This window comes from Melospiza melodia, chromosome 3 (genome assembly GCF_035770615.1).
Source record: "Melospiza melodia melodia isolate bMelMel2 chromosome 3, bMelMel2.pri, whole genome shotgun sequence".
Taxonomy (NCBI): Eukaryota; Metazoa; Chordata; class Aves; order Passeriformes; family Passerellidae; genus Melospiza; species Melospiza melodia.
In genome coordinates this window covers 139504501-139575175 of record NC_086196.1, presented here as the reverse complement: position 1 = coordinate 139575175, position 70675 = coordinate 139504501, and the positions used below count along the sequence as shown (strand labels likewise).

The 70675-nt window shown below is 50.8% G+C and overlaps 2 protein-coding genes and 1 pseudogene across 2 annotated transcripts in view; all 3 read left to right on the top strand.

The window, feature by feature from the left end:
• The first annotated feature begins 9900 nt into the window (after nucleotides 1–9900).
• LOC134416528 (interferon-induced very large GTPase 1-like) lies at nucleotides 9901–18741 on the top strand. The gene has a single exon (XM_063153247.1). It carries the CDS (start codon nucleotides 9901–9903, stop codon nucleotides 17200–17202), a length of 7302 nt encoding a protein of 2433 aa, XP_063009317.1. The 3' UTR covers nucleotides 17203–18741.
• Nucleotides 18742–35009: 16268 nt separating this feature from the next.
• LOC134416527 (interferon-induced very large GTPase 1-like) lies at nucleotides 35010–57677 on the top strand (annotated as a pseudogene).
• An 11604-nt stretch (nucleotides 57678–69281) lies between these two features.
• Nucleotides 69282–70675, top strand: part of LOC134416642 (interferon-induced very large GTPase 1-like) — an 8149-nt gene continuing 6755 nt past the window's right edge. Inside the window, exons 1-2 of the mRNA XM_063153397.1 lie at nucleotides 69282–70293; nucleotides 70558–70675. The exon at nucleotides 70558–70675 is cut by the window's right edge and continues 5490 nt beyond it. Coding sequence (XP_063009467.1) covers nucleotides 69282–70293; nucleotides 70558–70675 — 1130 coding nt within the window. The remainder of the gene's footprint in view (nucleotides 70294–70557) is intronic.

Sequence of the window (70675 nt, the reverse complement as noted above, 5' to 3'; positions counted from 1 at the left end):
GTGAGAGAGAAGGACGAGAATCTTAGTTCATGATCAGAAGGCTAGATTTATTGATATATGATATATAATACATTATTACTATACTAAAAAGAATAAGGAGAGAAGTTGCAGAGGCTGCTAAGCTAAGAATAGAATATTAAAGAATGAATAACAAAGTTCTGTATCCAGGGAGTCTGTCCCCGAGCTTGGTTCTGTGATTGGCCCTCAATTGTAAACACGGAACATGATCCAATCACAGGAGCACCTGCTACATTTCACAGCAGCCAATAACAATTGTTTACATTCTTCCTCTGGGGCCTTTGCTTCCCAGAAGATGCACAAATCCCAAAGAAAGGATTTCTGTGAAAAAATGTCTGCGACATCTCACCTTTCTAAATTGTAGAAATGAAAAGAAAAATGCTGATGTGAAATGAACAGGAAATTTCTTCACCTGTAACATATACAATACTAACAAATCACTAAAACAATCCTACAATCTAAGAAAATGCAAAAAACAATGCAAAGAAAGTTCAAGTCCAAGCCGCTGAGTTTCAGGAACAGTCCATGAGCTGAAGTTGTTTCTCTTGGGATATCTGAGAATCCTTTTTGGTCCTGAAAACAGACTTCTGCAAAAGTCCCATCAATAGTTATCACAAACCATTGACAGTCTTACAACAATTTCAAACAATGTGAACAACTTTTAGAATGTCCTTTTCTGGCCCGTCAGTCCTTCAGTGCTTCAGAGCTGCTGCTTCAGTGCTTCAGAGCTGCTGCCCGCTATTTTCAATCTTTTTTATTTAATTTTTTTTTTTTTTTGATGGAAAAGGAAAAGAGCAGCAGCCGAGCAGAGCAGTGCCAGAGAAGGTAAGGCCCTGGGGGCCCTGGCCCATGATGGACCAGGAACCGCAAAACTGGCCCACAAAGAGGGGCCAGGACCAGTAGGAGAAACCACAACTCCCAGAAACATCAAGAGGCCAAGCAGTGGGCCCGGCCCAGGAACTTCCTGAGCCCAACGGCCCAGGCCAAACCCATGAGGCAGGCTCTGCATTCCCACAGGCCTGCACTCTGCTGCCAGTACAATGGCAGCACGGGTGGTGACACGCTTCCTTTTCCCAAAACCACTGAGGCATGCCAGCAGCAGGGAAATAGAAGCCTTCCCCAGAAATCCCATCTGGGGTCTGGAGATGTTTGTTTCCCACAGCAAACCAGCTATGGTCTCCTCATCTGTGCCCTCTTCCCCTGCAATGCAAATAATGCATCGGGTTTGTCTCTCATCCACCACATGGCTTCATCCCCACCCCCTCCGGGCTGGGGATCAGAGGCAGAGCTCTTGGGATGCACCCACCCCCCGCCACTAGGGCACAAGAGAGGCAGCAGAGATGGCAGCCTCCATGGGACAATCCCTGAAAAAACACCCCCCAACCCGCCGAGAATGCTGATCTTGAAAGCAGGCAGCCGGACTGCCCCCACAGTCAGCTGGCAAGCAGCGCCCGCTTCACGGAAAGGGAGACCAGCCTCCGAGACCGCTGCTACAGAGGCAACTGGACCAGTATGGTCCGAGCTTGAACAAGCCGCTGGTTCCAGGGCAGTCTCTGACGCCGACACGGAGGACAGAGTCTCCGACAGTGGCAGAACTGCTGGGGCAGCCTGTGAAGGCAGCGGGGGGCAAGCCAGAATCGGGGAGGGAATCACGCTAGATGTAGGAGCAGCCGCGGGCTGCTCCAAGGTTCCCGCAGGTTCGGCGCCATCTTCAAGACCATCCTGAACAGGGACCATCTCGGCTTGAGGTGGTGAGGAGGCCGATGGAAGTGGCGGGGTGGGGCCGAAGGGGCTGCAGAGAACTCCTTCGCTGAGCCAGAAGCTGGATACGCGTTGTCATCGCCTACAAACTCAGGCACAGGAAGTGCGGCTCCTGCACTCTCAGATGCAGGCACTGGCAGGAGCGGGGAGGCCTGTGAAGGCGTGGGTGGGACCGCTTGGAGAGGCGGAGATGGGATCACGCAGAGAGGCGGCGCTGGCAGGGCCGGGGGGGCCTTTGGGACCGGTACCACCCCCATCTCTGAGCGGGGCAGGGTCCAAGAAGCCGGCTGGGGGAGCACCGTCCACTCCCATCCCCCCTGCAGAGGAGAAGGGGGAAGAAGAGAAGGCTCCATCTGTGCAGGCTCTGGAGAAAGAGTAAAAAAAACTTCTTCCCGCGGCGAAGTTTCGTCCCCCCCCGCCGAGAAGCAGGGCGGGCTGGGAAGCAGAATCTCATCCCCCACTGGGTCTTCTCCCACTGGGGATGGTGGAAACGGGGCCTGCCCATAGCAGTTAGAAATCCATGGAAAGACAGCTGCTCTCCTTTTCAAAACTGGGAAGAGCTTTATAAATGCTGGGTATACAGGAGGCAAAAGACGTCCCTGACTGTAGACGAAATAAAATATGGAATTCATGCACTCCCAGACAAAAACATCCAAAGCATATAGGGCATCAGTAAAGAACCCAAAAAGCTTTTCCCATCAAAAGAACTCATAGAGATCTGTTTCTGACAGAAAAAAATCATCTTCTCTACACCATTCTTGCCAGAGGGCAATAAGGTTCTCCTCTGAAGGAGAAAAACGAACCTCTTCCTGCAAGGCATGTGTCTGCCATACGAACAGCCACAAACTACGAAGGGCTGAATCCTCAGGGATAGAAAAACGAACAGTACCTTTTGAAAGAGTCCAGCTTGCTCTGGCCAGCTCCACGGGTATGCTGCTCTTGTCTACCGTGTTTCCTGAAGGTTTTCCAGAAGAAGGTTCACTTGTGGTCAGCCTTGTCTGTGAACTCTGTCCAAATCAGGATCTTCAGTTCTTCAGCTCCTGGCTTGAATCCACTTCTGTGGTCACTTCAAAGCAACCATCAAATGCTACACATACAGGATTTTACCCAGTGCAGCAATTTGCTCCTCTGGTCTTATCAAATTAATTTTTGCTCTGACACGAGGGGTCACCAACTATTACAGTGATCTGAGGAGGTCACTGGGGTGAGAGAGAAGGACGAGAATCTTGTTTGATGACCAGAAGGCTGTATTTATTGATATATGCTATATAATACATTATTACTATACTAATAGGAATAAAGAGAGAAGTTGCAGAGGCTTGCTAAGCTAAGAATAGAATAGAAAGAATCTATAACAAAGTTCTGTGTCCAGGGACTCCATCCCCAGCTTGCTCCTGTGGTTAGCCCTCAACTATAAACATGGAACATGAACCAATCACAGGTGCATCCTATTGCATGCCACAGCAGCCGATAACAATTGTTTACATTCTTCTTCTGGGGCCCTTGCTTCCCAGAAGATGCACAAATCCCAAAGGAAAGAATTCCTATGAAAAAATGTCTGCGACAGGCTGCAACCTCCAACATCTTGAGAGACCCCATGGGAAATGCCTATGTGCAGTAAGCTGTGGCTCTCTGGGCTTTCTATGGGTTCTTTCCAGCTAGCTTGAACCCAAGCCCACACGGCCTTGCATGGACAGAAAGTAAGAGACGAGAAGCGCTCTTCTTCACGTGGGGACAAGAGTCTTGTTTATTGGCTTGGGATAGGATGCTCTGCTTCTGGCAACCACCCAGGTAGAAAAGAGAGCAAACCACACCTGCAGTGGGGTTTCGAGGGGATGGGGGTGGGGAAAGAGGACCCAGCCAATGGGATAACACTGGGGAGGGGCGAGGGGAGGGGTATCCATTGGACAGACCACCAGGTGTGTAGAAAGGGGTTCATGGGGGAGAGACCATGTGATGAGAAAGGGGGAATAATCTATATGACATATCATACTCAGTACAAACTTCCCATCACCCAGTGCAAAACAACTACTAAATAAACTATTTAGTGCAATACAACACCTATGACCTTTCTCTTTATTCAGATAAAGCAGCTGGACTCCTCTGTCCGTTTTGGACATGAACCTCTGGTGTTTGCGGATTAATTTTCATGACAGTTGGGATCCAGTCTTGGATCACCAGGTGGAAAACATTGATCTGCTTTTCCTGGTTGCACATTTTGAGCATGAACTCATTCTACCTCTTCCTTTGACTTTGCTACCACCACTGTCTTCTCATCTATGTTCAGCAGTGTATCTAAAACCACCTGAATATCATTCTAATCAGGACCCTGGGTCCTTGCAATGGTCTCAAGTGCCTTACTTGCCTTCTGAGGATTTTCCCTGCAAGTCTCTACCTGGAAGGACCTCAACTTGATTCTGAAAAAGGCATCATTACCATGACCAGTCCATCTGTACCTACCTCAGAGGATCTTGAATTGCCCCCTTTCCTCATTTTTTCCCTCTCCTCCGGAGCCTATTCTCCCTGCCACTGGCCTAAATTCCTCTAAATCTGTGTCTGCCCTCCTTCTTCTTCATCCACAGGCTCGGGGACTTACCAACATTTTGAAATACTCTTCCTCTCCTGTTGTGGGTTTGCGTTTTTTCAGGGCATTTTCTCCCATTTGTTATGTGGAAGAAAGACACTGTGAGGGATGGAGGTTATCCAGGAGACAAACTGGGGGCAATTAAAAAAGAAAAAAATGGCCAAGCACTCACATACCACTGTAGTGGCTTGGCCAGGGGAACAAGAGTTTGGGAGTCATGCCAGGGGAAGGAGGAGTAGGTTCTTCAGGAGTGGTGGCATAATACCATGAGCTGTACTGGGGTGGACTCCGGGACTCTGTCTGGGATGTGGGGGCTGGTTTATGGCTGCTTTTTTGGCTCAGCGGTTGAGGAGAGTGGTCGTGTATGCTATCAACAGCATTTGGCTCCTGCAGGGACATTGCTACAATTTAGCTTTCTGCCCTCGGTCTGCCCAACTCCACTGCTTCAGCCCACTGCTCCGGGGATCCTGCCACAGTTTAGCCCCTGTCCTGGTTTGAAATGGGAGGAAATTCAGGGAAGTGACGCAAAGATTTTTGTGTAACTGACAGTCTGTTGAACCACTGAGAAGCTGGACATGCCTCTGTGAAACACACATGTTAAAGATGAAAAAACTTGGGAACTGTCTCAGGTGGCCATTTGAAGAGCCCAGGCGTGATGTTAACCCTTTCAGTGCTTCAATCCTCCCTCGAGTGAGAGAAAAGAACAAGACGCAGGCATGTAAAGGAACAGCATGAAGACATCGAGGTCAGCGAAACGAAGTTAAGGCCTAGATGGAAGGGGTGAGGAGATGCCTTGTTTTTGGAGCTGAAATTCTCTTGTAAGCTATGGAGAAAACACTATTTTTTTTTTTTATAATGTATGAAACTACGGGGAGATGAAAGTGTTCAAATTGATATCGTGCAAAGGCCTGCATGTTAAGAAAAGCAGATGTTGAAATAGCGCTTTTATTAAAATTTCTTTGAAAACCTACCCTGCTTCTGCTACTTGTTCCATTTTAGAAACTTGATTACGTTTTTCCTGACATGACTAAAGAGTTCTTTGTTTTCTAGCTAAAAGTTTTTGTTCTCTTATTACAACTTCTCTTAGTTTCCTTACCCCTTAGCCCTCTATACCCCAGAGCTCCAAGGCTGGGAGAAGCCCATCCCAGCCCCTCTTTTTCTGGCCCTGGCTCTACGGTGGGTGGGGGGTTCACATCTCTGCTCCAGAGCCAACGGGGTAATTCCTAGAAATCAGGCTTTTTACAGTAGCAAAGCGGTGAAAGTGAAACCATCCTTCTGGAGTCAGATGACTGAGCTATGGTTCGAATTTCACACCAGCTGTGGTGTGAGTTGGCTCACAGTCAACAATGTTGTAGCCGTGACTGTTGCAGACTCTGACCCTTAACTCTTGTGCTGACTGCTGGCAATAATATTGTAAACTGCGATAGTTGGATACATAGACATGTAAAAAATGGAGCAGAGAGTCTTTGGCGAAAGGCGTGAAAGGACAGGACAAGGGGGAATGGCTTCCCACTGCCAGGGGGCAGGGAGAGATGAAATATTGAGAACGAATTCTTCACTGGGAGACTTGTAAGGGGCTGGGATATTATTCCCAGAGAAGAAGTGGCTGCCCCGTTCCATGTCAGGGACACCTTCCACTGTCCCAGCTTGCTCCAGGCACTGTCCAACCTGGCCTTTCTTGGACAGCTCTCCAGCAGAGGAAGAAAAGCAGGAACAGGGCCTGGCTGCAGCTTTCTTGGCAGGGGACACCCCACACCTGACGGTGCCTGGAGCAAGCTGGGACAGTGAAGGTGTCCCTGTCTTGGAATGGGGCAGCCACTGCTTCTCTGGGAATAGCATCCCAGCCCCTTGCATCTCTCCCAGGGAAGAATTCCTTTCAAATGTCTCATCTATCCCTGCCCTGTGGCAGTGGAAAGACCTTCCCCCATTTCCCATCCTTTCAGGCCTTTCTACAAAGTCCGTCTCCTCCTTTATTCACATGTGTGCATATCCAACTCTCAGAGTTTATAATATTATTACCAACAGACAGCACAGGAGTTAAGGGTCAGTGATCTGCAACAGATGAATGTTGACTGTGAATTGGTGTGTTATTTTTAGCCTACATTAATTATCTGACTCCAAAAGGATGGTTTCACTTTCACTCTCTGCAGCCGTGAAAAGCTGGATTTCCAGGAATTACCCCACTGGCTCTGGAACAGAGGTGGGAACCCCACACCCACCAGAGAGCCAGGGCTATAAAAGGAGGGGCTGGGATGGGCTTCTTCCAGCCTGGGAGCTGCGGGGCCCGGAGGGAGAAGGTAGGGCATGGGGATGGGGACGGGCATGGGGATGGGGATGGGGATGGGGATGAGCTGCGGGGCTGGGAGCCAGGAGCAGCCGGGAGTGGAATCTTGTTGCTCTCCTGCCTCCTGTTCCCTGTGCTTTGCCAGGGCTGGGGAGATGGCGGGGCAGGAGCAGAGGGGGCTGAGGGCAGCGGGCGAGCGCTGTGTGCTCCGAGCGTGGGCTGCAGGGAGCCGCCTTTGCTGGCACCGCTTTGGGCAGCTCGGGGGAGCCGTGTGCGCTGCGGGGGCTGAGCTGGGAGGGAGCAGAGGCCAGAGGTGGGGGTGGATGCCTGTGCTCCCCTAAAGGCAGGAGCAATGGGACTGATTCTGGGGGGGTTCCTGGCCCCGTGCTGGTCCTTCAGTACCAGGGCAGTTCCGTTGTGATGAGGGGAAGGCATGGGACATCCAGCTCTGTGCCCAAGCCCAGGAGGTCCCTTTTCTTCCCCATGCAGGGAGGGTGGGATTGTCCTCTCTTACACTCTAAGCATCACCACCCCGAGCGCTCTGGTCCCGGGGACAGCCCCACAAAGGCAGCAGTGTTCCCAGAGCCCCTTTACCTGGGCCATGGCTGCGGAAAACACTCTCGGGGGGCTGTTCCTGTGAAACGGGGTGCAGGCATTCCCATGGCAGGTCCTGCTGCCAGCCTTGCTGCTTCCCTCCTTTGCTTCCAAGGAGGAACTCGGTCCCGAGTTATGCTCTGAATGTGCACAGTGTCTCTCTGCAGGCACTGACACAGTCACATGGGGCTTTTCCCTATTCCTGAAGCACTGGGAAGCCGTGCAGGGACAGCCAAGGGTGCCTGGGGGCAGGTTCAGGGTGCGACTGAGCTGGAGTTGATGTTGTCCAGGGCAGCCTCTGGCTCCTGAAACTGAACCAGCACTGGCAGTGCTCCAGTGGGACAGAATGTGGGAGAGGACAGGGGTGGGACAAGTGGCTCAAGTGGACGAGCTCCAGCAGTGACCCTGAGCCAGCTGTTCCCATCCTGAGCAGTCATCCTGCACTGAGGCTCTGCTGTCCAGGGAGCAGCTGGACATGTGCCCACAGAAAACAATTGGTGTCTGAAATCCCACCTGTGCTCTGCCAGCACACCCAGCTTTCCTCTGCTGCTGAACTGCCTTTATCTCGAGCCAGTGGCTTTTCCTGTTTCTGCTGTCCCCCTCCTGTCCCCATCCTGCTGGTGGGAGCACACGAGCTGCTGGGGGGCTCAGTGCCTGCTGGGATCCAAGCCCAGCGCTGCTTCTCCCCCCTCTCCGGGGCCCTGAGCTTCCCCCCAGCAGCAGCTGTGTGATGTGGGCAGGGGTGGGACAGGGCCCTGCTGCCCCATTGGCAGTGCTGTTCCCCTGGCTCTGCCCCCTCCTCACCTTGTCTGCTGCCCCCACAGCACAGATGTTCCCTGCACAGCCTCTCACCCATCAGCACCTCCAAGCCCTTCTCCTCAGGGCTGCTCTCAATCCATTCTCTTCCCAGCTTGGGTCTGGGCCTGGAATTGCCCCGACCCAGGGGCAGCACCTGCACTTGGCCTTGGTGACCTTCAGGGCCTTTGCTCTGTCCCACCTCTTCAGCAGGTCCAGCTTCCTTCTGGTGGGGGAACATGGATGTAGGTCCCAGGTGAAACCCTGCTTTGGTCACATGACCAGAAGAGGCCTGAGGAGTCTTTGTTGCCTGGGCATTTGTCAGTGGAGGCAAAGGGTTGGCCTCCAGTGTCCCTGGAATGAATCTGCCATGCTCATGGGTTGCTTTCTCCTGACTGCCTGCTCTTCTCCTTTAGGATTTCAGGCCTTTCCTTCCTGCTGCTCTTCCTCCTGAGTTCCCAAGGGGTTCCCATCTTCTTCTCCACACCCACCGTGTACCCCTGGCCTGCTGCTGCTGCTGCTGCTGTGCTGTGTCCTCTGAGCTGGGCCTTTGGCTGCCGGTGTCTGCTGGGAAGTCAAGGCTGGGAGCAACAGGAGCATCTGCTGTGAGGTGGGTGAAGGGAATCAGAGCCTGCAGCCATTGCAGACATTGCCCAAATCTGCATGGATTCCCTGCACAGGGAAAGCTGCCTCTGAAGGCTCTGGAAGGAGCTGGAGGGTGCAGGAGCCCTTGGATCTATTGGATCTGAGTCTAATCCCCTTAGATCAGTTCCTGTGCTGGTGTCAATGTTGTGGCCTTGGTGGGACAGAAGTTGAATACTCAGACAGATTTTTTGCAAGGAATAAATCTCTCCAGTATCCAAATGAACTGAGACTGGGACAATTCTTGGAGTTGTGTGAAAGAGTCAAAACCCCCAAAAGTTAAAAGGGGGGTGGCCAGTTGAAGGTTTGCAGGCACTTTTCCTCCTGTCACCAGACATTTTGAACTTGGTGGCACTGTGGTGGCTGAAGCCAAGACTGCCACCAAAGGGCACCTGCCTGATGAGACTCTCTGTGCTAATGAGCAGCAGATCACAGAGGGCACCTCTCTGAGTCTGCTCCCAGCATTTCCAGTCTCTCCTGAAGGGCCACCAGGATGTCCCAGGCACAGCTGTGGGCAGGGACAAGGTGGATTTTCCCCCTGCACTGGGGTGGGCCCCTGAGGGTGCCAGGAAGCAGCTCCTGGGAAGAGGCCAGAGAGCGGCGAGGGAGGGGCTGCGCTGGCAGCTGGAGCAGGAGCACAGCTCAGGGCCCCTGGGGCGCATGGGGGGAGTGTGTCTGGGGAGTGTGGGGTGCCATGGGGGGAGTGTGTGAGCGCTGCCTCCGGGTGCTGGGAGCAGCAGGCTGGGCCAGGCAGCGAGCAGGGCAGCCGTGGGCTGGGCAGAGGGTGCAGGATGCAGGCAGGGCTGTTGGATGGGCAGAGGGGCTGCGCCAGTGCTCCAGGGAGCCAGGAATGGCCCCGGCTGTCTGCACTTGTGGATGGAGGAGTTGTGCTGGGAGGATGTGGGTGATGGTGAAGGCAGCACCTTGTCCAGGGCAGGTTGCTGGCTGAGTGAGTCTCTGTGTGTGTCTGTGTTTGTGTCTCTGTGTGTCTTTTCTGTCTCTGAGATACACACTCAGCTTTAGGGTTGATCCTGCAAACAGGAAAGCAACAGGCACATCCAGGGTGCTGGGAAGGAGACCCTGGCTTTTGTGCCATTCCACACCAGGCTCCAGCAGCCTGGTGGGAGCAATCCCCAGGGTTGCAGCTGCTGCAGAGCCTCTGCCAGGAGCCTGGAGCCTCTCACAGCACCTTAGGGTAAGTGTCTGTTCTTCCTCCACAGACATGGCTTCACAGGAGTACACACAGGAGGGGGAGGCAAAGACACAACTCCTGGCAGAGGCATTTGAGAAGGAAGGACTGGATGCTGGATACTGGCTGCCCAAAGCTTCACAGGTGCTGGGAATCAAGTGCAGAGAAGCCCTGCAACATCTGGAATATAAAGATTACCTCAGGCTGGAGTGTGAGGTACGGCATCCCTGGGAGAAAAAGGCACTGCAGAAACTCCTGAAAATAACAGATGACAAAACGCGTGAGGAGATGCAAAAGCATAACTTGGAGAAGACAAAGCAGAGACAAGATGAGGCTAACCAAGCTCTGAAGGATCTGACAGAAATGCTCAACAGTCACAGCCACAGCCAGGATGCTCTGAGGGAGAAAGCAGAGACTCTGTGGCAAGCCATGGAGATTCCCAAAGACTTCTGGCCACACCCAAAGAAACCCTTGGCAGATATGCTGGAGAGCATCCATAAGCAGCTGGAGCAGCAGGAGCAGTCAGCAGGCAGTGGGAAGAACATCCCTGACACAGAGGTGCTGAGGCGGGCATCAGGGGGACTGGCCCTGCAGGGCATCTACAGAACCAGCAGACCTGAAGATGTGCTGGCAAAGCGAGAGCAGCTCCTCAGGGTTCCTGAGGGATTCCAACTTGCTGGTCCAGAGCAAGGATCTCTGCTTGAGAGGAAGGAGTTCTCCTCCTCTGCAGCAGAATCCACTTTCACCAAGTCCATGGAGCAGCTGGGCTTCAGCATGAGCGTTTCTGCCAAATGCCCATTCTGGGGGATTAATGTGGGAGTGGGTGTAGATCACAGCAGCACCTCGCAGTCAGAGGACTTCCACCAGTCCCGCTCTGAGCAGAGCTACTTTTGCATCACCAAGTACCAGTACATCCCTCTGGCCTCCTGCTACTTCCAAAGGCATCAGCTTCGGCTCTCGGATGCGGCTCTGCGGGAGCTGCAAGACATGGAGCAGCTTTTGAGCTTCAGTCAGAAAGAAGACAACTCCACCTTGGTGAAGATATGTGAGAGTTTCTTCAGCAGGTTTGGGTCCCACATAAACCAGGGTCCCCTCCACTTTGGGGGCATATTCTGGTGGAAGGCGTCTACAGAAGGATTCCGAGCTGAGCAGCGGGAAGAGGTGAAGCGACAAACATCTGAAGCACTGAACAGCTTTGTTGGGGCCAGCTGGGGTGGCTTTGGGGCCAGTGTAGGAGGGACCCTGGATGTTTCCAAATCCAGCTCACAGGCTTCTGTCCTGGGGGGAGTCAGAGAGAGTTCTCATACAGCAATTCAGCTCTACGTGGTCAACACCGGCGGCCCAGCAGACACAGCTTCCCTTCCTCTGTGGAGAACGGGGCTTGTGTCTGATAACACAACGTGGTGCGTTATTGACCGTGGCTTTGAGCTGATCCCAGTGTGGGATGTCATCCTGCGCAATCACTGCAAGGATTTTAAATCCGTAGATCAGATGAGCAGAGCCCTCAGGGCTGGGTACAAAGAGCTGACGAATCAGAGCATTGGCACCGTTTTTGGAGAGGAACTGGGAAGTGCAGTGCAAGAGGCCAGAGATTTCATGGGGATTGTGAAGGCCTGGGAGGTTACAAAATTGGATGAAAGGAAGCTGCTCATGCTGATGGAGCTAAAAGATGATCTGAGTGCAAAAACCAGGAACCCCAGTGTGTGGATCAACGTGTGCCTGTCAGACAAAGCCCTGCAGGACTTCCTGGTGAACACTGTACAGAGCTGCCAGAAGTCACCTCCAGAAAACACCACCACTATCAAGGCAATGTTGAGGAGCCTCCTGAATCCTCATATCTACTCTGTCAAGGACTTCCCTGATGCTTCCTTCATTATGCAATGGGTCCTCCAGACTGAGCACCCACTTCCCAGATCTCCCAAAGTCTCTGAGCTTCAAGAGCTCATCAAAACACTGCAGCAAATGCAGGAGCACATCCATGCTGTCACCTACGCACCAGGAAGCTCTGCTTCTGATGTTCATGAAGCAAAGATAGAAGCCACCCTGACCAGCAGCCTGGCAATTTATTCCTTACTCCAGTCTCTCCAGGAACAGGCTCAGAAGGACATGGAACTGCTGGTGCTCTTGATTGTGACAAGCACAGGATACCAGGTGGAAAGCAGCACTTTCCAGCACCTCCTTGGACACCCAGAAATTCAGTACATGGCCAAGGAAATGGAAGCGGCACATGCGGATTACATGAACCTGAAGGAGCAAGATGCCGACAGAGCTGAGGCCTCCCTCCTGCTGACGGGTCTGACTGTGACACCCGAAAGTCAAAAGCTGTCCCCTGAGCAAAAGAGGGAGCGTTTGGTTTTTATGGAAAATCACATGAAAGGCTTGTGGTCCCCACGGATAAAGAATCTCCTCCAAAAGCACAGTGGAGATGAAGACTGGGAGAGGCTGGAACGGGACTTGGACTCCTTGATCAGTGGGGGCTTGGATGACAAATGGGATGACCAGAGGATGCAGAACATACTCAGTGACCTGGAAGACACTTTTCCAACACATGAAGCCCCCAGTCAGTCCCAGTCCAAGTCAGACAGCAGCAAAGCCAAAGAAAATGAAGCCATTTCAAACCAGGTGTTCCTCCAGCTGCTCAAGCGCCTTGGACTGGAAAGTCACTATCCAAGGAAAATGGGGATGGGAGATTTCCGCACCATCTGCAAGACATCTCTGCAGGAAAGCCAGCCCAGCCAGGACAATGAACTGCCACTATACTTCTTGAAAAAACTATTAACTTTGGATTACCAGGTGAGGTACCTGACTTGCTGGGAAAGGAGCAACCCAGGCCTTGCATCCATGCCAGAAACCAGAGAGCAAGAGCACCAGCAATCAGACTCCTTTGAAAACTTTTTTGATAAGCTGATGAAAGCAGCCCCTGAACGTGCAAACAGGGATGGCCATGTGCACCCCATGGACCTGCAGATGGCCATTTTCCATTGTGCTGATGACTTCCTGAGACAGACCCTGGCAACCAAGCTGGCGTTCTGCCAACTGGCGCTGCCTCTGCTGGTGCCCAACCCAAGCACTTCACGCATCGAGTTCCCGCTCTATGCACTCAGCCAAATCCAAAGGAGCTGGAAAGAGGTGGAGAAGGCGGGAAAGCAGGCCCAAACAAAGAGTTTCAACAACAAACTCATCTTTCAGGCACACACACCCATTGTGTCCTTCATCCGCATTGGCAGCTCGGCCTCCTCTTCCAAGTCCCAGCTCCTCAACGCTGTGCTCAGCAAACGCAAACACGACACTTTCTTCCACCGCCACTGCAGAGGCAGCACCAGAGACCGTTTGCTGATGGAAGGGCTGGTGGAGATCGCCTGGTACTGCCCTGGTGGAAGCCCTGATGACACCTTTGAGTGCTGTGTGGCTTTCTGTAACCTGCATGGAGATGCCAGAGATCACGGAGCACAGCTGCAGTTCCTGCAGGAGATATCTTCTGTCAACGTGGCTCTTGTGTCTGACTGGGAGCACATGGACAACAGGGGGAAAAAGCTTCTGCAGGACCTGTGGCAGTCACAAAGGCCTTTGGTTTGTCTTCTCACAGAAAATGACAATGCTGCAGCTGGACAAGCAAACAAAAACATAACAATAGGGATCAAGAACAGAAATGAAGCAGAACTGGTGGAGGAGCTGACCAAGACAATTGGGAATCTCCTGCAAGGCTCTAATCCATGTTTCAGCCTGGAGTCCTGCATGGACAAAGCTCGCCAGAACGGATTCATAGTGGATGCAGATCGAGCTGCATGTGTGACAGCCAAAGCAAAGGCAAAGGAGCTGGTGGAGCTTCTGAAGAAAGAGAAGCTGTCTGAGATCAAATCCCAGCTGCTGCCACTTCAAGGAAAACTGTGGTACCAGTGGTGCCAAAAGGACAAAGAACTCACTCGCTTGCAGGAGAAGAGGAACAAGAGCGTTGAGCATCATCGCAGCCAAATTGAATATGAGAAGAAAGCAATAAGAAAAAAGCAACTTGACCAAGCTTTCCCTCTGAACACACTGATGAAATCATTCCTTGGCTTTCTCCAGGTCCAGCCAGCAAACACCAAGAAATACTTCCTGCACTGGATGAAGGTCTTTATGCATGAGCTGTCTTGTGGTCGCCTTGAAGAACTGAGAAGGGACTATCACAAGTTATGGTCTGAAATCCTATCAAGAAAGAAAAGCAAGGAACAGCCCAGGGGCAACGATGAGTTGCTGAGTCATTTGGATGCCCTCTCTGATGAAATCAATGATTCATCCATCGGCCTGGAGAACCTATTGAGAGAGTTAGGGCAGATTTATGAAGCTCTGGAAATAATGAACTACAAGAAAGACAATTTTGTCAAACTGCCAGAAATTGCAGCAGATCTGATGGTTTCAGGGTACCCCATGGAGCTGATGGATGGGGACGCTTCTTACCTGCCCTTGCGCTGGCTGGGAGCAATCTTTGACAGCTTAATTGAGAGGCTGGGGGACAAACGAGTGTTTGTGCTCTCCGTGCTCGGCATCCAGAGCACAGGCAAGTCCACCCTGCTGAATGCCATGTTTGGTCTGCAGTTCAACGTCAGCGCAGGGAGATGCACCCGCGGAGCCTTCATGCAGCTCATCCCAGTGGGCGAGGAGCTGCAGCAAGACTTGGGCTTTGATTTTGTGCTGGTGGTTGACACAGAGGGACTTCGTGCCATCGAGATGTCCAATAAACACTCTCTGAACCATGACAATGAGCTGGCCACCTTTGTCATTGGTGTTGGCAACTTGACTGTGATCAATATCTTTGGAGAAAATCCATCAGAAATGCAGGATGTTCTCCAGATTGCTGTGCAAGCTTTCCTGAGGATGAAGAAAGTCAATCTTTCCCCAAGCTGCCTCTTTGTCCACCAAAACGTGGGAGAAGCAACTGCCAAGGAGCAGAACATGGAAGGACGAAGGCGTTTGCAGGAAAAGCTGGATGAAATGACTGTGGTAGCTGCTCAGCAGGAATGCTGTGATGTCTCCTCTTTCAGTGATGTCATTGGATTTGATGTGAACACCCACATTCACTACTTTGCTCACCTGTGGGAAGGAAACCCCCCAATGGCACCACCAAATCCCAAATACAGCCAGAATGTCCAGCAACTCAAGAGCAAAATCCTCCAGGCTGCCAAGAAGCAATCGCAGTGCAGCATTCTGAGGTTCTCAAGCCTGAAAGATCGTATTGGTGACCTCTGGAATGCTTTGCTGAATGAAAACTTTGTTTTCAGCTTCAAAAATTCCCTGGAGATTGCTGTGTACAGGAGACTGGAAAGTGCCTTTAGTCAGTGGACCTGGAGGCTGAGGAGTCACATCTTAGATATACAGATGAGACTGGTCAACAAAATTCGGAATGGGGACTTGCAGAATGTCACCAGACAGCACCTTGAAGGGCTGGTGCAAGAGACAAGTGATGCCATTGAGAAAGAAGTGGAAAAGTATTTCAGGGAGGACAAAGACTGTGAGACACTGGTCCAGTGGAAATTAAGCACAGCGCTTAAGCTGAAAGAACTGAAAGAGACTCTTCTTCATGAAACAAAAAAGAAATGTGAGAATCTTATTGAGCTCCAGAAGGAGCAGAAGAAACTGGATGAAAGGAAGCTGGACTATGAAGATGAGCTCCTGAAAAAGAGTAAGGACCTGGCTGTGAGTCTGAAAGGGAAGAGCCTCAGTGAGAGTGAACTGAAGGACGACTTTACTCTCCTCTGGAACCAATGGATTGCCGAAGTCTCCCGTGCTGCTCCTCCTCCAGAACGGGTGGATATTGATGCACAAATCGAAGATGTGCTTCTAGAGCACTTTAAGGAGCCGGGTTTTCATGCACGGATGAGGTCATTTGCCAGAGGCAGAGGGTTTTCTTTTGATCCAAAAAAACACATCATGAAGAAAAGGTCTTTTGACATTAGGTCACTTTTGTGGAGCATTTCCAATGCTGATTTGATCAAGTTTGAGCAAATGACAGACAACATCATAGCGCGTGTGGTGGCAAACATTGCTAAGAAGGAAGAGGAGAAACGCGATTACAATAGAAATTTTATTCATGAAATTCTCAATGAAGTACAGGGAGCTGTCAACTCTGTCCCCAGTGATGCAAAATATACTTTTAACAAAGAGTACAGCATGGATTTGTCTCTGTATCTGTGCACAATGGCAGCAGAAAGGTTTAAAGCCATGCACAAAGCATTCCGAAAGGCAAATGACCCAGTTGTGTACCTGAAAAGCAAGAGAGAAGATTTCTTCAAATGTTTCCAGATTTCTTGCCAAGGAGCCACTTCTGTCACAACTTTTGCTCGTTTCCTTTGTGACAAGATGGAATCAGCTCTTCGCCAGGCAGTCTATGAGAGGACAGCTAAAGACATTGCTGAGGACATGCAGAAATCCCCAGATTTCCAGGGCAGCAGAGGCAATCTGGAAGTTTGCATCCTGAGATATCTGGCAGAACAGGAAAATTTTGAGTATTTCAAGGAGTACCTTATGTCTCCAAAACAGTTTTGTGAGAGTTACATTGAGAAACGTGTTAGGAGTCACTGTTCAGATGGGAGTCGGAGGCTGGAGACTTTCTTGGGTTCCTCCCTTGATATTCTCTATAAAAACATCCTTTCAGCTGTTTCTTTATCAACCCAAATTGTCAAAGACAGAAAAGACAGAGAAGACAATGTCTCTCTTTGGCTGGATGAATTTTGCAGGGAACTGACAGAGGTGATCAACTTGCCCAGAAGTGACCTGAAGGGCATTGAGCACCAGGAGGTCACAGACATTGAGTTCCTGAGCAGGGCCATGACAGAAGCTCTGAATGACCTGAAGGAAAGGCTCATGAAAGAATTGGCTGGTGCTGACCTGAGCTCGTTTCCAAGGCAGCCTCACACCATCCTGGCAGAGCATTTTTCAGGGTGCTGGGCACAGTGTCCCTTTTGTGGGGCTGTCTGCACAAACACCATGCAGAAACATGACGGAGACCATCAGCTGGTCTTCCATCGCCCAGAAGCTTTGACGGGAATGAAGTGGCATGGGACAGACCATCTCACGATCGATATTTGTTCCAGTCTTGTTGCGAGTAATTGTACATTCAGATTTGATGATGGCCCATGGATCCCTTACAAAACATACCGTAATGCTGGACCTCCTGTTTCCACTTGGAACATTCTTCCTGATTCATCCATGCAAGCGTACTGGAAATGGTTTGTGTCTCATTTCAGGACACAGCTGGAAGCTTTGTACAATGGGAAATTTCAGGGCAAAGGAGAAATCCCTGAGGCATGGCAAAGAATTACCAAGCAGGAAGCACTGTCTGAGCTGAATAAGCGTTAGGCCATATCAATGTGGAAGAAGAACGTCAACAGCTTTGTAGTTTAGGAGAACTTTGTACCAGGCGCTCGACAAAATGCAGTTACAATGATGATGCTCTCAAACCATGTTCACCTAATGGCATCTAAATTTCCCAAATTTGGTGAAATAAGGCAAGTTATTGTGGCTGTTGCTCAGCAATACCTCACTTCATGAGAAAGCCAAATTGCTCTTGCCTTCCTGCCTGACCTTCTTAAAGCACCTAAAATCTGACACCGCAAAGGCAGCTTTCCTGCAGCAAGGAGCTGTCCTGCTTGGAGAAAGGCCTGTGGGACCTGAGGCCAGCTCCACACTGGCTGCAAGCTTGGCTGCTTGGCTTTTGGGTGCCATCCTTCCCTCCCTCATTGCAGCCTCCTGCATCAACTGAGGCTGTTCTCCCAGCAGGAGCTGCTGTGCCTGTGGCCTCAGGAGAGCAGTGACACGACTGCCCCAGGCTCAGGCAGTGCTTTCACTCCCTGTCTCAGAGGTGCTGTGTCTCTGTCCAGGGGAGCCGCTCCTGCTCAGGTGCCTGGGGCTGCTGCCCTTCCCTCCAGCTCTCAGCCCCAGCAGGAGCTGCTCCTGCCCTTGGCCCCTCTGCTGAGCAAAAGCCTTTGGAGTGCCCCATATGGAGAATCCTGTCTGCCAGCACCTTCTGCAGCAGCCCTCGGGGCAGTGCTGGTGCTGCCCAGGCAGGCTGGTGGCACCAGAGCCGTGCTCTGGAGAAGGTGGCACCAGCTGGCTCTGCCCCAGAGAGCTGTGGGGGCTTTTGCTGTGCAGGTGCTGAAACCCCACTGGCAATGGGAGGGCCAAGGCCTTCCTGGAGAGCTGCTGAAGGGCTGCTTCAGCCTCATCCCCTGCAGGCTCTGTGTGAAAAATGCATAATATACGCTTGGTTCTTCACAAATATTAAAATGAACACTATATGTGTTATGTTGGAAAGTTATGTTGTATTAATCTCTTTTAAGTAGTGTGGTAAGTATAAATTTTAGGCTATAGCATAATATAAAATAGAAACTATGTGATGGATGATACTTTTCTAGTAGCTCAAGGAATGGATAAGAGAATCAAGAAATTCTTCGCATAGAGATAACAGCAACAAGACACCAAAACCCAATAGAAAAATTACTGCCTCCTTATCGGGAAGAACCAGACTTTGAGCGACCAAGACGATTGATTTACAAGATGAAGAGGAGAGTTGACAATAACCAGAAAAGACCCTTTGTTTGAAAATAATTTTTGCATCATGTATGAGATATAGGAATATGCAATATGCTATTGCTTTTAAGGATTAATCCTTTGGTAGCAAGGTGTGCTTTTGCTTGGCAGAAGGAGTAAAACGCACCCAGACATCTGTAACTCTTTGCTTTTTATTGTCTTCTATTGTCCTAACCTGGGTGTCCAAATGCTTATTGCTCTAATTTGTAATACAATTTTCATAGCAATTTTATTAGCATAAAACTTTGAAAATTTTAAAACAAGTGATTGCTGGTTTTCACACTGTGCTAATAAACGTGTTGATTTGGACTGCTCTGTGTCTCCTTTGTGTTCAGGGGAGCCACAGCTGGGGGTGACTCCAGCTCTATGTGCTGCAGACAGGCAGGGGACAGGGGGTGGCACTGGGGAAGGGGGTTGGACAGCAGAGGCTCTGCTCCATTCAGGGTCTGCTCCAGGACCAGCTTCACTGTCTGCAGGGACAGTGAGAGGGCAGGAAGCCCCAAACCACAACGCCCAGGGAAACCAATGTTGGTGGCAGGTGCCAAGGGAGGCAGGGCTGGGAACAAAGCCTGGCCTGTCACACACAGGGAGGGCTGAGAAGGTTGATCCCAGTGAGGTTCTGTGCTCTGGAGCTGCTCAGCTGGGAACCTGCAGGACAAACGGGGAATGGGCCCAAACCTTGCCAAGCCCAGCCCTGGCCAAGCAGACCCAGAGCCGGTGACAGGAGCCAGAGCTGGGCCATGTGAGTGTGTGCTGCACGGGTGAGTGCCAGGGACTGGGGACACCTGGCCTTGCTGTGTTGCTGCCATGGTCTGTAAGAAATAACGATGTAGTCATTGCCCTTCACTGTCATATTGGCTTTTCCAAATTATTTTGGTATAGTACAGTTTGTAATCACTTTTTAACCTCTTTTTGTACAGTCTAATTTGTCAGCCTTTTTACCATAATCCCGGTGTAGATTATATATCTTTGTGTGATAAATATAGTTTAGGCTCCTGCAAACTACTAAAATAGAGACTATTTGCTGTTTATTATCACATTAACTGTTGCAGAAGTGTCACAGTGGTCACAAGGGTTGCAGGATGAAGAGAGAGGCGAGAATGTTGACCTAATGTTCAGAAGGCTTGATTTATTATTTTATGATATATATTACATTATGACTATACTAAAAAGAATAGAGGGAAAAGTTCTCAGAAGGCTAGCTAAGCTAAGAATAGAAAAGGAATCAAGAACAAAGGTCTGTGTCCCAGCAGAGATTGAGACCCAGCTCTGCTGTTAGAGGCCAGTAAATCAAAACATCCACCAGAGACCAATCACGGATCCACCTGTTGCATTCCACACCAACATATAACCATTGTTTACATTTTGTTGCTGAGGCCACAGCTTCTCAGAAGGGGGAAAAATCCCAAAGAAAGGATTTTTATGAAAAGATGTCGGTGACACTGAAGTAGCTACTGGTTTTTTTTTTTTTTTTTTTTTGTGTAACTAACTGACAGTGGTGAGAATAACTTAGATAACAGTGTGAAACAGATAATATTGATTTCATGTACTTGTGGAGTATCTTATCCATATGATAAGATACCACTGAAAAGAACCAGGCTATCAAGAACTGTCAAACCATGGAACAGGGTGTCTGGTGAGGAAATAAAATAAAAAAATTTCATCTGCAGATAGTGGCACATACTTTAAGAAGACGTGTCAAGTGCTGAACCAAGCAAAAGAATTCCTGGAACATGTAAACTCAAAGGAATGTTTGAATATGTATAATCTTCATGGAGATGCATTTGAGCAATATAATGAAAAAGTATATATGAAAATTGTTTTCAGTTAACTGGTGTGCTTTTGGGATCCTATTACAGCGACCTGATGAGGTCTTCATGGTGAGAGAGAAGGACAAGAATCTTAGTTCATGATCAGAAGGCTAGATTTATTGATATATGATATATAATACATTATTACTATACTAAAAAGAATAAGGAGAGAAGTTGCAGAGGCTGCTAAGCTAAGAATAGAATATTAAAGAATGAATAACAAAGTTCTGTATCCAGGGAGTCTGTCCCCGAGCTTGGTTCTGTGATTGGCCCTCAATTGTAAACATGGAACATGATCCAATCACAGGAGCACCTGCTACATTTCACAGCAGCCGATAACAATTGTTTACATTCTTCCTCTGGGGCCTTTGCTTCCCAGAAGATGCACAAATCCCAAAGAAAGGATTTCTGTGAAAAAATCTCTGCGACATCTCACCTTTCTAAATTGTAGAAATGAAAAGAAAAATGCTGATGTGAAATGAACAGGAAATTTCTTCACCTGTAACATATACAATACTAACAAATCACTAAAACAATCCTACAATCTAAGAAAATGCAAAAAACAATGCAAAGAAAGTTCAAGTCCAAGCCGCTGAGTTTCAGGAACAGTCCATGAGCTGAAGTTGTTTCTCTTGGGATATCTGAGAATCCTTTTTGGTCCTGAAAACAGACTTCTGCAAAAGTCCCATCAATAGTTATCACAAACCATTGACAGTCTTACAACAATTTCAAACAATGTGAACAACTTTTAGAATGTCCTTTTCTGGCCCTTCAGTCCTTCAGTGCTTCAGAGCTGCTGCTTCAGTGCTTCAGAGCTGCTGCCCGCTGTTTTCAATCTTTTTTATTTTTTTTTTTTTTTGATGGAAAAGGAAAAGAGCAGCAGCCGAGCAGAGCAGTGCCAGAGAAGGTAAGGCCCTGGGGGCCCTGGCCCATGATGGACCAGGAACCGCAAAACTGGCCCACAAAGAGGGGCCAGGATCAGTAGGAGAAACCACAACTCCCAGAAACATCAAGAGGCCTAACAGTGGGCCCGGCCCAGGAACTTCCTGAGCCCAACGGCCCAGGCCAAACCCATGAGGCAGGCTCTGCATTCCCACAGGCCTGCACCCTGCTGCCAGTACAATGGTAGCATGGCTCGTGGCACGCTTCCTTTTCCCAAAACCATTGAGGCATGCCAGCAGTAGGGAAATAGAAGCCTTCCCCAGAAATCCCATCTGGGGTCTGGAGATGTTTGTTTCCCACAGCAAACCAGCTATGGTCTCCTCATCTGTGCCCTCTTCCCCTGCAATGCAAATAATGCATCGGGTTTGTCTCTCATCCACCACATGGCTTCATCCCCACCCCCTCCGGGCTGGGGATCAGAGGCAGAGCTCTTTGGATGCACCTGCCCCCCGCCACTGGGGGCGCAAGAGAGGTGGCAGAGATGGCAGCCTCCATGGGACAATCCCCGAAAAAACACCCCCCAACCCGCCGAGAATGCTGATCTTGAAAGCAGGCAGCCGGACTGCCCCCACAGTCAGCTGGCAAGCAGCCCCCGCTCCACGGAAGGAGAGACCAGCCTCCGAGACCGCTGCTACAGAGATAACTGGACCATTATGCTCCGAGCTCGAACAAGCCGCCGGTTCCAGGGCAGTCTCTGATGCCGACACGGAGGACAGAGTCTCCGACAGCGGCAGAACTGCTGGGGCAGCCTGTGAAGGCAGCGGGGGGCAAGCCAGAACTGGGGAGGGAATCACGCTAGATGTAGGAGCAGCCGCGGGCTGCTCCGAGTTTCCCGCAGGTTCGACGCCGTATTCAACACCATCCTGAACAGGGACCATCTCGGCTTGAGGTGGTGAGGAGGCCGATGGAAGCGGCGGGGGGGCCGAAGGGGCTGCAGAGAACTCCTCCGCTGAGCCGGAAGCTGGAGATGCGTTGTCATCGCCTAGCAACTCAGGCACAGGAAGTGCTGCTCCTGCACTCTCAGACACAGGCGCTGGCAGGGGCGGGGAGGCCTGTGAAGCCGTGGGCGGGACCGCCTGGAGAGGCGGGGACTGGATCACGCAGAGAGGCGGCGCTGGCTCCAGAGAAAGAGTAAAAAAAACTTCTTCACGTGGCAAAGTTTCACCCCCCCTGCCGAGAAGCAGGGGGGACTGGGAAGCAGAATCTCATCCCCCACTGGGTCTTCTCCCACTGGGGATGGTGGAAATGGGGTCTGCCCATAGCAGTTAGAAATCCATGGAAAAACAGCTGCTCTCCTTTTCAAAACTGGGAAGAGCTTTATAAATGCTGGGTATACAGGAGGCAAAAGACGTCCCTGACTGTAGACAAAATAAAATATGGAATTCATGCACTCCCAGACGAAAACATCCAAAGCATATAGGGCATCAGTAAAGAACCCAAAAAGCTTTTCCCATCGAAAGAACTCATAGAGATCTGTTTCTGACAGAAAAAAATCATCTTCTCTACACCATTCTTGCCAGAGGGCAATAAGGTTCTCCTCTGAAGGAGAAAAACGAACCTCTTCCTGCAAGGCATGTGTCTGCCATACGAACAGCCACAAACTACGAAGGGCTGAATCCTCAGGGATAGAAAAACGAACAGTACCTTTTGAAAGAGTCCAGCTTGCTCTGGCCAGCTCCGCGGGTATGCTGCTCTTGTCTACCATGTTTCCTGACGGTTTTCCAGAAGAAGGTTCACTTGTGGTCAGCCTTGGCTGTGAACTCTGTCCAAATCAGGATCTTCAGTTCTTCAGCTCCTGGCTTGAATCCACTTCTGTGGTCACTTCAAAGCAACCATCAAATGCTACACATACAGGATTTTACCCAGTGCAGCAATTTGCTCCTCTGGTCTTATCAAATTAATTTTTGCTCTGACACGAGGGGTTCACCAACTATTACAGTGACCCGAGGAGGTCACTGGGGTGAGAGAGAAGGACGAGAATCTTGTTTGATGATCAGAAGGCTGGATTTATTGATATATGCTATATAATACATTATTACTATACTAATAGGAATACAAAGAGAAGTTGCAGAGGCTTGCTAAGCTAAGAATAGAATAGAAAGAATCTATAACAAAGTTCTGTGTCCAGGGACTCCGTCCCCAGCTTGCTCCTGTGATTGGCCCCCAACTATAAACACGGAACATGAACCAATCACAGGTGCATCCTATTGCATTTCACAGCAGCCGATAACAATTGTTTACATTCTTCTTCTGGGGCCCTTGCTTCCCAGAAGATGCACAAATCCCAAAGGAAAGGATTTCTATGAAAAAATGTCTGCGACAGGCTGCAACCTCCAACAACTTGAAAGACCCCATGGGAAATGCCTATGTGCAGTAATCTGTGGCTCTCTGGGCTTTCTACAGGTTCTTTCCAGCTAGCTTGAACCCAAGCCCACACGGCCTTGCATGGACAGAAAGTAAGAGACGAGAAGCGCTCTTCTTCACGTGGGGACAAGAGTCCTGTTTATTGGCTTGGGATGGCATGCTCCGCTTCCGGCAACCACCCAGGTAGAAAAGAGAGTGAACCACACCTGCAGTGAGGTTTCGAGGGGATGGGGGTGGGGAAAGAGGACCCAGCCAATGGGATAACAGTGGGGAGGGGCGAGGGGAGGGGTATCCATGTTACAGACCACCAGGTGCGTAGAAAGGGGTTCATGGGGGAGAGACCATGTGATGAGAAAGGGAGAATAATCTACATGACATACCATACTGAGTAGAAACTTCCCATCACCCAGTGCAAAACAACTACTAAATAAACTGTTTAGTGCAATACAACACCTATGACCTTTCTCTTTATTCAAATAAAGCAGCTGGACTCCTCTGTCTCCTTTTTGGACATGAACCTCTGTTGTTTGTGGATTAGTTTTCGTGACAGTTGGGATCCAGTCTTGGATCACCAGGTGGAAAACATTGATCTGCTTTTCCTGGTTGCACATTTTGAGCATGAACTCATTCTACCTCTTCCTTTGACTTTGCTACCACCATTGTCTTCTCATCTACATTCAGCAGTGAATCTAAAACCACCTGAATATCATTCCAATCGGGACCCTGGTTCCATACTATCAAATGCCTTACTTGCCTTCTCCAGATTTTTCCTTTAAGTCTGTACTAAGTCCTTCCAGGACCTCAACTTGATTCTGAAAAAGGCATCGTTACCAGGACCAGTCCATCTGTACCTGCCTGAGCGGAGCTTGAATTTCCCCCTTTCCTCATTTTTTCTCTCTCCTCCTGAGCATATTCTCCCTGCCACTGGCCTAAATTCCTCTTAATCTGTGTCTGCCCTCCTTCCTCTTCATCCACAGGATCGGGGACTTACCAAAAGTTTGAAATCCTCTTCCTATCCTGTTGTGGGTTTGGGTTTTTTCAGGGCATTTTGTCCCATTTGTTATGTGGAAGAAAGACACTGTGAGGGATGGAGGTTATCCAGGAGACAAACTGGGGGCAATTAAAAAAGAAAAAAATGGCCAAGCACTCACATACCACTGTAGTGGCTTGGCCAGGAGAACAAGAGTTTGGGAGTCATGCCAGGGGAAGGAGGAGTAGGTTCTTCAGGAGTGGTGGCATAATACCATGAGCTGTACTGGGGTGGACTCCGGGACTCTGTCTGGGATGTGGGAGCTGGTTTATGGCTGCTTTTTTGGCTCACTGGTTGAGGATAGTGGTCGTGTATGCTATCGACAGCATTTTGGTCCTGCAGGGATATTGCTACAATTTAGCTTTCCGCCCTGGGTCTGCCCAACTCCACTGCTTCAGCCCACTGCTCCGGGGATCCTGCCACAGTTTAGACCCTGTCCTGGTTTGAAATGGGAGGAAATTCAGGGAAGTGACGCAAAGATTTTTGTGTAATTGACAGTCTGTTGAACCACCAAGAAGCTGGACATGCCTTTGTGAAACACACATGTTAAAGATGAAAAAACTTGGGAACTGTCTCAGGTGGCCATTTGAAGAGCCCAGGTGTGATGTTAACCCTTTCAGTGCTTCAATCTTCCCTCGAGTGAGAGAAAAGAACAAGATGCAAGCATGTAAAGGAACAGCATGAATACATTGAGGTCAGTGAAGAAGAAGTTAAGTCCCAGATGGAAGGGGTGAGGAGATGCCTTGTTTTTGGAGCTGAAATTCTCTTGTAAGCTATGGAGAAATGACTCTTCTTTTTTTATAATGTATTAAACTATGGGGAGATGAAAGTGTTCAAATTGATATCGCGCAAAGGCCTCCATCCTAAGATAAGCAAATGTTGAAATAGCAGTGATCCCATGAGAAGTTTAAATGGAGAGAGAAGAGTAGTCTAGTGCTTCCTGGAGATTTCTGTTCCCAAGGATGGAGAGTATTTTAGAGATAGATAATGAGAATTTTTCCTTTGAGCAGCTCATCTTTAAAACAATACTCCATAAGTTGACATGGCCCATCAACAAGCTGTGGGGAGGCTTGTGAAAATGAGAAGGATTTCCTGATGGCAGGGTTTCCTAGGCGGCTGTTGTTGTGATGAAATTGAGAACCACGAGAGAACTGTTTTTTCCTCTTGTGGAGAAATCTCCATAACCTTAACAAGAGAGACTTCTATCCCTAAATGAACTGAAAAAAGACTATTTTCAAGGTGGTAAACTGACTGGAAATTTTAAGTTTTGTTTCTTTACATTATCAGTGAAAAAGAAGAGGTTGTCGGGGGAGGTGAAATGTTCTGAAGGGTTTGTTTTGATTCTTACTACTTTTTTTTTCCTTTTAGTTACTATTAATAAAATTTTCTTTTTACCCTTTTAAAGTTTGGAGCCTACTTTGCCTTTTTTCCCCTAATACTGTCTCACAGCAGGAAATGAGTGCACTGGTGATCAACCAGTACTGAAGCCCACCACACTCATGGACTCATTAGTTAGGAAATCTCAAAATTGGGGAAATCTCAAAATTGGGGAAATCTGACATTAGCGAACCAAAACCACTATGCAAAATTACTGTTTCTGTCTGCTTTTGAACTGAAACCACAACAGGAGGGTCCAGGCAGGGTTACACCTGTTGACTCAGGGGGAAGGGAGGAGCCGAGCGCCATGGAGAGGAATGGAAAAGGCATAAGAGGGGCCATTTTGACACAAGAGGGAAAACTTGGAAGAGAAGAAGACAAGATGGCGAGGTTGGCCGTGTTGCCAGCACCATTTTGTGGGATAACAGCAGCATGGGGAGATGGAGCAAGGTACATGGGCATAGGGACAAGGTTGAGGGGAAGGTCCAAGATGGCATGGCCAGTGTCATCCTGGCAATGGGATAGAGGGGATGGGGGAGCATCAGGGAGACAGTAGCAAGTTTGTGCAGAGTAGCAACAGCCTCCGGCTGATTACCCCTTTTGAGGGCAAGGGGGTTTGGGGGCTTGGGAAGAGGATGGAGGGGAAGGAATTTTGAACTAGAGACCTGAAACTTTTCCCAAATCATTCCCTGAATCATTCCCCATTTTTACCATTGACTTAAATAATGATGTGAAACAAAGAGTAAAACTTCCCCAAACAAATTAGAAAGAAGACACTTATGGTTAAAGATATAAATCTCTTAGGATTCCCCTTAGAAAACTTGAATTTCCCTGCTACAAGGGCACCCATAACTTGGAGATCAATGTCCCTTCAAGGAAGTCTAAGTTTAGGACAGGTAAGTTGGTTTCACGTACTCAGGCTTCTCTCCCACACGCAGTAGTAAAAGGGGAGAAAGAAAAATTGAAAAAGGTCACCCCAATATTTCTTCAGGTCAAACTAAACCTGCTGGGTGGGTGGTCGCTTGTCGACCAGCTTTTGGGTTTTTTCTGGCCTCTTTGGAGGGTCCTGGTCTCCCTTCAGAAAACACTCCTTAGAATGCAAGTGGTTCTCCTCAAGGAAGTGGCTGTCCTGAAAGCAGCAGCTTGTGTCCAGTAGCACAAGGCTGGTGGAGATGCTTCTCCAAGTACCCCCTAAACAGGGTCCCTGTTCGGGCTCCACTTAACACGGCAGGTGGAAATGGTAGAGAAGCATGTTTAAAAAGAAGTCCTGGGTGCACAGACACGTCTTGCTCTTGCTGGGTGATTTCAGCTCTTGGGTGATTTCAGTCATGAGTGATGCAGAAGGAAGGGATGGAGTCTTCATATGGGGTTCCACGGAGAGTCTTTATAGAGCTCCTACTGCAAAGGGGTCCAGACACAAAGAACTCTCCAGGCAGAGAGAGCAGGGATTTATATAGGGATAGCAAGGGGCGGGGGAACAAAGGGGAAGGGACAATGGGATAAACAGAATCAACACACAGCAATGATGCATTCTGGGGGAAGCTTTTTGTCCTTGCCATGACTAGGGTGGTTGTTGCTCCAGGGTTGTCCCTTCAGGGGAGTATGGTAAGCTTCTCCTCAGCTGGTTTATTGGCCTCCACATTTTCCCCTCCTCTGCTCAACTACAGCAGAAGAGCATGAGCCAGTAGTTTTCTTTGTGGGTACTGGGTTTTTGGCCAGTGTCGAACCATGGTAGAGGGTTGCAAGGAGGCCAGGGTTTTGGGGCGAGGCTCCAGTGAGACACCGGGGTTTCAGGGTATGGAGAGCTCTGCGGTGAGACCTCAGGTTGGGGATGGTATCAGGGAAACACAGGGTTTGGGAGGATGGCTGCCGTGAGACATGAGGTTTGTGGGCTGGGGGACTGCAGAGAGAACCAGGATTTTGTGGCAGAAGGCTTGCTTTGAGACCTGGAATTGGGAGGGCTGTGGGTGTAGCAAGAACCAGTGTGGTAATGGTGGGACCATGTGCTCCATGGAACACCCCCCTTTCTTAAGGGCCCACGGTGTCACTGGGAGCTTCTCCTCCTCCTGGGCTGGGGTCCAGGGAGGCAGTGGTGACCTGTCCCTGCACACAGTGAGCTCTGGGGCTGTCCCACAAACAAAAGAACCGCAGAGGGAGCTGTGGGTTTCCTGGGGGTGGGGCCAGCCCAGGAACTGCCCCCATGGACGTTAGGACCACCGTTCTCCTGCCCCATGTCTTCTCCATACAGTCATACCCATGGGACCCACATTCTTCCTGTCTCCTCGTGCCAAACCAGATCATGTTCCTGGCTATTTAAGCCTTGGGAAAGTGGCTGATCCAGCACAAATCTCAGTACTGGGTCACCTATTCCAGCCTCGATTTAGGCATTGAGGCTTGATGTGCTCTGCCCTTTCCAGCTTCCAAAGCTAAGTTACCTTGTCAGACTCACAAATGGGGCTGGGAGGGACCTTAAAGCTCATCCAGTGCCACCCCCTGCCATGGGCAGGGACACATTCCACTATCCCAGGTTGCTCCAAGGGCAGTCCAGCCTGATCTGGAACACTTCCAGGGATCCAGGGGCAGCCACAACTTCTCTGGACACCCTGTGCCAGGCCCTGGCTGTGCCTCAGCCTTTAGGATGTTCCTGGAAAAAGCTCTCTGGCCACACACCATTGATTTGGAGAAGAGCAAGTGGATTTGCGGGGATGTGGAGAAGACAGCATGTCCCCAAGAGGGAAGGAGCCTGTCCTTGGAGAGGAGCTGGTGTCTCTGAAGCTGACAGAGCAGGAGCAGAGGCGCTTCATGCAGGATGATCCCCAGCCTTTTCCAGGCCTGGCTGGGTCACTCCTGCCATGGAGTCAGGAGTGCAGATGGTTTCAGTTTGCAGTGTGCACATTCCTGCTGACTGGGGGTGAGGCAGGAGTTTGCTCCTGTTGTGCCAGGCTGGCAGGGGCAGAGAGGGAATGGTTCTCTGGCTGCTCCTGAAGGGACACTGAGGAGCTCCTGAGCCTCAGGAAGCTGTGCAGCACAAGGTGCAGAGCTGGCAGAGAGGGGGTCATGGTTTCATGGCGCCAGAGAAGATTTCCTGGGTCTGCTGGTGTCAGTAGCTGGGCCCGAGCCCAGGTGTGCCAGAGGCCACTGGCCCCTGGGCTGTGCCAGCTCTGGGGTGGCAGCAGGGCCAGGGCAGTGCCCGTCCCCTGTGCTGGCACTGCTGGGGCACCTCCAGTGCTGGGGGCAGCTCTGGGCCCCTCCTGACAGGAGAGACCTGGAGGGGCTGGAGCGTGTCCAGGGAAGGGAACGGAGCTGGGAAGGGAATGGAGCCCCAGGAGAGGCTGAGGGAGCTGGGAAGGGAATGGAGCCCCAGGAGAGGCTGAGGGAGCTGGGAAGGGGCTCAGCCTGGAGAAAAGGAGGCTCAGGGGGACCCTGTGGCTCTGCACAAGTCCCTGACAGGAGGGGACAGCCAGGGGTGATCGGGCTCTGCTCCCAAGGAACAAGGACAGGACAAGGGAAATGGCCTCAGGCTGGGCCAGGGCAGGCTCAGGTTGGACATCAGAAGGAATTTCTGCATGGAAAGGGTGGTGAGGACATGGAAGGGGCTGCCCAAGTTGGTGGTGAAGTCATATCTCTGGAGGTATTCAAGGAAGGCCTGGATGTGGCCCTCAATGCTTTGGGCTGGGGATAAGGTGGATATAAATCACAGGCGGGACCCAGTGTTCTGGGAGGTCTCTTCCAACCTCAGTGATCCTGGGATTCTATGCCTGTGACACTCCTGCAGCAGGGAATTCTGTGGCTGGAGGAAATATCCCTCTGGAGACAGGCTCAGCTAAATGGGGAAGGGAGGGACCAAATCCATGCTCTGTAGGTGATGTGTCCCAGCCCTGCCTGGCAGCTGCTGAGGCTTCCCCTGAGGCTGGACAAATGCCAGCAGTGTCTGCTCCAGCACTTGTGACTTGTCAGCCTGGGGCGGGTGACGGCTGGTCCTGGCAGGCTGGAGGTCTCAGTATCCAAACGGCAGTGCTTGTTTTGAGGCTGTAGAGCAGGATTTGTGTTTGCACATGCCAAGGGAAAAGCAATCCAGGTACCCTGCTCTGGTTGGGTGTTGAATGTCCTCTGCCAAACCCCAACACTGTTACTGCCAGGTGTGGGGTGTCCCCTGCCAAGAAAGCTGCAGCCAGGCCCTGTTCCTGCTTTGCTTCCTCTGCTGGTATGGTTGGGCTGGGTTGGACGGTGCCTGGAGCAAGCTGGGACAGTGGAAGGTGTTCCTGTCTTGGAATGGGGCAGCCACTGCTTCTCTGGGAATATATCCCAGCCCCTCACAAATCTCCCAGTGAGGAATTCCTTCCCAATATCTCATCTATCCCTGCCCTGTGGCTGTGGAAATCCATTCCCCCTTCTTCTGTCCCTCCAGGTCCTTACCCAAGGATCCTTTCCTCCTTTTATTACATGTATGGATATCCAACTATCACAGTTTACAATATTATTACCAGCAGTCAGCTGTTGCCTTCTATATCAAGGCAGGCGACCTGGTTCTGAGGTACAGCTCGACAGCTCACTTTCTAGGGCTGTTCGGGCCAATGACACACGCAGACACTAATGTGGTGGATGGTCAAAAGGCGTTTATTACTTCTTCTCCTGGGGTCTTATAGTCTTAGGGGTCTCTATGTCAAAAGGGGGTTTGTCTTTCTTATCTATGGTTAGTAGGGAATGGAAAAGTACTGGGTAAGGAGTGGAAAGTTACTGGCTTCAGTGGGGCAACATTCTTACTGTTAGTGGGGCCACATTCCTATGTTAATTTCTTATCTATGAGTAACAGAGGGTCTTATCTACGGGGAACAGAGGGTCCTGGCTTTCTGTGACATCGCGACAATCTTCCGCAGCGCCTCTTCCCTAGCTACCACATCTCCCCCCCCCTTTTCACAAATGAATGAGGTAGTCATGTACATAGGTACTAAAATGAGGTATAAGGTTGTAGCTTGACAAGGGAAAGGGGTCTTGGGAAACCTGAGTAAGCTTTTGCCAGATAAGTTTAGAAAATCTTGTGATTGGCAGTGTTCTTTGGTTGAATTCACAGCAATTGTCGTCGCCCTATGAACAGGATGTTGGTCCATTTCAGGCGGCTCTGAACAAACGAGACCAACTTGTTCAGCAGGCATGGTCCGAAGGTGACTGTTAGAAACAGCATCGCCAATGGACCTATTAGGGTAGAAATCAGAGTGGTTAGCCGTGGTGATTGATTGAACCAGGACTCGTACCAGCTCTGTTGGGCCTCCCTGTCTTTCTGCCTCTGAGCCAGTCGGTTCCGGAGTTCCGCCATGGAGTCTCTCACGACTCCCGTGTGGTCTGCATAGAAACAGCACTCGTCTTTCAAGGCGGCACACAGGCTTCTTTGCTGCATGAACAGGAGGTCTAGGCTTCGCCTGTTCTGCAAGACCACTTCTGAGAGTGAGGAGACCGACTTCTCTAGATAGGAGATGGATTTCTCGATCCTCTGCAGGTCCTCGTCAATTGTTGCCTTCAGTTGGGACAGTCCTTGGTGTTGGGTCGCTAGGGCTGAGACACCCGTGGCCATTCTTGCTGCTCCCAGGCCGAGCAGCATTGCGATAGTTATACCTGTCATTATTTCTCTTCTGTGGATCCGACTGGGTCCTTCAAGAAGATGGTACATCTCTTCATCTGAGTGGTACAAGACCCTAGGAACAATCAGCACTTGGACACAGAAGTCGTTAGAGTCATTGAATTTGGGAAGGAACACACAAGGACTCACTCTGGATCGCTGGCAAACCCACATCCCCAATGCGGATGGGACTGCCTACTTATTGTTTTTCCTGTTCGGCCTGACAATTTTGGTGCAGATGTTGCCTCCCCGCTTAGCTAGGGCTGCATTGCCAAAGCATCTGCCCCGGCCTGTGACTTGACTCAGGGTGATTCCTTTGCGAGGGGTATCTCATCTGCACTGGTGAGGGGCGCCGGCTGCGGAATAACTGAAGGGAGTGTTTAAAGTGACTCCTTCGTAAAAGGGGGGTTTGATGTCGTAACAAAGCCAGCAGGATTTGGTTAGGTTAGGGTTGGATTCGTTCAGAGATACAAAGGTAGCTTCTAACATACGAAGGATTGGGTCTGCGTCTGACTTGGTTAAGCGACTCATCTGAAAGGTTTCCGCTTGACTGGTCGGGACATTGCTGACCCCTGTGGATAAGGTTTTGGGGTAGGTTATGTTTCTCCCTTTCGGCATGCTTTTAATCGCTTTGTTGGGTCCGACTGCTGGGGGAACTGACGGCTGGAGCCTGATAATTTGCACGTTCACCTTCTCTTTTGACCCTTGAAGGACCACTGTCCACGTTCTGCCTGTGGCCCAGCTAGGGTGGTCTGGCTGCAAGACCGTCATGTTGTAATCAGTGCATGCCCGAAATCTAGGGATTTTATGTTGGTTTCGATGGAAGTTTTCGTGAAAGAAGAAGGGTGTTTTGCAGCCAGTGGGTGCCCAGGTGAACTGTAAGAATTTGTCTGGCTCTTGTGGGTCCTACCCAGGCCCCGATGGTCTGGCATCTGTAACTATGGTTTCGCAGCCCCAGTGCCCACAATGTCCCCACCCTGGGTGATTGCAGTAGCTTTTCCCAGGGTTTGAAGCTGGGCACCAGTAGGATAGGTACGAGTGTGTGACGCGTGGGGAATAAGGGTTTACCCTTGGCTGTCCTGGAAACCGGTCAGTGATGCGGAGCATCTGCTGCTGGTGCCTTGGCTGGGGACAGTTTACTGCCAAGTGGCCTGCCTGGCCGCACTTAAGGCATGCCATCACACTGGTTATTGCGGTGTGAACTGCTGCTTGAATGGGAACTAGATGTTCCTCCTTTGCAACGTGTCTGATCATGGCAGCTATATTGGACCCCTGCGACAGTGACCTTAAAATGTCTTTGGTGGCTGAGTTACATTGCTGGCATAAGCACTCTGCCAGCATGGGACCTTTCGCCTCTGAGGGTAACGCAGAGGAATCTAATGCGGCCTGAAGTTTGTCTACAAACTGAGTGAAGCTCTCACTCTCACCTGTTTTATGAGAGACCACGGAGATGGTTTGGCTACCACTTTAGAAGCGTCACGGATGGCTTCTCGGGCAGCACGGGTTGTTGTCATAACCTCATGGGCCCGCAAGCCCTCAGACTGCTGCTGGGGGGTGATCATAGTGGGGTCTGTGCCCATTAGCCTCTGTATGCTGGAGCCGTGCAGTGGGTGGTCTGCCCCTGTTACCAAGGCTAGCTGTTTAATGCAATTATCTTCCTATTCTTGTTTAAAAACGATCATCTCTGCACTATCAAATATCATTCTACACGTCTGCTTAATATCAAAGGGAAGCATATCATCCCCACCGAAAAGGCCGTCAATAAGTGTGCAAACCATGGCAGAATTAATTCCCTTATCCGCAATCGCTTTAACAATTGCCTGCACATCTTTCGGATTGACCAGTGAATAAATCCTTTGGTTTCCGCCTGCCCCCCCCACACGAACCGGGAACACCAGAGTGGCAGACGGAGCTCATTCCGCGCAAGCCATTTTTATTTTCCGCCAGTTTGTAAGCGGGGTTCGATTTTTCTCTGGTAACTCCTTCACCCATGCAGGAGTGCTGTGGCTAATGACCTTACATACCGCTGCTCTTTCTCCGTTAAAGCTAGAATCTGAGTCGGAATCCTCCGACCCTATCTCGGGCTCCGAGCTCGAGTCTGAGTCCGAGCCGGAAGTCGAGCAAAGAGACGCTTCCGGGCTGCTCTGCTTTTTCCTCGGGCTCCGACCCCGACCCTTCCAGCGGGGGTCGGGCTGTTCGCTCCCCCTGGGGTCCCCCCGCCTCCCGCTGGGGGAGGTCCTTGCCCTACAAGGACTTAATTTGAATAAAACACTCTGATTGGTCTTACGCGCCTCCGCGGGGGCCGCCCCGTCTCCCCGCTCGCCCGCGCATGCGTTGTTCAGCGGGCTGACCGCGTTTCCACCCCCCTCCTCCTCCTTTCCGCCCTGACCATGCGGTCCGGCGCCATTTTCAAACGCATATGGTGGGGGGCCGTTTTTATCAGTCCCTATGGGGTCCGACATTCTGGCCGTGTTCCGCGCCTCCTCCGCAAGTCCCTGCCAGAACGCCCGCATGTGCTCCCCCCACTCCGATGGTGAGTCTGCTCGCTGAGGGGGATCTGGCGTTCGCGCCTCCGCGCGCCCGCCCGGGTCAGGCACCTCCACTGTTTGTGTCGCCGCGCCCACCCCCAACTGCGGCACGGCTAATAAACAAGTTCGAGCGGCTTTCCAGGTTTCTTGCTCTTGTCGAGCTTTTTGCAGAGCCTGGACAACGCTGCCCCACGATTTTAGGGCTTTCCATGAGCCCAAGGACATAGTGTCCTCCGCCAGGGCTTTTGTACAATTATCCCACATGTCCGAATGTAGGACGTCCACGGGGCTTTCAATAGCCCCAAGCTTAATCAATCTCGGCAATGCGAGAGTTAAATCTCTAAGTTTCATTCTATACCCCATTGTGCATGCATCTCTGTTACGACTTTCGCTATGGCTTCCATCGTCCACGCGGGTCCGGGAGCGTCCTCCCCACTGCGGTCAGACTTGCTGCCGCAGTCGCCGTCCTCTTTCTAGGAGAATCTCCGTTTGCCGGGCGCAAGCCGCTGTCCCGGGTTCCGGCACCAAAATGTTGCCTTCTGTATCAAGGCAGGCGACCTGGTTCTGAGGAACAGCTCGACAGCCCACTCTCTAGGGCTGTTTGGGCCAATGACACACGCAGACACTAATGTGGTGGATGGTCAAAAGGTGTTTATTACTTCTTCTCCTGGGGTCTTATAGTCTCAGGGGTCTCTACGTCAAAAGGGGGTTTGTCTTTCTTATCTATGGTTAGTAGGGAATGGAAAAGTACTGGGTAAGGAGTGGAAAGTTACTGGCTTCAGTGGGGCAACATTCTTACTGTTAGTGGGGCCACATTCCTATGTTAATTTCTTATCTATGAGTAACAGAGGGTCTTATCTACGGGGAACAGAAAGTCCTGGCTTTCTGTGACATCGCGACAATCTTCTGCAGCGCCTCTTCCCTAGCTACCACAGTCAGCACAGGAGTTCAAGGTCCGAGGCCCGCAACAGACAAGTGTTAACCGTGATGGAGTCAATGGAATTACAGTTGGTGTGGAATTTAGACCGTAATTCAATTATCTGACCCCAAAAGAGCGGTTCCACTTTCATATTCTGCTGCAGTAAAACACCTGATTCCCTGGAATTACCCCACTGCCTCTGAACAGGTGAAGCCACACCCACTGGACAACCAAGGCTGGATAAAAAGGGGCTGGGATGGGCTTCTCCCAGCCTGGGAGCTGCGGGGCCGGGAGGGAGAAGGTAGGAGATGGGGATGGGAATGAGAATGGGGATGGGGATGGGCATGGGGATGAGCTGCGGGGCTGGGAGCCGGGGTCAGCCGGGAGCGGGATCTTGTTGCTCTCCTGCCTCCTGTTCCCTGTGCTTTGCCAGGGCTGGGGAGATGGCAGGGCAGGAGCAGAGGGGGCTGAGGGCAGCGGGCGGGCGCTGTGCGCTCCGAGCGTGGGCTGCAGGAAGCCGCCTTTGCTGGCACCGCTTTGGGCAGCTCGGGGGAGCCGTGTGCGCTGCGGGGGCTGAGCTGAGAGGGCCCCGGGCTCAGAGCGGAGGGAGCGGAGCGGCGGGGGAAGGAGGAGGGATGGATGCGGGGATGCAGGGGCACAGGGAGGGCTGCAGAGGCGCAGAGGCTGTCCCGAGAGCCGGCAGCGGGGCTGGCCGGGCACAGATGGCGAGCGGAGCCCCTTCCCTGCCGCCAGCCCGTGCCCGGCCGGGAAACGCTCCCCGCAGGCGGGGCCGACCCTGCCCGGCCCGGGCACCCCCAGCCCCGCGGCGGGGCCGGATGGCTGCGCTCCCCTGAAGGCAGGAGCCGGGGGGATCATTCCTTTTCCTGCCCCTGCAGGGAGGGTGGGATTCTCCTCTCTTACACTCTAAGCATCACCATCCCGAGCGCTCTGGTCCCCGGGACAGCCCCACAAAGGCAGCAGTGTTCCCAGAGCCCCTTTTCCTGGGGCAGGGCTGCGGAAAACACTCTCGGGAGGCTGTTCAGGGAGTGCCAAGGATGCCTGGGGGCAGGTTACAGGGTGTAGCTGGGCTGGAATTGATGTTGTACAGGACAGCTTCTGGCTCCTGAGACTTAACAGCTCCTCGCAGTGCTCCAGTGGGAGACAGTGTTGGAGAGGACAGGGCTGGGACAAGTGGCTCAAGTGGACAAGCTGCAGCAGTGACCCTGAGCCAGCAGTTCCCTTCCTGAGCAGCTGTCCTGCACTGAGGCTCTGCTGCCCAGGGAGCAGCTGGACATGAGCCCAAAGAAAACAACTGGGGTCTGAAATCCCTCCTGTGCTCTGCAAGCACATGCCCAGCTCTCCTCTGTTGCTGAACTGCCCTTGTTTCAAGCCAGAGGCTTTTCCTGCTTCTGTGGTCCCCAGTGAAGGGTTGGCCTCCAGTGCTCCCTGGAATGAATCTTGTCACAGCACCTCTTCGAGTGTGTGCTCAGAGTCACCCCGGCTTGCTCTGGCACTGCAGGCAGCGAGGGACACTCTCCCGTTCCTCGGGAGGTCGGGAGAGCAGCTAAGGCTTTCGCCTTTCAGACAAGACACTAGCATGACATTGGTAGAAGAAGGAGAGTGGACTCCAGCTGGGGGCAAAGTCCAGATTTATTCTGGAGCTCTAACGAGATTCCTAACCCAGGAAAACCAGCCAGCTGGAAACGGCCAGAATGGGGTCTGCAGGGTGTTATAAAGGGGGGAGGGGGGGGGGGTGAACCAGGCAGGTAGGGGGACCAATAAGGGCCACCCAAGGGAGGGGCCCCAGTGCCTGAACCTATCACTCAACGCCCTTGGTAGAAGTTTCTAGAGGGAGGGGACGGGCCATTGAGTGAAGGACAGGACACCGGGGAGGGGTCAAGGGAAGGGTTCAGCCGCTTTTGGGGAACAGGGGGAGGGGGTAGGGCGATTGACATTAAAAGGATGGGAGGAGGCGGCAGGGGCAGAACCATTCTAACAGGGGGGAACTGTGATAAAACAAAGTACAACTTAATGCAACTAAAATATATAATAACACATTACAACATATCCCCCTTTTTTGTTTAAAACAAACAAAAGGAGAGAGGGGAAAACTAAATCTTTAAAACAAGGAATTGCCATACTCAGAGTCTGTACAAATGTCAGCCAATCAAGGATGGTTTTTGGGGCTGAAGCCCACTGCTTGTCTTTGGCCTCAGCTGTCTTGGAAACGGTCACTCGGTTCGCACTCGGTGGGGAGAGTGCTCTGTCCAGCAGCTGAGTTACCATTCTCCAAAAGATGCTGGAAGCTATTATGACTACTGAAATAATAAAAAGAACTAAAAGCCCAGTTCTCAAAATGGACTTGGCCCATACTGAGAGACTCCATCGGGAAAAGATGTTCCTCAGCCAGTCCGCAGTCTCTTGTTTCAGGTCTTGGACCATGTCTTGCATTTTCCCAATGGTCTTTCGTGTGTCCTTGCACTTTGGCCACAATAACCCCCTGCAACATTATAGGCTGGGGATGGTGTGGCAGGACAGTGCTCAGGTGGAAAGGGACCTGGGGGTGCTGGTTGATAGTTGGCTGAACATGAGCCAGCAATGTGCCCAGGTGGCCAAGAAGGCCAATGGGATCCTGGCCAGTACCAGGAATAGTGTGGCCAGCAGGAGCAGGGAGGTCATTCTTCCCCTGTACTCGGCACTGGTGAGGCCACACCTTGAGAATTATGTCCAATTCTGGGCCTCTCAGTTGAGGACCGACGTTGAGATGCTTGAGCGTGTCCAAAGGAGAGCAGTGAGGCTGGTGAGGGGCTTGGAACACAAGCCATATGAAGAATGACTGAGGCAGCTGTGGTTGTTCAGCCTGGAGAAAAGGAGACTCAGAGGTGACCTTATCACTCTCTTCAACTTACTGAAGGGTGGCTGTGGTGAGCTGGGTGTCGGTCTCTTTCTCCGGGCAACAACTGACAGAACAAGAGGACACAGTCTCAAGCTGCACCAAGGGAGATACAGACTAGAATTAAGGAGGAAGTTTTTCACAGAAAGAGTGGTCAAATACTGGAATCATCTGCCCAGGGAGGTGGTGGAGTAACCATGCCTCGATGTGTTTAATAAAAGACTGGATGTGGCACTTGGTGCCATGATCTAGTTGAGGTGTTAAAACATGGGTTGGACTAGATGATCTTAAAGGTCTCTTCCAACCTAGACATTCTGTGATTCTGTGATTATCAAATTAAGACAGCAGAGACCCTCAAACTCCTCGCACTGATGGTTTTGCAATAGGAGGAGGAAGTCTATTGCAGCCCTATTTTGTAAAGTTGCCTTCCTTGTAATTTCGTCGTCTGATAGGAGGTCTGATATAGCAGCTGAGGTAAGATTTGCCTGTTTCACTACCCAACACTCTAAGTGGACCAATTCACTTAGAGCTTTGGCTGCAGCCACCCAATGCAAAAACACTATGACTGCAATGCCTTTTGCTTTAGACCAATGGATAATTTCAGAATCGCAATCTGGGTCCAAATTTTTAAGGTCTCTTTTAGGATGTGCCAAATCCTGGGTATTGTTTTTGGTTCACTAGTTTACAATTTGCGTTTGATTGGGTATGAACAAGCCATCCAAAGATGCATGGGCCTCCGATTAGATGAGAGGGAGAGCCTGCCCATGCTCAGTCTCCGCAAATTAACAAGATACCTTTGGGGAGAGATAAGGGTTTATAATTTTGGGTTGAGGCCATCATTATGTGGGCTACTCTGACACACCAAGAGCTTGTGGTGTATTCTTCTTTATACTGGCGGACAGCCTGAAATAACTTATCTGAAGGATTGGGTTCAAACATAAACTGAATGCAATGAGGGACTTTGGATGAACCGAGCAACTCAAATTCAAGGGGCTTGCTGTTGAGTAGGGTTAGTGTCCGGATCATGTCCCTCCAACTGACTGTTGGATTGGCCATAGGAAGGGGGGATTGAGGGCTCAGGACATCGGCTGGGAAGGGAGGAAATTCATTAGGTTTAAAAGGGATCCCCACAAGGCAGGTTGACATAGGGTTCTCTGCTGATGCGGTGGTGAGGCAAATGTGGTCTTGCCTGAGGGCTTGCACAAGGGTCTTCCAGACATTTATCCTCGGCTGGAGAACAATCAATTTGTCCGTGGGGGGGATGATGGACTGCAGGATGATCACAAAAATTAATTCTGCCATACAGATTCGAGTCATCAGGCTCAGGTCACTAAAAGAAAACATGTCAAAGGGATAACTTAAAGGGATTCGGTCCTGTTGTAAATCAAAAGGGTTGGGGTTTGCGCTTCCTCCTCAAGCAGGCCTCTTCGACCTGCACCACAACTCCAATGCCCATCTAGTTTTCTGGTAAGGAAGACTTGACCCATTTGGAGGGGACCCACTTCAGTCCTGAGGGGGTGGATATGCAGGCGTACCGTCTCCCCCAGTTGAGCAGGTCGAAGGGCCCCTCTGTCCTCCAAGCCTCCGAGTCTTTTACTAGAACCGGAGGCCTGGTCTTCAGGTGCAACTGTGCGTTCTGCTGAAAGTGCCTTGAAATGGAGTGGGGGGGTTTAAGGTTTTCAAAAGAACAGTTTAAAAAATTCAAGGTGAAAAGTGCTTTGGAAAGCTGGACCTGAGGGGATTCCACCTTCATCGTGTTTTGTTGTTGGAGGACTCCTTTGAGACTCTGGTCAGTCCTCTTGACCATGGCTTGGCCTGTTGGGGAATAGAGGATGCCGGTCTTATGCTCAATTCCCCATTGTTGCAAGAAGCTCCGGAACTCCCTGGACTTGTATGCAGGCCCATTGTCAGATTTAATTACCTTGGGGACACCCAACATGGAGAAAGCCTGCACAAGATGTCTTTTTGTGTCAGCAGCTTTCTCCCCTACAAAGGCTGAGGCATAAACAGCACCAGAGAAAGTGTCCACTGAGACGTGGATGTAATTGACCTTGCCAAAAGAGGGAATGTGGGTGACGTGTGCCTGCCACACCTCACAGCTTTGCAGCCCACAGGGGTTCGTGCCTGAGCTCAGAGATGGTAGCTGGTGGGACTGGCATGAGGGGCATGTGTCCACAATTGCCTTGGCCTGTTTGTGAGTTAGGCCAGGTGCATTTTGATGGAAAAGCTGGTGGCTGATCTTGGCCTACTGGAACACATCGGGAAGCAGGGCCATCTCAACAGGGGTGGCAAGGGAATCACCCCTGCAATTGCCCTTGGCGATGAACCCCGCCAGGTCTGTGTGTGACCTGACATGCATCACATAGAATGGTTGCTCTCGGTGGGAGACTAGTGTTACTAATTTTGAGAGCAACTCAAACAGAGGCATGTTGGAAACCTCCTGCAGTACTGCATTTTCAGCCCTGGATACTACACTGGCGATATATGCCGAATCAGTGACCAAATTAAATGGTTCAGAGAACCTCTCAAAGGCCCTGATGAGAGTGGCCAACTCAGCTACTTTAGGTGATCCTTCCACCTCGACAACATCTGCCTCCCACCGCTGAGTTTGAACATCTTTCCAAGTTATCACTGACTTGTGGGATGCTCCTGACGCGTCTGTAAAAACTGTCAAAGCCTTTATAGGTGTCCTACTTTGGATGCTTTTCAATGATAGAGAAAATTGCACGTCTAAATTGAAAAATTTGTGGACTGGCCGATCAAATGAGATTTGACCGGTGTAGCTATCCAATGCAAACTGTAGGCCTTCATTCCCCTGAAGCAATTGCTCCAACATGGCCTTTGTTAGTTGGCCCAAGGTTAATTGGAGAGGCAAATGGATGTAGTCAAGGTCACAACCTGCTAATTCCCTGATCCACGATCTTGCTTTGCAGATCAGTTCTGCCACCAGCTCTTGTGGCCGTGTCATTCTCTTGGACTTGTAATGGCCCACTCTATAATTAAGAGAGGGTTCCTCTGGCCCTGGTCCTTCTGTTTGAACGTTATGTCCCATTGAAAAATCACCCCATGGAGATGTGACAGTTTCCCTAGCACAACGAATTTAAAGGGCAGGCCCGGCTGATACCAATAGGCCTGCCTGGCAGAGATGGTCTCCTGGACTTTCTCCAGTATGGTCCTTGCCTTTTGGGTAAGTGTCCTGGGAGAACTGAGCTCCTCTCCCACTGTCAATAAATTGAAAAGGGGGACTAGGTCATCGATGGGAATGCCCAGCCAAGGTCTTACCCAGTTCAAAGACCCACACAATTGGTGGACATCCGCCAGAATCTTGATGTTATTTTTCATGGCCAATTTTTGCGGAACAATGGTCCGCTTTCCAATTTCAAGACCTAGGTACTTCCAGGGCAGCATCCATTGAGTTTTTCCTCCTGAAGCTTGAACCCTGCAACAACCAATGCATTGATTATGAGGTCAAGCACATGTTCATCATTCATAGCACACACCGAGATGTTATCCACATAATGTCAGATAATTGCATCCCTTGCGGCTGCACAGACGGGAGACAGCAAGGAGGAGACGTACCACTGACAAATCACTGGACTATTTTTCATCCTTTGTAGAAGAGCTTTCCAGTGGCACCTCTTCTTTGAGGCTTCTTGGTTGATTGTAGGAACCAAGAAGGTTAACCGTGGAGCATTGTCAGGGTGTAGGGAAATTTGGAAGTAACAATCTTTGATGTCAAGAACAGCCAAATTCCAATTTTGGAGGAGCATCATGAGGGATGGCATCCCAGGCTAGAGAGAGCCCATATCCTCAATAATTTGTTAATTTGGCGAAGGTCATGGAGGAGCCGCCATTTGTCTTTGTTTGGCTTTTTTATTACAAAGACAGGAGAGTTCCATTGACTCATGGTCTCCACAATGTTACCTTTTTCTAGCTGCTCCTTCATGAGCTTCTCAAGCGCCTTTAATTTTTGTTTATTGAGAGGCCACTGTTCTACCCATACTGGTGTATCAGTCTTCCAATTCAGTTTCTGGGTAGAGCGCTCTTCAGTGGCTGCTGCTCAAAACACTGGGGGAGGGTTTTAGGAAGATCAATTCTGGCCCCCCACTGAGCCATGAGGTCTCTCCCCCACAGGAGTTCCGCATAATCTAACATGAATGGATGTATTGATGCTAATTGTCTATCTGGCCCCTCAATTAGAATGACACCCTTTGATTATTTTGCCAATTGAATGCCTCCTATACCCTGAATACGACCAGCCACGTTTTGCAACTCCCAGTGTGACGGCCATTCCCGAGAGGGAATGATTGTCATATTTGCTCCTGTGTCTAAAAGTCCATCTAGATATTTTCGCTTCCCACTTCTCTGCATCCCACATGTGACATGTGGTTTTTCTTTTCCCAGTACCTGAGCCCACAACACCATAAAATGGGTGCTTCATTGGAGCAGATGGACTTGTTCCAGGTCCCAGGTCAGCTCAGGCAGTGGTATGGCCTGTGCTATGATTTGGCCCTTTGGCAGAGGCGTGGCGGGGGGGCGGACACAGTACAGTCCGAGGAAGAATTGTCCCAGATCTGATGTCAGAAGACATGAAACCATGTTGATCTTGTGTGGTGTATATTTGGTGTCTCCGATGACAACATACTTACATCGGATCTGGTGCCAAGTACCTTGAATCTCAGGGCACACTGACACAGATTGGAAATTTGAGTTCTGCAAGTGGAGCGGCTCTGTCAGCTGTGACCTGAAAGGTTCAACGTTGGAAAAAATGGTTAAAATGGGTCTGGGAATGTCCGGTTGAGTTGTGGTCGCAGGTAGGCTCTGCTTTCTAGTATGTTTTCCTTTGCTCCCCCCCGAGATGTTAATGAGCCCACCTCATTTATGTTGTGACACGGGGAGGAACTGCGCTCTTCAATTAGTTTTTTTGTTCTGCCTCCACGGGAGTCATCTGTCCCTTTAAAATCTAGAAATTGTTGTTTCAGCGGGCAGATGGGCATCCAGTGTCCCTTGAGTCCACATAAATGGCATGGCTTGTCCGGGTCAAAAGATTTTCTAGGGGGTTTTGGGAAGTGAGAGGGATGTGCAGTTGGTGTTGAGGCCGAAGTGACAGCAGAGTTTGCAGCAAAGACGCACGGGGTGGCCGAATCTTATTATCATGTTCCTCTGGGGTGGTGGTGAATTTTCGAGCTCAGACTTCCAACATGTGAGACAGAGTTGGAGGACGGTCGAAAGGTAGACTCTGGATAGCGGCCTTGCACTTCACGTTTGAATTAGCCAAAGCCACTTCTTTAAGGATGTTCTGCCATGTGTCCTCACTCTGTACCTGCTGCTCAATCACCCTGCAGGGTCTCTCAACAAACATAAGAAAAGATTTGGCTGGTGACAGCATAATTTTTTGTATAATTGCAAGTGGGTGCCTCGGGTCGCAAGGAAAGAAAAGCTTTTTCTGCTGCTTTGGTGCTTTCCCTCAGCGCCTCCCTGGGAATCCTCTGTGCCTGTTTGGCACCATCATCCCATTCTGCCTGCCCACAAAGATGGTCTATAGAAATGGGGTCAGCATTGATGTCTGATGCCATGCAAGGGTTATCCCATATTAATGGGAGAATTTCCCTCACTTCTCTCTTCCATGCTGCTTCTCACATTAAAAATTCAGTGGGGGTGAGCAGACAGGAAAATAACTGTTTTAAATTGGCTGGAGTGACATCAGATGCTGACAGGGCTGCCTTCAGGAGCCCCTGGAAATATTCACTTTCCCAGGAAACTCTTTCTGGGCTGTACACAGTTCTTTAATAGTGTGGTAGGCAAATGGGGTCCATTGGGCCTCAACTCTTCCTTCCCTGTCTGGATTATATGTAACTGGGGCACCTGACAGCATGGGAACAAGCCCTTGGCTCTGATTCCCAGCCTCCTTCCCCCTGAATGCTGAAGCGTGGCAACTGGAAGGGGGGGTGTGGGAACCAGGAGTGGAAGGGGAAGGGGAGTGGCTGGGAAACCAGGTGGGGACACTTGACAGACAGATCACTGATTTGGAGGTGTGGTCAGGAGGCAGGTCTTGGGAGGATATGGGAGGAGCAGAGGGAGGAGGAGGAGGAACATAAGAAGGGGAGGGTTCATGGGAGGACTCTGGGGATACAAAGGGGTTGGCAGACCAGCGAAAGGGATTATGGGAAGAAGAAGGGGAAAAGGGGGGAAAAGCCTTGTGGCTGCCACCATTTTGAGCTCCACAAGAGCCATTTTGAGGAGAGTCGGGGTCAGGGAGATTAAACTGGACAGAGGGTTTTTGGAAAAGGGTTTTACTAACTGGGAAAAGGGAGAAAGGAAAGGATCCTGAGAAGTCGAGCCTGGACTCCTTGGGCAGGGGGAATGGGAGATTTGAGAAGAGCCGGGGAGATGGTGGCAACCCCGCACTGAGGAGGAGCGGGCTGCTCCTCTCAAGATCCTGGTTTGAGGGGGAGCAGGTGAGGGAAGAGGGCTAGGACAGGGAGAGTCAGGAGAACTGGGGAACAGACTGTCAGAGGATGGTTGTTTTCTCACCCCAAATCTGGATTTTAAGACTGTTCTGATTTGGAGACTCCAGAAAGTAATTTTGGGCAAGGAGGAGTCCCCTGACATGCCTAATTGTGTTAATTTACTACCAATTAAATCCCAAAAGTGAATGTCATAAATTTGTTCAGGAGACACCTTGGGGAAGTGAGAAAACAACCACTGGACAAGCTGTTTTAATTGCCTTTTTGAAAAACAACCCTCTCCCCCCCCGCCCCCCCCTTCCCAAAGGACTCCCGCAACTTGGTTTAAAACTCCTTTTTGAGCTACTGACAGCCTGGCCCCCATGGCTGAGATAACAAATTGAGCAGCTCAAATCACCCCACCAGCCCAGAAAAACTACAAAATGAAGAATGAAGCAGAACAGCACTGCTTGCTCCCCACGAGACAGAGAAAAAGCTGCGCAGCAAAGAGAGAGAGGTCATGGCTCCAAACCGAAAGGAGCACAAGGACAGGGTCCCTTAAACAAAGGAGACCTGTACAGATGGCAGGGAGAGTAAGGAGGAAGGGACCTCACCCCACAGAAAGGGAGAAAAGAGGATTCCTTACCTGTCTGGCGAGTGGAAAAGAAAAATCCAGAGGCAATGGTTCCTATTGGGAAACAATTCCTGTGGTGCTTCAGGAGCTACTGTCCCCGTCCCCAAGGAGCGCCACTCACTAAAACGGGGTCTGCTCCCACTGGGGGTAGCTTGCCGGCCACGAAACCTTTGAGGGCACTCCAAGGTACAAAGTCCAGGAAAGCATCCAAGGTCTCATCCGTGGGGTCTGGTTGTCACCTCAGCCCCCACATGGGTGACAAACTGTTGCAGTGCCTCTCCGACTGTGTGCTTGGAGTCACCCCGGCTTGCTCTGGCACTGCAGGCAGCGAGGGACACTCTCCCATTCCTCAGGAGGTCGGGAGAGCGGCTAAGGCTTTCGCCTTTCAGACAAGACACTAGCACGATGTTGGTAGGAGAGTGGACTCCAGCTGGGGGCAAAGTCCAGATTTATTCAGGATCTCCAACTAGATTCTTAACTCAGGGAAACCAGCCAGCTGGAGACAGCCAGAATGGGGTCTGCAGGGTGTTATTAGGGGGGGGTGGGGTGGATAAACCAGGGAGGGGTTTGCCCACCTGCCAATATAGGAGGAATATAGGGATACAGGAGGATGTGAGGATGAGGGAAACAGGCAGGTAGGGGGACCAATAAGGGCCACCCAAGGGAGGGGCACTAGTGCCTGAACCTATCACTCAATGCCCTTGGTAGAAGTTTCTAGAGGGAGGGGATGGGGTGGATAGGAAGTGACACGACAGGACATCGGGGAGGGGTTGAGGGAAGGGTTCAGCCACTTTTGGGGAAAAGGGGGAGGGGGTAGGGAGATTGACATTAAAAGGATGGGAGGAGGCAGCAGGGGCAGAACCATTCTAACGGGGAAACTGGGATAAACGAAAGTACAACTTAATGCAACAAAACATATAACAACACAGTACAACACAATACAATCTGCCATGCTCATGGGTCGCTTACTCCTGACTGTCTGTTTTTCTCCTTTAGGATTTTGGGCCTTTCCTTCCTGGTGCTCTTCCTCCTCAGTTCTCAAGGGGTTCCCATATTCTTCTCCACACCCACCGTGTACCCCAGGCCTGTTCCTGCTGCGGTGCTGTGTCCCCTGAGCTGGGGCCCTCAGCTGCTGGTGTCTGCTGGGAAGCCAAGGGAGTGACGGGAGCCTCTCCTGTGAGTTGGGTGAGTGGAATCTGAGCCCACAGCCCTTGCTCAGATTGCCCAAATCTGCAGGGATTCCCAAGGGAATGCTGCCCCTGAAGGCTCTGGAAGGGTGCAGGAGCCCTTGGCTCTATTGGACCTGAGTCCAAGGCCCTCAGGTCAATTCCTGTTCTGGTAAGAGTGTTGTGGCTTTGGTGGGATGGAAGGTGAATGCTCATAAGGATTTTTTGCAAGGAATAAATCTCTCCAGTATCCAACTGAACTGAGACTTGGGCAATTCTTGGAGTTGTGTGAAAGAGTCATAAATCCCAAAGGTTTAAAGGCAGGTGCCCAGTGAAAGCACAAGGTCTGTTAGGTACAGAATCGTGGAATGATGGAATGGCCTGAGTTGGAAGGGACACACCATGGTCCTAGGAGAGGCAGGATCAAAAGCTTTCCTGAAATCCATAAAGCTCTGATTAACTGGCTGTCCTTGATCAACTCCATGTGTTAATGTGTTGTGAAAGGAAATTTAGGGTGACAAGCAGGATTTTTTTCTCCTGAGTCTGTACTGACTGTCACCCATGACTGCCCTATCCTTCAGGGCTTTTTCAATGAAAAGTGACTCGCAGTAATGGACTTGTACTGGTTTAAAAACAGGTGTCCAGCAAGAAAGTCAGGAACCTTCCTGGAATGGAGAATATGACTCCCTTCTCTCAATATCATTATGACTTTGAAATGATGGGGCTTTTAGGCAAAGATATAGGGAAAGGAATAACAGGTATTTACTAGAGTGTGTATATATACATATGTATTTACCAAGAGAAACAAACAACAACAGCAGTGGCAACAAACAAACAACCAAAACCAGAAACCCAATCCCAGCCTTGTCTCACCCATCACGCACTGCCCCTGCGGTGCAGTTCCAGGCACAGCCAGCAGGGGCGCTGCTGGCTCCCGGCTGGGCAGGGCAGGTGCGATGATTCCTCCGCGGCTGCAGAGGGCGCTGTGGCACAAGCTCGGCCGCCTCTCTGCTGGCAATGGCGGCTCTGGCGAGGCGGCCCTGGTGACAGGGGACAGGGGAGTTGGCTTCCCCTGGACAGTCCACAGGGAGCAGCTGCTCTCAGTGCCACTGAAAACTCAGGGCGGTGTATTGAAGTGTAGCAAAAACCCCTGAAGCAGTAGGGGCGGAGTGGGGGGCCGCTCCTTTGCATGGCTCACCGGTGATGACTGGGCCTGAGGTCGAGCCTAGTGGGGCTAGGGGTGCTCCCAGGTCCCAAGCAGCAGAGGAGCAGAGAAGCAAGATGGCAAGCCCTGGTCACAGTGTTGAAACAAGAAAAAAGGAAGAGGGGAAAGAAAGGAAAAAAACATAGGGCAACTAGATCTCAGGTCAGACCCATGGTATTGCATGGCCCCTATGTTGATCACCCCTGCTGGAAGGAAGAGCAGCCCCTGGTCTCCAACCCCACACAGAAACCTGGGCCACCCTTCATGCATTGTGATACTCCTGAATCAGAGGGGGACAGTAAAAACTCCAGACACAAACCAAATCCAAAACCAAACTGGCTATGGGATAAGAAAAAACCCCCAGACAGGACCCGAGTACCTTCCAGAGCCATTTCCCTGGGGCCCTCTGTAACTTGCCCCTGAGCAGCCTGAAGTCTGCTCCCCTCAAGGCCAGGGTTGAAGGTTTGCTGGCACTTTTCCTCTTGCCACTAGAGATTTTAAGCTCAGTGGCTCTGTGGTGGCTGAAGCCAAGACTAAACCAAATGAGCACTTGGCTGACAAGATCATCTGTGCTAATGAGCAGCAGATCACAGAGGGCACCTCTCTGAGATGGGTCCCAGCATCTCCAGTCTCTCCTGAAGGGCCACCAGGATGTCCCAGGCACAGCTGTGGGCAGGGACAAGGTGGATTTCCCCCTGCACTGGGGTGGGCCCCTGATGGTGCCAGGAAGCTGCTCCTGGGAAGAGGCCGGAGAGCGGCGAGGGAGGGGCTGCGCTGGCAGCTGGAGCAGGAGCACAGCTCAGAGTCCCTGGGGGGCATGGGGGGAGCATGTCTGGGGAGTGTGGGGTGCCCATGGGGGGAGTGTGTGAGCGCTGCCTCCGGGTGCTGGGAGCAGCAGGCTGGGCCAGGCAGCGAGCAGGGCAGCCGTGGGCTGGGCAGAGGGTGCAGGATGCAGGCAGGGCTGTTGGATGGGCAGAGGGGCTGTGCCAGTGCTCCAGGGAGCCAGGAATGGCCCCGGCTGTCTGCACTTGTGGATGGAGGAGTTGTGCTGGGAGGATGTGGGTGATGGTGAAGGCAGCACCTTGTCCAGGGCAGGTTGTGTGGCTCAGTGAGTCTGTGTGTGCCTGTGCTTCTGTCTCTGTGTCCATCTGTGTGTGTGCGTGTTTGTCTGTGTGTGTGTCTGTGTGTGTGTGCACGTTTGTCTGTGTGTGTCTGTGTCTCTGTGTCTCTGTGTCTGTGTATCTCTTTCTGTTTGTGCAGTCTCTGGGATAAAGACTCACCTTCAGGGTTGATCCTGCAAACAGGAAAGCAACAGGCACATCCAGGGTGATGGGAAGGAGACCCTGGCTCTTGTGCCATCCCAGGCCTGGCTCCAGCAGCCTGGTGGGAGCAATCCCCAGGGCTGCAGCTGCTGCACAGCCTCTGCCAGGAGTCTGGGATTTCTGACAACACCTCAGGGAAAGTCTCTTTTCTTCCTCCACAGCCATGGCTTCGCAGGAGGACACACAGGAAGAGGAAGCAAAGACACAGCTCCTGGCAGAGGCATTTGAGAAGGAAGGACTGGATGCTGGATACTGGCTGCCCAAAGCTTCACAGGTGCTGGGAATCAAGTGCAGAGAAGCCCTGCAACATCTGGAATATAAAGATTACCTCAGGCTGGAGTGTGAGGTACGGCATCCCTGGGAGAAAAAGGCACTGCAGAAACTCCTGAAAATAACAGATGACAAAACGCGTGAGGAGATGCAAAAGCATAACTTGGAGAAGGCAAAGCAGAGACAAGATGAGGCCAACCAAGCTCTGAAGGATCTGACAGAAATGCTCAACAGTCACAGCCACAGCCAGGATGCTCTGAGGGAGAAAGCAGAGACTCTGTGGCGAGCCATGGAGATTCCAAAAGAGTTCTGGCCACCACCAGAGAAACCCTTGACAGATATGCTGGAGAGGATCCATAAGCAGCTGGAGCAGCAGGAGCAGTCAGCAGGCAGTGGGAAGAACATCCCTGACATGGAGGTACTGAGGCGGGCGTCAGGGGGACTGGCCCTGCAGGGCATCTACAGAACCAGCAAACCTGAAGATGTGCTGGCAAAGCGAGAGCAGCTCCTCAGAGTTCCTGAGGGATTCCAGCTCACCGGTCCGGAGCAAGGATCGCTGCTTGAAAGGAAGGAGTTCTCCTCCTCTGCAGCAGAATCCACTTTCACCAAGTCCATGGAGCAGCTGGGCTTCAGCGTGAGCGTTTCTGCCAAATGCTCATTCTGGGGGATTAATGTGGGAGTGGGTGTAGATCACAGCAGCTCCTCGCAATCAGAGGACACCCACCAGTCCCGCTCTGAGCAGAGCTACTTTTGCACCACCAAGTACCAGTACATCCCTCTGGCCTCCTGCTACTTCCAAAGGCATCAGCTTTGCCTCTCCAATGCGGCTCTGCGGGAGCTGCAAGACATGGAGCAGCTTTTGAGCTGCAGTCAGAAAGAAGACAACTCCACCTTGGTGAAGATATGTGAGAGTTTCTTCAGCAGGTTTGGGTCCCATATAAACCAGGGTCCCCTCCACTTTGGGGGGATATTCTGGTGGAAGGCATCTACAGAAGGATTCCGAGCTGAGCAGCGGGAAGAGGTGAAGCGACAAACATCTGAAGCACTGAACGTCTTTGTTGGGGCCAGCTGGGGTGGCTTTGGGGCCAGTGTAGGAGGGACCCTGGATGTTTCCAAATCCAGCTCACAGGCTTCTGTCCTGGGGAGAGTCAGAGAGAGTTCTCAGACAGCAATTCAGCTCTACGTGGTCAACACCGGGGGGCCCGCAGACACATCTTCCCTTCCTCAGTGGAAAATGGGGCTCGTGTCTGATAACACAACGTGGTGCGTTATCGACCGTGGCTTTGAGCTGATCCCAGTGTGGGATGTCATCCTGCGCAATCACTGCAAGGATTTTAAGTCTGCAGGCCAGATGAGCAGAGCCCTCAGGGCTGCTTACGAAGCACTGACGAATGAGAGCGTTGGCATGGTTTTTGGAGAGGAACTAGGCAGTGCAGTGCAAGAGGCCAGAGATTTCATGGCAACTGTGAAGGCCTGGGAGTTTACAAGAGTGGATGAAAGGAAGCTGCTCATGCTGATGGAGCTAAAAGATGATCTGAGTTCAAAAACCAAAAACCCCAGTGTGTGGATCAACGTGTGCCTGTCAGACAAAGCCCTGCAGGACTTCCTGGTGAACACTGTACGGAGCTGCCAGAAGTCACCTCCAGAAAACACCACCTCCATCAAGGCAATGTTGAGGAGCCTCCTGAATCCTCATATCTACTCTGTCAAGGACTTCCCTGATGCTTCCTTCATTATGCAATGGGTCTTCCAGACTGAGCACCCACTTCCCAGATCTCCCAAAGTCTCTGAGCTTCAAGAGCTCATCAAAACACTGCAGCAAATGCAGGAGCACATCCATGCTGTCACCTACGCACCAGGAAGCTCTGCTTCTGATGTTCATGAAGCAAAGATAGAAGCCACCCTGACCAGCAGCCTGGCAATTTATTCCTTACTCCAGTCTCTCCAGGAACAGGCTCAGAAGGACATGGAGCTGTTGGTGCTCTTGATTGTGACCAGCACAGGATACCAGGTGGAAAGCAGCACTTTCCAGCACCTTCTTGGACACCCAGAAATTCAGTACATGGCCAAGGAAATTCAAACGGCACATGCGGATTACATGAACCTGAAGGAGCAAGATGCTGAGAGAGCTGAGGCCTTTCTCCTGCTGACCGGTCTGACTGTGACCCCCAAAAGTCAAAAGCTGTCCCCTGAGCAGAAGAGGGAGCGTTTGGTTTTTATGGAAGATCACATAAAAGGCTCGTGGTCCATATGGATAAAGAATCTCCTCCAAAAGCACAGTGGAGATGAAGACTGGGAGAGGCTGGAGCACGACTTGGACTTTTTGATCAGTGGGGGCTTGGATGAAAAATGGGATGAACAGAGGATGCAGAACATACTCAGTGATCTGGAAGACACTTTTCCAACACCTGAAGCCCCCAGTCAGTCCCAGTCCAAGTCAGAAAGCAGCAAAGCCAAAGAAAATGAAGCCATTTCAAACCCAGAGTTCCTCCAGCTGCTCAAGCGCCTTGGACTGGAAAATCAATATCCAAGGAAAATGGGGATGGGAGATTTCCGCACCATCTGCAAGACATCTCTGCAGGACAGCCAGCCCAGTCAGGACAAGGAACTGCCACTATACTTCTTGCAAAAGCTGTTAACTGTGGATTACCAGGTGAGGTACCTGACTTGCTGGGAAAGGAGCAACCCAGGCCTTGCATCCATGCCAGAAACCAGAGAGCAAGAGCACCAGCAATCAGAATCCTTTGAAAACTTTTTTGATAAGCTGATGAAAGCAGCCCCTGAACGTGCAAACAGGGATGGCCATGTGCACCCCATGGACCTGCAGATGGCCATTTTCCATTGTGCTGATGACTTCCTGAGACAGACCCTGGCAACCAAGCTGGCGTTCTGCCAACTGGCGCTGCCTCTGCTGGTGCCCAACCCAAGCACTTCACACATCGAGTTCCCGCTCTATGCACTCAGCCAAATCCAAAGGACCTGGAAAGAGGTGGAGAAGGCGGGAAAGCAGGCCGAAACAAAGAGTTTCAGCAACAAACTCATCTTTCAGGCACACACACCCATTGTGTCCTTCATCCGCATTGGCAGCTCGGCCTTCTCTTCCAAGTCCCAGCTCCTCAACGCTGTGCTCAGCAAACGCAAACACGACACTTTCTTCCACCGCCACTGCAGAGGCAGCACCAGAGAGCGTTTGCTGATGGAAGGGCTGGTGGAGATCGCCTGGTACTACCCTGGTGGAAGCCCTGAAGACACTTTTGAGCGCTGCGTGGCTTTCTGTAACCTGCATGGAGATGCCCGGGATCACGGAGCACAGCTGCAGTTCCTGCAGGAGATATCTTCTGTCAACGTGGCTCTTGTGTCTGACTGGGAGCACATGGACAACAGGGGGAGAAAGCTTCTGCATGACCTGTGGCAGTCGCAAAGGCCTTTGGTTTGTCTTCTCACAGAAAATGACAATGCTGCAGCTGGACAAGCCAGCAAAAACATAACAATAGGGATCAAGAACAGAAATGAAGCAGAACTGATGGAGGAGCTGACCAAGACAATTGGGAATCTCCTGGAAGGGTCTAATCCATGTTTCAGCCTGGAGTCCTGCATGGACAAAGCTCGCCAGAACGGATTCGTAGTGGATGCAGATCGAGCTGCATGTGTGACAGCCAAAGCAAAGGCAAAGGAGCTGGTGGAGCTTCTGAAGAAAGAGAAGCTGTCTGAGATCAAATCCAAGCTGCTGCCACTTCAAGGAAAACTGTGGCACCAGTGGTGCCAAAAGGACAAAGAACTCACTCGCTTGCAGGAGAAGAGGAACAAGAGCATTGAGCATCATCGCAGCCAAATTGAATATGAGAAGAAAGCAATAAGAAAAAAGCAACTTGAGCAAGCTTTCCCTCTCAACACACTGATGAAATCATTCCTTGGCTTTCTCCAGGTCCAGCCAGCAAACACCAAGAAATACTTCCTGCACTGGATGAAGGTCTTTATGCATGACCTGTCTTGTGGTCGCCTTGAACAACTGAGGAAGGACTATCACAAATTATGGTCTGAAATCCGTTCAAGAAAGAAAAGCAAGGAAAAGCCCAGGGGCAACGATGAGTTGCTGAGTCATTTGGATGCCCTCTCTGATGAAATCAATGATTCATCCATCGGCCTGGAGAACCTATTGAGAGAGTTAGGGCAGATTTATGAAGCTCTGGAAATAATGAACTACAAGAAAGACAATTTTGTCAAACTGCCAGAAATTGCAGCAGACCTTATGGTTTCAGGGTACCCCATGGAGCTGATGGATGGGGACGCTTCTTACCTGCCCTTGCGCTGGCTGGGAGCAATCTTTGACAGCTTAATTGAGAGGCTGGGGGACAAACGAGTGTTTGTGCTCTCCGTGCTCGGCATCCAGAGCACAGGCAAGTCCACCTTGCTGAATGCCATGTTTGGTCTGCAATTCAAAGTCAGTGCAGGGAGATGCACCCGCGGAGCCTTCATGCAGCTCATCCCAGTGGGCGAGGAGCTGCAGCAAGACTTGGGCTTTGATTTTGTGCTGATGGTTGACACAGAGGGACTTCGTGCCATCGAGGTGTCCAGTAAACACTCTCTGAACCATGACAATGAGCTGGCCACCTTTGTCATTGGTGTTGGCAACTTGACTGTGATCAATATCTTTGGAGAAAATCCATCAGAAATGCAAGATGTTCTCCAGATCGCTGTGCAGGCTTTCCTGAGGATGAAGAAAGTCAATCTTTCCCCAAGCTGCCTCTTTGTCCACCAAAATGTGGGGGAAGCAACTGCCAAGGAGCAGAACATGGAAGGACGAAGGCGTTTGCAGGAAAAGCTGGATGAAATGACTGTGGTAGCTGCTCAGCAGGAATGCTGTGATGTCTCCTCTTTCAGTGATGTCATTGGATTTGATGTGAACACCCACATTCACTACTTTGCTCACCTGTGGGAAGGAAACCCCCCAATGGCACCACCAAATCCCAAATACAGCCAGAATGTCCAGCAACTCAAGAGAAAAATCCTCCAGGCTGCCAAGAAGCAGTCACAACACAGCATTCTGAGGTTCTCGAGCCTGAAAGATCGTGTTGGTGACCTCTGGAATGCTTTGCTGAATGAAAACTTTGTGTTCAGCTTCAAGAATTCCCTGGAGATTGCTGTGTACAGGAGACTGGAAAGTGCCTTTAGTCAGTGGACCTGGAGGCTGAGGAGTCACATCTTAGATGTACAGATGAGACTGGTCAACAAAATTCGGAATGGGGACATGCAGAATGTCACCAGACAGCACCTTGAAGGGCAGGTGCAAGAGACAAGTGATGCCATTGAGAAAGAAGTGGAAAAGTATTTCAGGGAGGACAAAGACTGTGAGACACTGGTCCAGTGGAAATTAAGCACAGCGCTTAAGCTGAACGAACTGAAAGAGACTCTTCTTCATGAAACAAAAAAGAAATGTGAGAATCTTATTGAGCTCCAGAAGGAGCAGAAGAAACTGGATGGAAGGAAGCTGGACTATGAAGATGAGCTCCTGAAAAAGAGTAAGGACCTGGCTGTGAGTCTGAAAGGGAAGAGCCTCAGTGAGAGAGAACTGAAGGACAACTTTACTCTCCTCTGGAACCAATGGATTGCCGAAGTCTCCCGTGCTGCTCGTCCTCCAGAACGGGTGGATATTGATGCAGAAATCGAAGATGTCCTTCTAGAGCACTTTAAGGAGCCGGGTTTCCATGCACGGATCAGGTCATTTGCCAGAGGCAGAGGGTTTTCTTTTGATCCAAAAAAACACATCATGAAGAAAAGGTCTTTTGACATTAGGTCACTTTTGTGGAGCATTTCCAATGCTGATTTGATCAAGTTTGAGCAAATGACAGACAACATCATAGCGCGTGTGGTGGCAAACATTGCTAAGAAGGAAGAGGAGAAACGCGATTATAGTCGAAATTTTATTCATGAAATACTCAATGAAGTACAGAAAGGTGTCAACTCTGTCCCCAGTGATGCAAAATATACTTTTAACAAAGAGTACAGCATGGATTTGTGTCTGTATCTGTGCACAGTGGCAGCAGAAAGGTTTAAAGCCATGCACGAAGCATTCCAAAAGGCAAATGACCCAGTTGTGTACCTGAGCAGCAAGAGAGAAGATTTCTTCCAGTGTTTCCAGATTTCCTGCCAAGGAGCCACTTCTGTCACAACTTTTGCTGCTTTCCTTTGTGACAAGATTGAGCCAGCTCTTCGCCAGGCAGTCTATGAGAGGACAGCTAAAGACATTGCTGAGGACATGCAGAAATCCCCAGATTTCCAGGGCAGTAGAGCCAATCTGGAAGTTTGCATCCTGAGATACCTGGCAGAACAAGAGAATTTTGAGTATTTCAAGGAGTACCTTATGTCTCCAAAACAGTTTTTTGAGACTTACATTGAGACACGAGTTAAGAGTCACTGTTTAGATGGGAGTAGGAGGCTGAGGGTGTTTTTAGATTCCTCCCTTGATATTCTCTATAGAAACATCCTTTCAGCTGTTTCTTTATCAACCCAAATTGTCAAGGACAGAAAAGACAGAGAAGACAAAGTCTCTCTCTGGTTGGATGAATTTTGCAGGGAAATGACAGAGGTGATCAACTTGCCCAGAAGTGACCTGAAGGGCATTGAGCACCTGGAGGTCACAGACATTGAGTTCCTGAGCAGGGCCATGACAGAAGCTCTGGATGACCTGAGGGAAAGGCTCAGGAAAGAATTGGCTGGTGCTGACCTGAGCTCGTTTCCAAGGCAGCCTCACACCATCCTTGTAGAGCACTTTGCAGGGTGCTGGGCACAGTGTCCCTTTTGTGGGGCTGTCTGCACAAACACAATGCAGAATCATGATGGAGACCATCAGGTGGTCTTCCATCGCCCACCTTGAAGGGTTGGAGCTGGCGTGGGACAGGCCAGCTGGTCATTGATATTTGTTCCAGCCTTGTTTCAAGTGACTGCTTTTTCATACTTGATGACAGTGATCGGTTTCCCTACAAGAGATACCGGGATGCAGGACCTCCTTATTCCACTTGGAAAATTCTTCCTGATTCATCCATGCAGGCGTACTGGAAATGGTTTGTGTCTCATTTCAGGACACAGCTGGAAGCTTTGTACAATCAGAAATTTCAGGGTAGAGGAGAAATCCCTGAGGCGTGGCAGAGAGTTACCAAGCAGGAAGCACTGTCTGAGCTGGAGAAGCGTTAGGCCATGTCCATGGGAAGGAAGAACCACAACAGCTTTGCAGTTTAGGAAAACTTTGTACCAGTCTCTCCACAAAATGCAGTTACAATAATGATGCTCTCAGGTCCAGGAAATAGAATGGTATCCAATTGGTGCCAAATTAGTTGAAATAAGCTGCATTACTGCATCCATTACTCAGCAACTCCATTGCTTCATGGAAAAGTCAGAATCCTCTTGTCTGTTTGCCATAAACATTCCTCTCAGCTTTGTCCTAGAGCCAAACCAAACCCTCTCCTTGGGGCAATCAGCCTCAGGGCCAAGCCTGAGCCCAAGGGCCAGGGTTGGGGCAAAGGGCAGCACTCAAAGCAACCCTTGGATGTGCTGGTATGAGACAAGAAGGGACAGTGCCCCAAAGGCAGTTTTTGTGCAGCAAGAAGCTGTCCTACTCGGAAAAAGCTCTGCAGGACCTGATGCAAGCTCCACGCTGGCTGCAAGCTGGGCTGCTTGGCTTTTGGATGTCATCCTTCCCTCCCTCATTGCAGCCTCCTGGATCAACTGAGGCTGTTCTCCCAGCAGGAGCTGTTGTGCCTGCAGGCTCAGGAGAGCAGTGACACGACTGCCCCAGGCTCAGGCAGTGCTTTCACTCCGTGTCTCAGGGGTGCTGTGTCTCCATCCAGGGCAGCCGCTCCTGCTCAGGTGCCTGGGGCTGCTGCCCTTCCCTCCAGCCCTCAGCCCCAGCAGGAGCTGCTGCAGCCCTTGTCCCTCTGCTGAACAAAAGCCTTTGAAATGCCCCGTGTGGAGAATCCTGTCTGCCAGCACCTTCTGCAGCAGCCCTCGGGGCAGTGCTGGTGCTGCCCAGGCAGGCTGGTGGCACCAGAGCCGTGCTCTGGAGAAGGTGGCACCAGCTGGCTCTGCCCCAGGGAGCTGTGGGGGCTTTTGCTGTGCATGTGCTGAAACCCCGCTGGCAATGGGAGGGCCAAGCCCTTCCTGGAGAGCTGCTGAAGGGCTGCTTCAGCCTCATCCCCTGCAGGCTCTGTGTGAAAAATGCATAATATACGCTTGGCTCTTCACAAATATTAAAATGAACACTATATGTGTTATGTTGGAAAGTTATGTTGTATTAATATCTTTTAAGTAGCGTGATAAGTATAAGTTTTAGGCTATGACATAATATAAAATAGAAACTATGTGATGGAAGATACTTTTCTAACTAGCTCAAGGAATGGATAAGAGAATCAAGAAATTCTTCGCATAGAGATAACAGTAACAAGACACCAAAAATGTGGAGAGAAGAATTGTTGCCTCCTTATCAGGAAGAACCAGACTTTGAGGGACCAAGATGATTGATTTAGAAGATGGGAGGGTGGGGAGTTGACAATAACCAGAAAAGACCCTTTGTTTGAAAATAATTTTTGCATCATGTATGAGATATATGAATATGCAATAGGCTATTGCTTTTAAGGATTAATCCTTTGTTAGCAAGGTGTGCTTTTGCTTGGCAGAAGGAGTAAAATGCACCCAGAAGTCTGTAATTCTTTGCTTTATATTGTCTTCTATTGTCCTACTCTGATTGCCCAAATGCTTATTGCTCTAATTTTTTATTATAATTTTCATAGTAATTTTATTACTATTAAACTTTGAAAATTTTAAAACAAGTGATTGCCGTTTTTCACACTGTGCTAATAAAGGAGTTGATTTGGACTGGTCTATTTCTCCTTTGTGTTCAGGAGATCCACAGCTGGGGGTGACTCCAGCTCTGTGTGCTGCAGACAGGCAGGGGACAGGGGGTGGCACTGGGGAAGGGGGTGGGACAGCAGAGGCTCTGCTCCATTCAGGGTCTGCTCCAGGTGCAGCTTCACTGTCTGCAGGGACAGTGAGAGGGTAGGAAGCCCCAAACCACAATGTCCAGGGAAACCAATGTCAGTGGCAGGTGCCAAGGGAGGCAGGGCTGGGAACCAAGCCTGGACTGTCACACACAGGGAGGGCTGAGAAGGTTGATCCCAGCGAGGTTCTGTGCTCTGGAGCTGCTCAGCTGGGAACCTGCAGGACCAACGGGGAATGGGCCCAAACCTTGCCAAGCCCAGCCCTGGCCAAGCAGACCCAGAGCCGGTGACAGGAGCCAGAGCTGGGCCATGTGAGCGTGTGCTGCACGGGTGAGTGCCAGGGACTGGGGACACCTGGCCTTGCTGTGTTGCTGCCATGGTCTGTAAGAAATAACGATGTAGTCATTGCCCTGCACTGTCATATTGGCTTTTCCAAATTATTTTGGTATAGTACAGTTTGTAATCACTTTTTAACCGCTTTTTGTACAGTCTAATTTGTCAGCCTTTTTACCATAATCCCGGTGTAGATTATATATCTTTGTGTGATAAATATAGTTTAGGCTCCTGCAAACAACTAAAATAGAGATTATTTGCTGTTTATTATCACATTAAGTGTTGCAGAAGTGTCACAGTGGTCACAAGGGTTGCAGGATGAAGAGAGAGGCGAGAATGTTGACCTAATGTTCAGAAGGCTTGATTTATTATTTTATGATATATATTACATTATGACTATACTAAAAAGAATAGAGGGAAAAGTTCTCAGAAGGCTAGCTAAGCTAAGAATAGAAAAGGAATCAAGAACAAAGGTCTGTGTCCCAGCAGAGAGTGAGACCCAGCTCTACTGTGAGTGGCCAGTAAATCAAAACATCCACCAGAGATCAATCACGGATCCACCTGTTGCATTCCACACCAACATATAACCATTGTTTACATTTTGTTGCTGAGGCCACAGCTTCTGAGAAGGGGGGAAAATCCCAAAGAAAGGATTTTTATGAAAAGATGTCGGTGACACTGAAGTAGCTACTGGTTTTTATTTTTTTTGTGTAACTAACTGACAGTGGTGAGAATAACTCAGATAACAGTGTGAAACAGATAATATTGATTTCATGTACTTGTGGAGTATCTTATCCATATGATAAGATACCACTGAAAAGAACCAGGCTATCAAGAACTGTCAAACCATGGAACAGGGTGTCTGGTGAGGAAATAAAATAAAAATTTCATCTGCTGATACTGGCACATACTTTAAGAAGACGTGTCAAGTGCTGTACCAAGCAAAAGAATTCCTGGAACATGTAAACTCAAAGGAATGTTTGAATATGTATAATCTTCATGGAGATGCATTTGAGCAATATAATGAAAAAGTATATATGAAAATTGTTTTCAGTTAACTGGTGTGCTTTTGGGATCCTATTACAGCGACCTGATGAGGTCTTCATGGTGAGAGAGAAGGACGAGAATCTTAGTTCATGATCAGAAGGCTAGATTTATTGATATATGATATATAATACATTATTACTATACTAAAAAGAATAAGGAGAGAAGTTGCAGAGGCTGCTAAGCTAAGAATAGAATATTAAAGAATGAATAACAAAGTTCTGTATCCAGGGAGTCTGTCCCCGAGCTTGGTTCTGTGATTGGCCCTCAATTGTAAACACGGAACATGATCCAATCACAGGAGCACCTGCTACATTTCACAGCAGCCAATAACAATTGTTTACATTCTTCCTCTGGGGCCTTTGCTTCCCAGAAGATGCACAAATCCCAAAGAAAGGATTTCTGTGAAAAAATGTCTGCGACATCTCACCTTTCTAAATTGTAGAAATGAAAAGAAAAATGCTGATGTGAAATGAACAGGAAATTTCTTCACCTGTAACATATACAATACTAACAAATCACTAAAACAATCCTACAATCTAAGAAAATGCAAAAAACAATGCAAAGAAAGTTCAAGTCCAAGCCGCTGAGTTTCAGGAACAGTCCATGAGCTGAAGTTGTTTCTCTTGGGATATCTGAGAATCCTTTTTGGTCCTGAAAACAGACTTCTGCAAAAGTCCCATCAATAGTTATCACAAACCATTGACAGTCTTACAACAATTTCAAACAATGTGAACAACTTTTAGAATGTCCTTTTCTGGCCCGTCAGTCCTTCAGTGCTTCAGAGCTGCTGCTTCAGTGCTTCAGAGCTGCTGCCCGCTATTTTCAATCTTTTTTATTTAATTTTTTTTTTTTTTTGATGGAAAAGGAAAAGAGCAGCAGCCGAGCAGAGCAGTGCCAGAGAAGGTAAGGCCCTGGGGGCCCTGGCCCATGATGGACCAGGAACCGCAAAACTGGCCCACAAAGAGGGGCCAGGACCAGTAGGAGAAACCACAACTCCCAGAAACATCAAGAGGCCAAGCAGTGGGCCCGGCCCAGGAACTTCCTGAGCCCAACGGCCCAGGCCAAACCCATGAGGCAGGCTCTGCATTCCCACAGGCCTGCACTCTGCTGCCAGTACAATGGCAGCACGGGTGGTGACACGCTTCCTTTTCCCAAAACCACTGAGGCATGCCAGCAGCAGGGAAATAGAAGCCTTCCCCAGAAATCCCATCTGGGGTCTGGAGATGTTTGTTTCCCACAGCAAACCAGCTATGGTCTCCTCATCTGTGCCCTCTTCCCCTGCAATGCAAATAATGCATCGGGTTTGTCTCTCATCCACCACATGGCTTCATCCCCACCCCCTCCGGGCTGGGGATCAGAGGCAGAGCTCTTGGGATGCACCCACCCCCCGCCACTAGGGCACAAGAGAGGCAGCAGAGATGGCAGCCTCCATGGGACAATCCCTGAAAAAACACCCCCCAACCCGCCGAGAATGCTGATCTTGAAAGCAGGCAGCCGGACTGCCCCCACAGTCAGCTGGCAAGCAGCGCCCGCTTCACGGAAAGGGAGACCAGCCTCCGAGACCGCTGCTACAGAGGCAACTGGACCAGTATGGTCCGAGCTCGAACAAGCCGCTGGTTCCAGGGCAGTCTCTGACGCCGACACGGAGGACAGAGTCTCCGACAGTGGCAGAACTGCTGGGGCAGCCTGTGAAGGCAGCGGGGGGCAAGCCAGAATCGGGGAGGGAATCACGCTAGATGTAGGAGCAGCCGCGGGCTGCTCCAAGGTTCCCGCAGGTTCGGCGCCATCTTCAAGACCATCCTGAACAGGGACCATCTCGGCTTGAGGTGGTGAGGAGGCCGATGGAAGTGGCGGGGTGGGGCCGAAGGGGCTGCAGAGAACTCCTTCGCTGAGCCAGAAGCTGGATACGCGTTGTCATCGCCTACAAACTCAGGCACAGGAAGTGCGGCTCCTGCACTCTCAGATGCAGGCACTGGCAGGAGCGGGGAGGCCTGTGAAGCCGTGGGTGGGACCGCTTGGAGAGGCGGAGATGGGATCACGCAGAGAGGCGGCGCTGGCAGGGCCGGGGGGGCCTTTGGGACCGGTACCACCCCCATCTCTGAGCGGGGCAGGGTCCAAGAAGCCGGCTGGGGGAGCACCGTCCACTCCCATCCCCCCTGCAGAGGAGAAGGGGGAAGAAGAGAAGGCTCCATCTGTGCAGGCTCTGGAGAAAGAGTAAAAAAAACTTCTTCCCGCGGCGAAGTTTCGTCCCCCCCCGCCGAGAAGCAGGGCGGGCTGGGAAGCAGAATCTCATCCCCCACTGGGTCTTCTCCCACTGGGGATGGTGGAAACGGGGCCTGCCCATAGCAGTTAGAAATCCATGGAAAGACAGCTGCTCTCCTTTTCAAAACTGGGAAGAGCTTTATAAATACTGGGTATACAGGAGGCAAAAGACGTCCCTGACTGTAGACGAAATAAAATATGGAATTCATGCACTCCCAGACAAAAACATCCAAAGCATATAGGGCATCAGTAAAGAACCCAAAAAGCTTTTCCCATCAAAAGAACTCATAGAGATCTGTTTCTGACAGAAAAAAATCATCTTCTCTACACCATTCTTGCCAGAGGGCAATAAGGTTCTCCTCTGAAGGAGAAAAACGAACCTCTTCCTGCAAGGCATGTGTCTGCCATACGAACAGCCACAAACTACGAAGGGCTGAATCCTCAGGGATAGAAAAACGAACAGTACCTTTTGAAAGAGTCCAGCTTGCTCTGGCCAGCTCCACGGGTATGCTGCTCTTGTCTACCGTGTTTCCTGAAGGTTTTCCAGAAGAAGGTTCACTTGTGGTCAGCCTTGTCTGTGAACTCTGTCCAAATCAGGATCTTCAGTTCTTCAGCTCCTGGCTTGAATCCACTTCTGTGGTCACTTCAAAGCAACCATCAAATGCTACACATACAGGATTTTACCCAGTGCAGCAATTTGCTCCTCTGGTCTTATCAAATTAATTTTTGCTCTGACACGAGGGGTCACCAACTATTACAGTGATCTGAGGAGGTCACTGGGGTGAGAGAGAAGGACGAGAATCTTGTTTGATGACCAGAAGGCTGTATTTATTGATATATGCTATATAATACATTATTACTATACTAATAGGAATAAAGAGAGAAGTTGCAGAGGCTTGCTAAGCTAAGAATAGAATAGAAAGAATCTATAACAAAGTTCTGTGTCCAGGGACTCCATCCCCAGCTTGCTCCTGTGGTTAGCCCTCAACTATAAACATGGAACATGAACCAATCACAGGTGCATCCTATTGCATGCCACAGCAGCCGATAACAATTGTTTACATTCTTCTTCTGGGGCCCTTGCTTCCCAGAAGATGCACAAATCCCAAAGGAAAGAATTCCTATGAAAAAATGTCTGCGACAGGCTGCAACCTCCAACATCTTGAGAGACCCCATGGGAAATGCCTATGTGCAGTAAGCTGTGGCTCTCTGGGCTTTCTATGGGTTCTTTCCAGCTAGCTTGAACCCAAGCCCACACGGCCTTGCATGGACAGAAAGTAAGAGACGAGAAGCGCTCTTCTTCACGTGGGGACAAGAGTCTTGTTTATTGGCTTGGGATAGGATGCTCTGCTTCTGGCAACCACCCAGGTAGAAAAGAGAGCAAACCACACCTGCAGTGGGGTTTCGAGGGGATGGGGGTGGGGAAAGAGGACCCAGCCAATGGGATAACACTGGGGAGGGGCGAGGGGAGGGGTATCCATTGGACAGACCACCAGGTGTGTAGAAAGGGGTTCATGGGGGAGAGACCATGTGATGAGAAAGGGGGAATAATCTATATGACATACCATACTCAGTACAAACTTCCCATCACCCAGTGCAAAACAACTACTAAATAAACTATTTAGTGCAATACAACACCTATGACCTTTCTCTTTATTCAGATAAAGCAGCTGGACTCCTCTGTCCGTTTTGGACATGAACCTCTGGTGTTTGCGGATTAATTTTCATGACAGTTGGGATCCAGTCTTGGATCACCAGGTGGAAAACATTGATCTGCTTTTCCTGGTTGCACATTTTGAGCATGAACTCATTCTACCTCTTCCTTTGACTTTGCTACCACCACTGTCTTCTCATCTATGTTCAGCAGTGTATCTAAAACCACCTGAATATCATTCTAATCAGGACCCTGGGTCCTTGCAATGGTCTCAAGTGCCTTACTTGCCTTCTGAGGATTTTCCCTGCAAGTCTCTACCTGGAAGGACCTCAACTTGATTCTGAAAAAGGCATCATTACCATGACCAGTCCATCTGTACCTACCTCAGAGGATCTTGAATTGCCCCCTTTCCTCATTTTTTCCCTCTCCTCCGGAGCCTATTCTCCCTGCCACTGGCCTAAATTCCTCTAAATCTGTGTCTGCCCTCCTTCTTCTTCATCCACAGGCTCGGGGACTTACCAACATTTTGAAATACTCTTCCTCTCCTGTTGTGGGTTTGCGTTTTTTCAGGGCATTTTCTCCCATTTGTTATGTGGAAGAAAGACACTGTGAGGGATGGAGGTTATCCAGGAGACAAACTGGGGGCAATTAAAAAAGAAAAAAATGGCCAAGCACTCACATACCACTGTAGTGGCTTGGCCAGGGGAACAAGAGTTTGGGAGTCATGCCAGGGGAAGGAGGAGTAGGTTCTTCAGGAGTGGTGGCATAATACCATGAGCTGTACTGGGGTGGACTCCGGGACTCTGTCTGGGATGTGGGGGCTGGTTTATGGCTGCTTTTTTGGCTCAGCGGTTGAGGAGAGTGGTCGTGTATGCTATCAACAGCATTTGGCTCCTGCAGGGACATTGCTACAATTTAGCTTTCTGCCCTCGGTCTGCCCAACTCCACTGCTTCAGCCCACTGCTCCGGGGATCCTGCCACAGTTTAGCCCCTGTCCTGGTTTGAAATGGGAGGAAATTCAGGGAAGTGACGCAAAGATTTTTGTGTAACTGACAGTCTGTTGAACCACTGAGAAGCTGGACATGCCTCTGTGAAACACATATGTTAAAGATGAAAAAACTTGGGAACTGTCTCAGGTGGCCATTTGAAGAGCCCAGGCGTGATGTTAACCCTTTCAGTGCTTCAATCCTCCCTCGAGTGAGAGAAAAGAACAAGACGCAGGCATGTAAAGGAACAGCATGAAGACATCGAGGTCAGCGAAGACGAAGTTAAGTCCTAGATGGAAGGGGTGAGGAGATGCCTTGTTTTTGGAGCTGAAATTCTCTTGTAAGCTATGGAGAAAACACTATTTTTTTTTTTTATAATGTATGAAACTACGGGGAGATGAAAGTGTTCAAATTGATATCGTGCAAAGGCCTGCATGTTAAGAAAAGCAGATGTTGAAATAGCGCTTGTATTAAAATTTCTTTGAAAACCTACCCTGCTTCTGCTACTTGTTCCATTTTAGAAACTTGATTACGTTTTTCCTGACATGACTAAAGAGTTCTTTGTTTTCTAGCTAAAAGTTTTTGTTCTCTTATTACAACTTCTCTTAGTTTCCTTACCCCTTAGCCCTCTATACCCCAGAGCTCCAAGGCTGGGAGAAGCCCATCCCAGCCCCTCTTTTTCTGGCCCTGGCTCTACGGTGGGTGGGGGGTTCACATCTCTGCTCCAGAGCCAACGGGGTAATTCCTAGAAATCAGGCTTTTTACAGTAGCAAAGCGGTGAAAGTGAAACCATCCTTCTGGAGTCAGATGACTGAGCTATGGTTCGAATTTCACACCAGCTGTGGTGTGAGTTGGCTCACAGTCAACAATGTTGTAGCCGTGACTGTTGCAGACTCTGACCCTTAACTCTTGTGCTGACTGCTGGCAATAATATTGTAAACTGCGATAGTTGGATACATAGACATGTAAAAAATGGAGCAGAGAGTCTTTGGCGAAAGGCGTGAAAGGACAGGACAAGGGGGAATGGCTTCCCACTGCCAGGGGGCAGGGAGAGATGAAATATTGAGAACGAATTCTTCACTGGGAGACTTGTAAGGGGCTGGGATATTATTCCCAGAGAAGAAGTGGCTGCCCCGTTCCATGTCAGGGACACCTTCCACTGTCCCAGCTTGCTCCAGGCACTGTCCAACCTGGCCTTTCTTGGACAGCTCTCCAGCAGAGGAAGAAAAGCAGGAACAGGGCCTGGCTGCAGCTTTCTTGGCAGGGGACACCCCACACCTGACGGTGCCTGGAGCAAGCTGGGACAGTGAAGGTGTCCCTGTCTTGGAATGGGGCAGCCACTGCTTCTCTGGGAATAGCATCCCAGCCCCTTGCATCTCTCCCAGGGAAGAATTCCTTTCAAATGTCTCATCTATCCCTGCCCTGTGGCAGTGGAAAGACCTTCCCCCATTTCCCATCCTTTCAGGCCTTTCTACAAAGTCCGTCTCCTCCTTTATTCACATGTGTGCATATCCAACTCTCAGAGTTTATAATATTATTACCAACAGACAGCACAGGAGTTAAGGGTCAGTGATCTGCAACAGATGAATGTTGACTGTGAATTGGTGTGTTATTTTTAGCCTACATTAATTATCTGACTCCAAAAGGATGGTTTCACTTTCACTCTCTGCAGCCGTGAAAAGCTGGATTTCCAGGAATTACCCCACTGGCTCTGGAACAGAGGTGGGAACCCCACACCCACCAGAGAGCCAGGGCTATAAAAGGAGGGGCTGGGATGGGCTTCTTCCAGCCTGGGAGCTGCGGGGCCCGGAGGGAGAAGGTAGGGCATGGGGATGGGGACGGGCATGGGGATGGGGATGGGGATGGGGATGAGCTGCGGGGCTGGGAGCCAGGAGCAGCCGGGAGTGGAATCTTGTTGCTCTCCTGCCTCCTGTTCCCTGTGCTTTGCCAGGGCTGGGGAGATGGCGGGGCAGGAGCAGAGGGGGCTGAGGGCAGCGGGCGAGCGCTGTGTGCTCCGAGCGTGGGCTGCAGGGAGCCGCCTTTGCTGGCACCGCTTTGGGCAGCTCGGGGGAGCCGTGTGCGCTGCGGGGGCTGTGCTGGGAGGGAGCAGAGGCCAGAGGTGGGGGTGGATGCCTGTGCTCCCCTAAAGGCAGGAGCAATGGGACTGATTCTGGGGGGGTTCCTGGCCCCGTGCTGGTCCTTCAGTACCAGGGCAGTTCCGTTGTGATGAGGGGAAGGCATGGGACATCCAGCTCTGTGCCCAAGCCCAGGAGGTCCCTTTTCTTCCCCATGCAGGGAGGGTGGGATTGTCCTCTCTTACACTCTAAGCATCACCACCCCGAGCGCTCTGGTCCCGGGGACAGCCCCACAAAGGCAGCAGTGTTCCCAGAGCCCCTTTACCTGGGCCATGGCTGCGGAAAACACTCTCGGGGGGCTGTTCCTGTGAAACGGGGTGCAGGCATTCCCATGGCAGGTCCTGCTGCCAGCCTTGCTGCTTCCCTCCTTTGCTTCCAAGGAGGAACTCGGTCCCGAGTTATGCTCTGAATGTGCACAGTGTCTCTCTGCAGGCACTGACACAGTCACATGGGGCTTTTCCCTATTCCTGAAGCACTGGGAAGCCGTGCAGGGACAGCCAAGGGTGCCTGGGGGCAGGTTCAGGGTGCGACTGAGCTGGAGTTGATGTTGTCCAGGGCAGCCTCTGGCTCCTGAAACTGAACCAGCACTGGCAGTGCTCCAGTGGGACAGAATGTGGGAGAGGACAGGGGTGGGACAAGTGGCTCAAGTGGACGAGCTCCAGCAGTGACCCTGAGCCAGCTGTTCCCATCCTGAGCAGTCATCCTGCACTGAGGCTCTGCTGTCCAGGGAGCAGCTGGACATGTGCCCACAGAAAACAATTGGTGTCTGAAATCCCACCTGTGCTCTGCCAGCACACCCAGCTTTCCTCTGCTGCTGAACTGCCTTTATCTCGAGCCAGTGGCTTTTCCTGTTTCTGCTGTCCCCCTCCTGTCCCCATCCTGCTGGTGGGAGCACACGAGCTGCTGGGGGGCTCAGTGCCTGCTGGGATCCAAGCCCAGCGCTGCTTCTCCCCCCTCTCCGGGGCCCTGAGCTTCCCCCCAGCAGCAGCTGTGTGATGTGGGCAGGGGTGGGACAGGGCCCTGCTGCCCCATTGGCAGTGCTGTTCCCCTGGCTCTGCCCCCTCCTCACCTTGTCTGCTGCCCCCACAGCACAGATGTTCCCTGCACAGCCTCTCACCCATCAGCACCTCCAAGCCCTTCTCCTCAGGGCTGCTCTCAATCCATTCTCTTCCCAGCTTGTGTCTGGGCCTGGAATTGCCCAGACCCAGGGGCAGCACCTGCACTTGGCCTTGGTGACCTTCAGGGGCTTTGCTCTGTCCCACCTCTCCAGCATGTCCAGCTTCCTTCTGGTGGGGGAACATGGATGTAGGTCCCAGGTGAAACCCTGCTTTGGTCACATGCCCAGAAGAGGCCTGAGGAGTCTTTGTTGCCTGGGCATTTGTCAGTGGAGGCAAAGGGTTGGCCTCCAGTGTCCCTGGAATGAATCTGCCATGCTCATGGGTTGCTTTCTCCTGACTGCCTGCTCTTCTCCTTTAGGATTTCAGGCCTTTCCTTCCTGCTGCTCTTCCTCCTGAGTTCCCAAGGGGTTCCCATCTTCTTCTCCACACCCACCGTGTACCCCTGGCCTGCTGCTGCTGCTGCTGCTGTGCTGTGTCCTCTGAGCTGGGCCTTTGGCTGCCGGTGTCTGCTGGGAAGTCAAGGCTGGGAGCAACAGGAGCATCTGCTGTGAGGTGGGTGAAGGGAATCACAGCCTGCAGCCATTGCAGACATTGCCCAAATCTGCAGGGATTCCCTGCACAGGGAAAACTGCCTCTGAAGGCTCTGGAAGGAGCTGGAGGGTGCAGGAGCCCTTGGATCTATTGGATCTGAGTCTAATCCCCTTAGATCAGTTCCTGTGCTGGTGTCAATGCTGTGGCCTTGGTGGGACAGAAGTTGAATACTCAGACAGATTTTTTGCAAGGAATAAATCTCTCCAGTATCCAAATGAACTGAGACTGGGACAATTCTTGGAGTTGTGTGAAAGAGTCAAAACCCCCAAAAGTTAAAAGGGGGCTGGCCAGTTGAAGGTTTGCAGGCACTTTTCCTCCTGTCACCAGACATTTTGAACTTGGTGGCTCTGTGGTGGCTGAAGCCAAGACTGCCACCAAAGGGAACCTGCCTGATGAGACTCTCTGTGCTAATGAGCAGCAGATCACAGAGGGCACCTCTCTGAGTCTGCTCCCAGCATTTCCAGTCTCTCCTGAAGGGCCACCAGGATGTCCCAGGCACAGCTGTGGGCAGGGACAAGGTGGATTTCCCCCTGCACTGGGGTGGGCCCCTGAGGGTGCCAGGAAGCAGCTCCTGGGAAGAGGCCGGAGAGGGGCGAGGGAGGGGCTGCGCTGGCAGCTGGAGCAGGAGCACAGCTCAGAGCCCCTGGGGGCATGGGGGGAGTGTGTCTGGGGAGTGTGGGGTGCCATGGGGGGAGTGTGTGAGCGCTGCCTCCGGGTGCTGGGAGCAGCAGGCTGGGCCAGGCAGCGAGCAGGGCAGCCGTGGGCTGGGCAGAGGGTGCAGGATGCAGGCAGGGCTGTTGGATGGGCAGAGGGGCTGTGCCAGTGCTCCAGGGAGCCAGGAATGGCCCCGGCTGTCTGCACTTGTGGATGGAGGAGTTGTGCTGGGAGGATGTGGGTGATGGTGAAGGCAGCACCTTGTCCAGGGCAGGTTGCTGGCTGAGTGAGTCTCTGTGTGTGTCTGTGTTTGTGTCTCTGTGTGTCTTTTCTGTCTCTGAGATACACACTCAGCTTTAGGGTTCATCCTGCAAACAGGAAAGCAACAGGCACATCCAGGGTGCTGGGAAGGAGACCCTGGCTTTTGTGCCATTCCACACCAGGCTCCAGCAGCCTGGTGGGAGCAATCCCCAGGGCTGCAGCTGCTGCAGAGCCTCTGCCAGGAGCCTGGAGCCTCTCACAGCACCTTAGGGTAAGTGTCTGTTCTTCCTCCACAGACATGGCTTCACAGGAGGACACACAGGAGGGGGATGCAAAGACACAACTCCTGGCAGAGGCATTTGAGAAGGAAGGACTGGATGCTGGATACTGGCTGCCCAAAGCTTCACAGGTGCTGGGAATCAAGTGCAGAGAAGCCCTGCAACATCTGGAATATAAAGATTACCTCAGGCTGGAGTGTGAGGTACGGCACCCCTGGGAGAAAAAGGCACTGCAGAAACTCCTGAAAATAACAGATGACAAAACGCGTGAGGAGATGCAAAAGCATAACTTGGAGAAGACAAAGCAGAGACAAGATGAGGCCAACCAAGCTCTGAAGGATCTGACAGAAATGCTCAACAGTCACAGCCACAGCCAGGATGCTCTGAGGGAGAAAGCAGAGACTCTGTGGCGAGCCATGGAGATTCCCAAAGACTTCTGGCCACACCCAAAGAAACCCTTGGCAGATATGCTGGAGAGCATCCAGAAGCAGCTGGAGCAGCAGGAGCAGTCAGCAGGCAGTGGGAAGAACATCCCTGACACAGAGGTGCTGAGGCGGGCATCAGGGGGACTGGCCCTGCAGGGCATCTACAGAACCAGCAGACCTGAAGATGTGCTGGCAAAGCGAGAGCAGCTCCTCAGGGTTCCTGAGGGGTTCCAGCTCACCGGTCCAGAGCAAGGATCTCTGCTTGAGAGGAAGGAGTTCTCCTCCTCTGCAGCAGAATCCACTTTCACCAAGTCCATGGAGCAGCTGGGCTTCAGCATGAGCGTTTCTGCCAAATGCCCATTCTGGGGGATTAATGTGGGAGTGGGTGTAGATCACAGCAGCACCTCGCAGTCAGAGGACTTCCACCAGTCCCGCTCTGAGCAGAGCTACTTTTGCATCACCAAGTACCAGTACATCCCTCTGGCCTCCTGCTACTTCCAAAGGCATCAGCTTCGGCTCTCGGATGCGGCTCTGCGGGAGCTGCAAGACATGGAGCAGCTTTTGAGCTTCAGTCAGAAAGAAGACAACTCCACCTTGGTGAAGATATGTGAGAGTTTCTTCAGCAGGTTTGGGTCCCACATAAACCAGGGTCCCCTCCACTTTGGGGGCATATTCTGGTGGAAGGCGTCTACAGAAGGATTCCGAGCTGAGCAGCGGGAAGAGGTGAAGTGACAAACATCTGAAGCACTGAACAGCTTTGTTGGGGCCAGCTGGGGTGGCTTTGGGGCCAGTGTAGGAGGGACCCTGGATGTTTCCAAATCCAGCTCACAGGCTTCTGTCCTGGGGGGAGTCAGAGAGAGTTCTCATACAGCAATTCAGCTCTATGTGGTCAACACCGGCGGCCCAGCAGACACAGCTTCCCTTCCTCTGTGGAGAACGGGGCTTGTGTCTGATAACACAACGTGGTGCGTTATTGACCGTGGCTTTGA

Excerpts from the sequence above, each read along its gene's own strand:
- LOC134416528 (XM_063153247.1), top strand. The coding sequence starts at position 9,901 with ATGGCTTCACAGGAGTACACACAGGAGGGGGAGGCAAAGACACAACTC.